This window comes from Typopeltis vanoorti, chromosome 15, assembly GCF_054136105.1.
Source record: "Typopeltis vanoorti isolate ZY-2024b chromosome 15, IOZ_Tvanoo_1.0, whole genome shotgun sequence".
NCBI lineage: Eukaryota > Metazoa > Arthropoda > Arachnida > Uropygi > Thelyphonidae > Typopeltis > Typopeltis vanoorti.
In genome coordinates this window covers 35,572,534-35,644,622 of record NC_143563.1, presented here as the reverse complement: position 1 = coordinate 35,644,622, position 72,089 = coordinate 35,572,534, and the positions used below count along the sequence as shown (strand labels likewise).

The following is a 72,089-nucleotide window of genomic DNA, read 5'->3' as shown; positions in this document are numbered from 1 at the left end:
TTTTTCTAGTCTGGTGAAGGTATCTACAGATGTAGTAACAAAATTGTCACTTTTCAATTCATTTGTACTTTATTCACCAAACTACAAATATGTGTTGTCAAGTTTTGAAAAAAAAAAGAAAATGAAAAAAAAAGTTTCGACTGGCAGTGATATGTTTTTAAACTTTTATCATGTACAAATATCTTAAAAGAAAAGAAAAATGTACCTTCTTTTCTTTTTTACATCAAGCTTTTTTAAGAGTTTGGTAACGTGATGAGTTAAAATATCTGCACTCTGTAAAATAACCAAATTTTTATCTTACTTTGTGTTGGGAAAGGTAAAATTTGTATTTGTGTTATCTGGAGAGTATAAACCTTTTTTCTATACTAAACTTTAAGAGTTTAAGTTATGTTTTGGGTAAAATCTCTCTGTAAAATCATCAAATTCTAACAGGTAGGATTTTCGAGTATGCGAACGAAATGTTTACAGATAACTCAAAAAAAAAAAGATGTCAATAGGTAGCATTAGACAAATTTCTAAATACTTAATTACAGGATATCAGGTTTCCCATGGTCTTTGCATTAATTTCACATTAGTGATTTTTTTACAATAATTAAACAGAATTGCATTAAGGTATAAAGTTATGGATTTTATTATCAAATTCTAAACTGAATAACTGAGTAAAAATTTCACTGTGGAAAACACAACAGCAACACACATCTTTTGTTCATTTAAGTTTTACAAATGCTTATTTTATTTTGCTGAAATATTACTTACAACGAAAAAAAAAATCGAAACTTGTAATTACCTACAAATATTTCACAATATTTAGTTTACACTATTTTCTTGAAGAAAGAAAATTACAAAGACGTTTGTGGTTCACTCATTATTTTACTTTACTGGACCTAAACACCACAACACAACACAATACGATAGCTGCACTGGATGAACGAATTGCAGTAACTGAAAAGACACTCGATTCGATTGTTTTTCTTTATAGTACTGTTTACCTGACCCTTTACCCTGACCGTTCCTTCCAAATGAAACTTTCGCGCAGGTGACTCACAGACATGTTTTCGCATGCTGGTGGATTGATGTTGATGTGCGTTTATCTTACTTTGTGACATTATGGTACAAACTTTATCTCTGTAGCTCGAATTCATCCAAAGGAAGATGAGCGAGCTACCCATTTGTAGATATCTTTTAGTGATGTCACCTCAAACTGATAACCAATGAGATGAACGATCTCGCCATTGCGGATGTCCGAAATTGTTTGGATGGAAAAAAAAAATAGCATTATGTGTTGGGTGTGAAAGGGTAGTCAAGAGGTTGACAGTGGTCTTCCCTGCAAGGCTCCCCCACCCTCCCTATCCTCCAGAAGATGTCTGCTCATCTAAGGGAGATGAGCTAGTTTGCCGTTGTCGGATTTCTTTTAGTCATGTCACTTCCAACTGATGCTAAATGCTCCCCCATCCCATACTCTAACCCATCATCCCTCTCTCCTCCAGCAGATGTCTGCTCAGGCTAGCGGAGATTAGCGAGATTATTATTCGCGGATATCTTTTAGTGATGTTACCTCCAACTGATACTGATAACTTTGGAGGAAAAAAATAGCATCAGGTTGTAGAAGTGAAAAGATAGTCAAGAGGGTGACTGAGGTCTTCCCTGCAATACTCCCCTAACCCCTCTCCTCCAGAAAATGTCTGCTCAGCCTCGTGGAGATGAGCGAGCTCATCATTTGCGGATATCTTTTAGTGATGTCACCTCCAATTGATACTGATAACTTTTTTGGGAAAAAAAAATTTTAAAAACTGGTTTTTTATGATAACTTTTTAGGAAAAAAACGCTTTTTTCATGAAAACTTTTTTTGGAAAAAAAAATAAAAAAACGCGTCAAGAGGGTGACTGAGGGAAGATAGTCAAGAGGGTGACTGAGGGAAGACATCAGTCACCCTCTTGACTATCTTTTCACTTCCACAACCTGATGCTATTTTTTTTCCTCCAAAGTTATCAGTATCAGTTGGAGGTAACATCACTAAAAGATATCCGCGAATAATAATCTCGCTAATCTCCGCTAGCCTGAGCAGACATCTGCTGGAGGAGAGAGGGTTGATGGGTTAGAGTATGGGATGGGGGAGCATTTAGCATCAGTTGGAAGTGACATGACTAAAAGAAATCCGACAACGGCAAACTAGCTCATCTCCCTTAGATGAGCAGACATCTTCTGGAGGATAGGGAGGGTGGGGGAGCCTTGCAGGGAAGACCACTATCAACCTCTTGACTACCCTTTCACACCCAACACATAATGCTATTTTTTTTTTCCATCCAAACAATTTCGGACATCCGCAATGGCGAGATCGTTCATCTCATTGGTTATCAGTTTGAGGTGATATCACTAAAAGATATCTACAAATGAGTAGCTCGCTCATCTTCCTTTGGATGAATTCGAGCCACAGAGATAAAGTTTGTACCATAATGTCACAAAGTAAGATAAACGCACATCAACATCAATCCACCAGCATGCGAAAACATGTCTGTGAGTCACCTGCGCGAAAGTTTCATTTGGAAGGAACGGTCAGGGTAAAGGGTCAGGTAAACAGTACTATAAAGTAAAACAATCGAGTCGAGTGTCTTTTCAGTTACTGCAATTCGTTCGTCCAGTGCAGCTATCGTATTGTGTTGTGTTGTGGTGTTTAGGTCCAGTAAAGTAAAATAATGAGTGAACCACAAAAGTCTTTGAAATTTTCTTTCTTCAGGAAAATAGTGTAAACTAAATATTGTGAAATATTTGTAGGTAATTACAAGTTTCGATTTTTTTTTTCGTTGTAAGTAATATTTCAGCAAAATAAAATAAGCATTTGTAAAACTTAAATGAACAAAAGATGTGTGTTGCTGTTGTGTTTTCCACAGTGAAATTTTTACTCAGTTATTCAGTTTAGAATTTGATAATAAAATCCATAACTTTATACCTTAATGCAATTCTGTTTAATTATTGTAAAAAAATCACTAATGTGAAATTAATGCAAGGACCATGGGAAACCTGATATCCTGTAATTAAGTATTTAGAAATTTGTCTAATGCTACCTATTGACATTTTTTTTTTTGAGTTATCTGTAAACATTTCGTTCGCATACTCGAAAATCCTACCTGTTAGAATTTGGTGATTTTACAGAGAGATTTTACCCAAAACATAACTTAAACTCTTAAAGTTTAGTATAGAAAAAAGGTTTATACTCTCCAGATAACACAAATACAAATTTTACCTTTCCCAACACAAAGTAAGATAAAAATTTGGTTATTTTACAGAGTGCAGATATTTTAACTCATCACGTTACCAAACTCTTAAAAAAGCTTGATGTAAAAAAGAAAAGAAGGTACATTTTTCTTTTCTTTTAAGATATTTGTACATGATAAAAGTTTAAAAACATATCACTGCCAGTCGAAACTTTTTTTTTTCATTTTCTTTTTTTTTTCAAAACTTGACAACACATATTTGTAGTTTGGTGAATAAAGTACAAATGAATTGAAAAGTGACAAGTTTGTTACTACATCTGTAGATACCTTCACCAGACTAGAAAAACAATCGTACCAAATTCAAACAATACGACTGTTAGAATTTGGTTATTTACAGAGAGACAACTGATATTTTAGTCTATCACGTTACTTAAACTCTAAAAAGGTTTACTGTAGAAACTAAAAACGATATCGTAGCATGCAGATAAAAAATGATATCGTAGCATGTAGATAAAAAATGATTCAACATGTATATATCAAATAATTATCGCCTTTGGAAGAGAAAAATCAAAATCATTAACAAACTTAATACCCATACCCGTTCTTCATTTAAATGATACCAAATGATGAAAACCAAATGGGTATGAATTTCCAAACTTTGAAAAGCTGATGAATTTCTTGCTTGCTGTGATCATAAATAGTTATTTGAATGTAAACATTTTATTTTTCTTGCGAGTCGAAACTTATTTCAAAACTTTACCACCCGTACATTCTAGTAATGGGGGAATTAAAAACAGAGACCATACCAAATAACGGATTTGTAGTTTTGTGAATAAAGTAAAAATGAAGTGATAAGTGACAATTTGTTACTACATCTGAAGTAGATACCTTCACCAGACTAGAAAAAACAGTCGTATCAAATTCTAACAATACGACTGTTAGAATTTGCTTATTTTACAGAGACAAACAGCTGATATTTTAGCCAATCACGTTACTTAAACTCTAAAAACGTTTGTTGTAGAAAATAAAAAGGTATCGTAGTGTGCAGATAATAAGGAATCAGCATGAATGTATCAAAAAAAAAAATTACAGCCAATGGAAGAGAAAAATCAATAACATTGACAAACCTTATAGCCAGAACCGTTCTTCATTTAAATGATACCAAATGATGAAAACAATATGGGTAGGAAATTAAAACTTTGAAAAGGTGATGAATTTCTTGTTTGCTGTGATTCCAAAATAGTTATTTGAAGGTAAACGTTTTTTTTCTTTTTTTTCTTTACAATTTTCTTTCTTTCTTTCTGAGCTAATATTTATTTGAAATAAGAATACATAATTATTTATTTGTGTTGGAAAGAATATCTAATATAATAATTGTGTTAAAATATATAAATATCCCTACTGTGAAAAAAAAAAAGAGTCGGACTGAGAGGACAACAGTCAAAATACAAATTTAAGTAAGACCACAACATTTTTTTTTTTTTTTCTCCTTGTAAAATTTAATGCCACAAACTAACTAGATTTTTTTTATTTTATTTTATTTTATTTTTTTTTTTGACTCAGTGAGTTAAAAGTCTTATTTGTTCATGCACGCCCTCAAATATATCAAGAATCTGTCAACTCTTGGAAGCAAAAAAAAAAAAAAAAATCGAGTATTATTTTAATAACCAGAATTTTAGTGCAGAAGATTTCACCTGAAATTACAATACTGCAAGAATTTGGTTATTTTACAGAGCCATTAGATATTTTAAACCAACACGTTACTACACACACACACTATTTTTCACCTAGGTACAACAAGTTGGCGACCGGATAAGAGAGAGATATCTTTAAGATAAGACTTCTGAAATCTACGTCTACTTCTACTAAATCTACTTCTGAAATCTGAAATTCGTGAGAAATCTACAGTGTTGGAAAATAAATTCATATTTTATTTATTCGTTAATTTTGCTCAGTTATTCTGTTAGAATATGTAATTAAACTGATTTTTAAAAGTAAAATACAGAAAATAGCCATTCAATTTGAAAAAAAAAAAAATTTCACTTGTCAGAATTCCATACCTTAACAGCACTCGGAATTCGAAACAGGAAATTACACTTACCCTAAACAAAAAGGCGCATAGACTTTCCTACCAAGCTTAGGAAACATAGCATGAGCAACTGTGGGAAGGAATTAAACAGAGAACGAACCAATCGGATAGTAATCTAAATTAAATATTCAACTAAGTCTCATGTACTTTATATATTTATTAATTCTGCTCAGTTATTCTGTTAGAATATGACCTGTAAAAGTAAAATACAGAAAATAACCAATCAATTTGAAAAAAAAAATAATAATTTCACTTGTCTGAATTCCATACTCTAACAGCAATCGGAATTCGAAACCGGAAATAACACTTACCCTAAACAAAACAGCGCATAGAGTTTCCTACCGAGGATGGACACCCGTGGGAAAGATTAATACAGAGAACCAAACGGATACTAAAGTAAATTAAGTAGTCCACTATCTTTTCTGGTTATTTACAGAAATATCTATCAACTCCTATGTTTTGTGTGTTTTGTGGTGTGAATATATGTTAGCCACAGTAAGCTATAATGAAAAAGTGAAATGTTCTTTTCAGATTTGTGTTTGTGTTCTGTGAATACATGTTAATCAACAATTGGAATGTTCAGAAAAGCTACTGTAAAAGACTTAATGAGAAATATTCAGTGTTGGAAAATAAATTCCCAATTTACGGATGTGACTCATGTCATCCCCTTTGAAGAAAAGCGCTCGCTGGGGGATATTGCAATGACGAAACCTCACCATCTACGCTCCGTAATCTAAAGGACGAAGTAACTAGTTCAGGTTACAGTATTTACAGAAATTTCATTCTTTGTGGTTTTTGTGTTTGTGTTGTGTTGTGGATATAAAATTGAACTATTTTGGAATAATCGAATTTCGAAGAGTCATCTGGAAAGCTGAAAGTACTTTTTTAACTTAAACATAACTGATCGCATGTTGTTTGGTAAGCGTAATTCTAATACTGAATAGTTTTTTTTTTTCCATAAGAATAATCATAGGTTATATATTAGAGTATCAACATGGACACATTGCGATTTTTTGTCTAATGTGTATGTGTGTGTGTGTGTGTGTGTTTAAGGACAGGTACTTTAAGAATATAATTAATTATTCAGAAAAGATCGAAACACGAGAGCCATCACGACTTTCTCTAAGAATTCCCACACTTTAACAGGAAAGAAATACCCAAAATGTATTGGAAAATTAGTACAACCATCTAGAGAAGAAAAAAAAACTGTATGTTTGTGTGACATAGAATATAGTTAAATTAAATTATCATTCCAAACTCAATAACAACAAACATTCACGTCACGATTCTTATCTTATCTTGATCTTGATCTGGTTAAAAGTGTCCCACCAATCACGAGACGATTACTTAACCACTAAAATCATCCTTCCCATTCAAAACAATAACGTCACTTATTTACAACTAACAACAAACATTCACGTCACGATTCCTTATCTTATCTTGATCTTGATCTGGTCAGAGGTGTCCCACCAATCACGACACGATTTCTTATCCACTAATATCATCCTTTCCATTCAAAACAACAACGTCACTTATTTACAAATAACAAATGACGACATTTATTTACAAATAACAAATGACGTCACTTATCTACATCTGAAAACAACACCCACCCACGTCACTATTCCTTATCTTATCTTGATCTTCATCTTGTCAGAACTGCACCACCAATCACAACACGAATCCTTATCTCTACCATCACCCATAATCCCATACGCGAACCAAAACACAAGAACTGAAGCCAGTGACACACTTGCCCACACGGAAATTCCAAACATCCCACACCCATGAAGCCATGCACACAATGACGTCATCAACCAATCACGTCACGATTCCTTATCTTATCTTGATCTTGATCTTGTCAGAAGAGCCACCCCTACTACTGAGGAAGTTCCAATTGCTCACCTGAAGCTCTGGCAAAAAGCGCCACCTATCATTTTCGGGCCGCGTTTCCGATCATGCTTTCCTATGTGAATATGGTTGATTTTACTGTTCTCTACCTCCGCTGAAAGTTTGTATGTGGAAAGTTTTTTACCTTGGGTATATTAGTATTTTAAAAATACCAAACAATTTTATAAGCTAAGTTTTAACCCTTTTTTCCAAGTAAGCAAACAGACAAATATGTCAAGTTTGCGCCTGCACGTAGTGCAAGGCTGAGATTACTCTTGCAAGTAGTGCCACACCGAGGCAACTCGTGGTAAAGGTGGAGTAAGTTCCTATGACTTTCCTTAGTATTTTTCCCCTAATGCAAAACACATTCCCTTGCGGAGATGTATGATGCTATGCCTCAATAAAGATCGAAACCGGTCTGGATAGTGTCCCCTCCCCTTAGTACTTAATACAGTTATAAAGCACATCCCCTTGCGGAGATGTATGTTGCATTAGGGAAAAAATACTAAGGAAAGTGATTGGAGCTTACTCCACCTTTACCACGAGTTGCCTCGGTGTGGCACTACTTGCAAGAGTTGCCTCAGTCTTGCACTACGTGCAGGCGCAAACTTTACATACTTGTCTGTTTGCTTACTTGGAAAAAAGGATTAAAACCGAGCTTATAAAATTGCTTGATATCTTTAAAAAAAAAAAAGAAAAAATATATAATGTTCTTTTACAGGTATCTAAGTACAAAGTGGGCTTTGTATTTAAAGGCTGTGGAAGAAGCCGTGAACACACTCTGTTGTGCAAGGAAGTATTCTTTGATAAAGCTGGATGTGAAGTATATTGAATTTATTAAAAGAAATTCAATTCCAGCCGATAGGTGTGCATCATACTCCAGCGTGCTAAGACCTTCAATCTGATTGAGGTTCTCTGCAAGTGTTATAGAGAGATTGACCGGAACACTGAAGATATTGTTGAATCAAGAGATTTTCTAGATGCTGATGCAAGTACTGTGGAGCTCATAGTGAAACGGGATTCATTAAATATTCCATCGGAGTTCGAGCTGTTTGAAGCTGTTTGCAGATGGGGTGAACAAGAGCGTGTCAGAAGAAAAGACGAGAATTTAACCTTGCAAGACGTATTAGGGAATATTTTGCCGCACATCCGTTTCCACGTAATGTCCGAGGAGGAAGGTTTGAAGGCAAATGAATCCGGATTGATTACCGATTGGGAGAGTGCGAATTCTAATCTGAACTTCAAAAGGCGAATCTCCTTCAGCGTATTCAACAGAATATATGAAGATCACCAATGTTTGTTGCTACCCAAGAAAGGAAAGGTTTGTAAAGACAAAAAAGAGTCATTTGCATATCTGCAAAAGTAACAGAAGGATGTCTTTACATCATTGGACTTAAAATGTCTTTCAAAGATTCGAATTTGTTTAACGACTTGGTTTTGAACAAACGCTTTAATGTCAGTAGTCATGTGGCGTGAGGTAGCAACGTACCTCACAGTACACGGATTTTCTCGGCCACGTCAGTACGAACATAACGAGGAATCAAACTTCAATTTACTACCACCACCAGATAACAATGTGGTGATATTCGAGCTGCAAAGACCTCTTTTGTTGAGAAAACGTGGAGACGTAGAAGTACACATTACTTTCACCTTCTCCATCCCAAATAATGCAGTTAGAAGGAGATGGCGCAAAATTCAAGGATTTCAGATGATACCAATCAGATGTTCGCCTACCGCTGCAGAATTCACTGTGCTGAAGTCAGTTACTCATCGAGATATTGAAATGGGATTGATGTGGACACCTTAGGCTATGGCCGATGCCAGAACATTGTTGCAATGAGCAACATCAAGATTAAAGTAAAAGCTTTCCCCTTGTGTAATTACCTTCAACGATGTAATATCCAAATATGTTAAAGTAAAGAAAATGTATTGAAACAATGTAGATCATCCATACAATAAAGATTGTATTTCTTAATAGGTGTGGAGATATTTAATTTACCTTTCGCGTACTTGATGCGTTTGGTTTAAAACTACAGTTACAAAATATACAATATCCTAAATATGCAATAGTTTCCTTTGTTGATAGCAGCTCTCATATTAGTCTTGAATTGGGAGAGAAACTTATACTCAACTTTATTCTTTACGTAATTGAATGCCTCTAGATAAGAAATCCAGTTTCTTTCGGATATCGCGATACTTACCAACACAGTATACACGAGAGCCATCAAGTTGATTAATGATCTATCCTTCAAGTCTATACTGGATTCTCTAACACTATGCGAATCCAGATTCTTGCAAGACTCTGAAAGCCTTACTGCTACTTGCATCGCGAAAACAGGCATACCAACCAGGACACACACAGACATAATGCATTGCCTTCATTGTGGTTTAGTTACATCTGCCATAATTCGAACGAATCCGGTGATATGCTGTTCTCTTATTATATAATCTAGCAGGTTATAGAATTTAGATGAAAACAGAAGGCAGGTGACTAAGAAGATAAGTATAAATATTCAGACGTAATCCCAAATCTGAGAAATTCTCAGGACGAGGATTGTGGAACAAACATTACAAAGTCCGTTATAAAAAGATTCTGTAAATATTTCATAGAATTGGAGCTCTTTGAAGCTATTTGTAACGATAACGAAATTGTTGTCTTAATATGGGGAAACTCTGCTCTGGTAAGGTGCATTTTTGTCTCATATTTTGATACTGGTGCATGTTCAAAGAGAAACCTATAAAATTAAATAAAACGGCCCGAATGTGGAGGGTACTGGAATGGTAGGATAATAATCGTATTTTAGTAATAACAGTAAGCTATTATCATTCAGCATATTTCTGCAAATATATAAAACTGCTCAACGCTCTGTACTGCTGAAGGCAATTATCAATCTCTAAATTTTAATAAAACATGAAGCAAAATACGATGTCGGGTAATCTTGTGGGACAGGGTAGCTCCAGACCGGGAGATCCGTTCCGAAGTCAATGGTAATACCTCCAAGTGGCTTTTAGATCCCTATACATGAATCTTCCATCCCTGCACGTATATGCAAATAAACTGGGTGGCGTTATATTGCATGTTCTTCATGATATGCCTTTGCACATTCTGTTTCATGTTTCAAAAACGTTCCGATGTTTATTTATTCACATTTGGTTTCAGCTAAGCAGCGCTAGTACTTTTATTTGTTCTACCTGATCTTATCTTTCCTTTTGGTTTATAATTTACTATTTGTTTAAGGTAGTGAAGATTTCTACCTTGCAGAAACGTATAACAGAAGGACCGAAGTAGAATTAAGAACTCTATCATAGCGTTAGGTAGGCTATCTGAAGTGAAAGGTACTTAGTCTCTGAAAAGCCGTCGAGCCGAATACGCTAAGAGAAGAATGATTTATGCCATAAATATTAAAATCACTACATTAATAAATCCGTACATTCTTTGTAATATAATGTAGTATTCCTACATCTATTATAATATATCTACTCATAATCATGTATGCAATTTCATGCATTTTTTCATTCTAAATGAAAGAATGCATGAAATTGCTCATTTTAAAGTATAAAAAGCAAAGAAAATAAAATAAAGTGCCTGTGTTAGAAAAAAAAAGAATACATTTGGGAAAACGTAAGCAATGTGTTTTCCTTAATTCAAAATTCAAAACCCTATGCGTGAAAGTTTCTTAAAGAGGATATGAAATGCATTTTTATATTTTATTAGTTCTCAGATTTAAAAAAAAAACACGTAAATGTATACTTTTGCATACAAAAAAGTCATTACGTCCTATTTAGGGTGTTATTACTGTTGTTCTATTTCGATTTAGATTCAAAGCAAATCAGGAAATGAGATCAGTGTGCAACAGGTATACCTTTGCAGTTACTCCATTAATATTTGACAAGCAAGTAAAAATAGAAGGAGAGAATGTTTATGAGATATTCTCTTCTTTCTTAATATCGGAAATCTGTTCTACATATAATTTATAACCCATCTAAAAGAATCCCCGTTAGGTTAAGTTATGAAAGTATGTACACTGTTCTTGTAGTTGCATTACAGTAATCAGAGAACACTTAGATAAAGATGCGGCAGTATTGGTTCGTCTTTCTCAGGAATCCAGAACTTTGCAATGTCTTAAATTTCGTGAGAATGAGGAAATTTATGCGGGAGAACGGATACCTCTATGTGCAAGGTACATCGTCCCATGTAACGAGTCAGTGTTTGTAGCCGGTATAAATTAGAGGAATACGATGCTCCTAAGTCAGTGCTACTGTGTCCTTGTGAAATGGATGCCAGAAGAAAACTGAAGCAGTTTGAAGAGGCGCATTGACAGGATGCCATGTTGCACCTCTATCTGTTCAGCAAATTGTTTGACAAATTGGGCCATCTCTGATCAATAATCAGTAATATCATACTGACATGGAAGCGCACGGAGTCCACTGTAACTGCTACCCGCAATGGACGACTCACCACACTTATTGTACGTAAACGTAGGATGACAATATGCAAATATCGCCATTTGTAGAGCGACACGTTGAATGCGAATTTCCGGGCATCCACCGGAACACGAATCTGCACAAACACACTGACAATCGAGACTCACAACATGGGTTTCCATAGTAGAACCACAATATGCAAGCCCCCAACCGAACCAAGATGAAGGGTCGTCTTCATTGGTGCAAAGAGCGTGTACAGTAGGATGTTAAAAGCTGTGTTACCGTGCGCCGAATCACGCTGCACTCTCTACACAACAGAGGGCGTAGGTGTGGCGGAAACCCGGTAAACGTCTCTTACCAGAGTGCGCAAACCCAACTAAGAAATTCAGAAGTATTAAGGTGTGATGATATATGGTCCCGGTTTACCTGGTTTGGCCTTGGTTTGTGGTGCCACGAACAATGAACTCCAAGAGGGATCTGAACATTCTGGACATTGCAATGCTTCCTACTTTGTGACGTTTATACGGAACTGACCATTGCCTCTTTCATTAAGACAATGTACCGTGTCATACGGCTCCTGCTGTGATTGCGTGATTGGTGGATATGAACGCTGCCACACTTGACTGACCTCCACAGAGTTCTGATTGCAACCTCATTGAACATCTGTGGGATGAACTGGAGCTCCGGGCATGGCCAAGGGACTACCTCGCCAGAGTGTTTTCTAAAGCTAACAATTCTCAGTAAACTCAAATATTGTAAAGAAACGTGTTTTAAACATTTAATTTATGACTTACACATCTAGAAAAAATATTCGTTAACGTTAGTAGATTTTATCCAACGTGACATGGACGTCTTCAGATAGAAAGGTAGGCAACTACATCCAAAGCATTAAACTTAAGAATGAATCGCATAGCGTTTCGTGTTTCGAAGAAAGGATGATCAAATTTGAAACGTTGTTGTTTTTCCAAAATGCAATAGTTTCCACGTTCTTGGACTCTATATGTGTAAGTTGTATCTATAAATACAAGGATCGTCTGAAAAGTTCTCGGCCTCAACTATAGCTGGCAACACTATCGGCAAGTTTTTTTTTTTTCGAAGTTGGTACATCTGTCATAAGCATCCATGTGAAACTGCAAGTCAGTCTATCAAATAGTTTGTTTTACACAGCTGTCTGAAGCAAAAGTGTTGTCTGTATCCCTTGAAATTGATAAAAGTGAGTATTGCGGTAAAAACATTCTTTGTAAAAGAAGGTTTAACGCCAAACGAAATTCATTGGAAGTTCATAAAAGATTATTGGCACTCTTCGCCTTCGTTTTCGACAATTACGAAATAGGTTGCAGAGTTAAAACGTGGTCATACGAACCTTGAAGATGATCCACTTGAAGTTCGTCCAAAAAGTGTAACAACACCAGAAATCATTGACCAAGTGCCATCGGCCCATCGATATGGTATTTTGGATGACCAGCGAGTCAAAGTATGTGAAATTGTTGAGACTATAGGCATTTCAAAAGAACGTGTTGGATATATTTTGCATGAAGAATTGCAAATGAAAAAGTTTTGCTCAAGATGGGTGTCGTGCATGCTCACAGGGGATCAAAAACTCACTCTCATGAAATATCTGAACAGTGCCTGGAGTTTTTCAACAAGAATAAAACTGATTTCATGCATCGATTTATTACTATGGATGAGACTCGGAATCACCATTACACACCAAAATCCAAACAGCAGTCAAAACAGTGGACAGAAGCCGGTTGTTCAGCGCCAAAGAAGACAAAGTCGGTTCCATCAGCAGGAAAGGTCATAGCATCGGTGGTTTGGGATGCTAAAGGCATTTTGTTTATTAGTTACATTGAAAAGGGTAAAACAATACCCAGGGAATATTATTCCGATCTTTTAACCAGAGTAGACGAAACAAATTGTGAGAAAAGGCTCACTTTGCAGAAGAAAAAAATTAATTTTCAACAGGACAATGCACCTGCCCATGAATGTGTTTAGGGAATGGAAAAATTAAGGGAACTGCACTATGAATTGTTGAAACATGTACCCTATTCCCCAGATTTGGCTCCTCTCACTTCTATCTCTTCCTAAAACTAAAACTCTTCCTCGCTGGTCAACGTAATCTCTTATCAATCCTATTCCAAAAAAAGGTGATAAAAGTCTATCGTCTGACTATTGACCAGTTGCCATTATCTCTCTCTCCTCTCCAAAATTACAGAGAAAATCAATAGCCAACGTGTCCATTGCTGAGAGGCCCCACGAACTAATCAGCGACCGTCCGTACGAATCCACAATGAAAGATCCACAGCTGATTTTGCAGTTTATATCACCCACCACTGCACACTTACCATGGAAAGATTTGGAGAAACTTGTGCTGTCGCCCTTGACATTTCCAAAGTTTTCAACCATGTGTGGCATCGAATTCTACTAAAGAAATTGTCATCGTTTTGTCTTGCCATTCTCCGTAATTGGCTAGCCAGCTTTCTCTCTGGTTGTTCTCTGCGAGTCACGATAGCAGGTTCCCTCCCTTCAAACTCCACTACCAATGCTTCAAGGCCTTCAGTGCCTCAAGGCTGTGTACTATCTCCTACTCTTGCTCTTCTTCATAAATGTCTTACTCGTAATAACTACTAATCCTTTCACAGTTGCAGACGATATTACTCTCCACTTATCCTACTCCTTCGACAGACTATACAGTAGTCTAATATCCTAAGTCACAAAATCATTTACTAGTAGTGCCTTATACATTGAACTACATACTATATATCAATGAGTCGAAGCGAAACTTCTTATGTTCAATGTCACCTAACAAAATCTTGCCTGTTCTAACGGAAAAGAGATATCAACTCACCTACATTTACACTCAAAATACATCTGTAAATATGACCATCTTAATGATGAGATGGAAAATAGAAACACGTTGTTTAGTTCCTTAAGCCAGGCACTTCAGAATAAATTTTACGTTTGTGAAAATTGTTCTAAATTTTTCTTTTGGTAACTGACGCAGATTATTACCTCATTTCGTTAGTTGGAGTTAACGACTCATGGGAGGAGATCCTCCTTCTCTCTCTCTCTCTCACACACACACACAAACACACACACACAGCTCATCATATCGTGATTTGGGTATGATGAGCTGATCTTTTATTTTTGTAACTCATTCTTTTGGTCACACCCTTTTTATACAGTTAGGGGATAACCTCTAATTCTCAGCTCCTGTCCCTAGCAATTCTATGAAAAATCTGATTCGCATTAGCCGTAATTACACCTTATCAACTTATATGTCTTGATCATGTCCCATTTCCCTGTCATCATATCGAACTTTAGTCAATCATTTTTGAATCCTTTCCCACATCCTGGCATCTTCAAAAGTAGGTGATCAAATCTGTTTAGTGATCATGTGGTCTGATCAAAGCCTAATAGAATAGAATCGCAACATCCTCACTCCTACATCAGTGTTCTCTGCATCATTGCCATAACGGGCTGTGCTGTCCTCAAAATGTCTCTGAAATTTCAGGTCCTTATCCACCAACATCCCAAATTCCTCATCTCCTCCACCGCCTATAATATATCTGCCCAATAATCGTATACTACGTATCCAATCTATGTGCTTCCCAAACTTAAAACCTTACACGGTGCTAAAAATGGAAGCAAAATGAATTCATCTCTTCGAATAGTCTAATTCAAGTCAATTTGCAAGACTTTACATTATTTGCAAGAACTATAGATCACTATTCAACCCCTTCCCAATATCATTCACATACAAATTAAACTGCAGTAAGCCATAAACAGACGTATGAGGAAACCACTAGTCACATTCCACTTCTGGGATAACGTGCCCCACGCACACACTTGCTTAATATCTATGAAACAGCTAATATCCAATCCAGTGCACTAATCTACTGGCAATATTATCATCTGTAACAACTTTACCACAATTCCTAACAAAGAGATTAGACTATAATTATCCGGCTTAGTCTAATCACGCCTTTATCAAGTTGAACAATTTTGTCCTCTTTCTATTCCTTCGGAACTTGGGAAAATCTACATCTCATGTTAAAGAGGTACATTAAAGGTGTTAACATCTTAGAACATTCCCTCAAGGCACGTGGTGATATACAAACAAGTCTTACATTCTTATTGACATCGAGTTTACTAAATTCTTCATAATCAATACTTCCTGCTCACTCACCAGCCATCGGTGGTTCCTTCTTCCTACTCAGTGCCTTTACGTCTCGAATGCTAATTGCTTTGACGAGGATGAAATATACAGTGAGATATCGTTCGGGAACAGCCTTCATTAAATGCTTCGATCAACTGCTGCACACTGGAAGTTCTATTTGTCTTTAGAAACCTTCTTAGACGACGGCAATCTCGTTCCTGACTATCACAGTTACGCCTCTTACACAAGGACTGTGGGTTATTTTTCACTGGATAACCATCCGGGATATCTCGTCTTTTGGGAAGTCAGTAATTTCTGCTGCTTTCTGAATCGTGGCTACAGCCAGACGGGCATCCAAAATAAGCCCTATATTACCACCTAAAGATCCTTTGTTTTTCCCATTGTGATCAACACTCTTGGCAATTACGGACCAGTACAATTCTTAAATAGTTGCCTACAACACGTGGTGACCATCAAGTATTTTGAACATACGCTGATGTTTACGTACATCTGCGTAAAAGGTTTCTAATTCAGTGGCCATTAGAAACATCTCCACTGTATCCATCTGTACTCATTGGTTATCATGTTTGGTCTCGGGGAAAGATTTTTACATAATCTTATCCATGTTCTATAAATCGAACATAAAATACGCGAAATGCATACACTGACTGCAAGGAATATCTCTCTCAAAAAAAAATGCCACGGACATCTACGTAACATATAAAGGGAATAACATACTAAGCTCCAACAGCATCACAAGTTAACAGGCCCGGTCCGAGAGTATCTGATGCCCCTAGGCAAAGAAATTTAGACGTCCCCATACATTGTCTCTCTAAGTATATTTTGTCATACTCACACAAGCACACGTACACCTACACATGTGGATATTTATAAAAATAACATAATTATGAATATTAAAAAAATTATTAATCAAAACCAGTACATTTGTATACATATATGATTTCTACTAATATCTGTATAGCAAGAAAATTATTACATCGTAAATACGAAAGTTATGCAATATTAATCTTTCGGGCTTTTGCTTTGGCAAAGTTGGCGCCCCTAGGCGAATGGGATTCTGGCATTCTGTTTTAAATTATGAGTCATCGAGCATATATTCTTATATGCTTGTAGCATGTAACAGGAGTGGCCAGAACGTAGCTTGCGAGCCGCATGTGGCTCGCGTCCACACGTCACTTCACGCTAGACGAAAAAAATAAACAAAAAGAGGAGACAACAAAAAAGAGAAACAAAAAAAAAGAGATGAAAGAGATAATAAATGGTTAATAAAAATTACTGCAATAAAAAAAAGTTAATTTCGAAACACATTAAATGAAGTTGACTTTAAATGATTAGAATAATTTTTAAGTCTCAACACATTCATTTTAGTTGCATATTTACTAGCTGAGACTTCCTTGCATCCATTTTCTCAGTAAGCTGCTTAAAATTAGGCAAAGCAGTTCTTACCAGCTCGTTCAAATGTTCATCATTTAAAACAAATCTGTATTTAGATTTAATAAATTTCAGAGTCGAATATAGGAGTACATAGGAATATGTGGTTCCAAAAAAAAAAAAAAAAAAAACATTGAGATCCGTTTTCTGGCATTGCTTAAATGTTGGAAAACCCATCTCGAAAGCTCCAGTTCTGCAACTGCGAATCCATCACAATTGGTTTTGAAATAGGACACCGCGCTGAAGCACGTTAGTGTGGAAAAGTGAATTTTGGCATAAGTTCTCGAAGATCATTTAATTTGCTAACATAAGATACCGTTTCTAATTCTACTTCTGACGAATTTGACAGTGTTTTCTTCAGACAAACGAAGTGATTGAAAGTTTTATTATCCATGACTCTCTCTGGAAAAGTTGCAGTTTGCTTTGAAAGGTCAGCACGCCATGCATACACTCACTTACTCCCGGACTATCGCATCGGTCAAAGGTTGCGGCTCTTCTAAGTCTTACCGGAAGTATTTCGGCTCCAAAAGGACGCGTAGTTGGCCAGCTCTGGCATATACACATATGCGAATTTTTCTTTGGCCCAAATCGTTCAACTTTATTATTATTTTTAATAAAAAAACTTATTGCACTCAACCGTTCCACCAGAGTCATCAAAGTGTAGCCTTGGCGTATTTGCTGATTTCACAACAATGAGAAACGAAACTTCAGAAGAGATCTGATAAGCCCATTCCTCCAAAAGTTGGTTACACATGGGTGCTCGTGGCAACAAGGAAAGGTTGAGAAAGCTACTCCTACTACTACATATAAAAGCGGGTGATGTCAACCTCAAGGTCAACAACGTATACTGCTGCACTGAGGCAAGTTCTGGCTTCCGATTTAAAAATAGCATCTACTGATCATAGCAGAGTTGTTGCGCCGTTTGTACCCACCTAACTAATAACATTTATTATTCGTTTTCTCATAGATTTCACAACGTGTTGGACGTCTTCGTGTACAACAAAGCAAACTTTCACTACACAAGCAACTAACTGACACAGATTTCACGGAAGAGGACGTATTTTCGATATTTGAGCTAATGTCATCCTGTATGTGGAGAATGAAGACACCCCCCCCCCCCCCACACACACACAGAAATAGCCAACAAGTTAGTTCTTCGCAAGCAACAACTCCTCTTGGTCCAGCAGTTCAACGCATTAACATTAACTTATGTGCATTTGCAGTGATATTGATCTGACAAATCAGTTAGTTAATGGATGGATAGATGCAAGCAACAAAAGAGATTATGATAGACATATAACCAACAAGTACCATTAAAAGACTGTGAAACATAATTTGAAATAAAGCTACCTAGATATGCTAACATAAATCAGAAAACCTTTCATACATATGTGAACTACAACTAGTTGTAGTTGCAGAAAACTTTTGTAACCTGATCATAAAAAAACAGATTACTGCTTGTAGGGCAGCGTTTTATATAACGATGGAATAAAAAGGAAGAAATTGTCACTAATTTAAATTATTTAACAATTCGTTAAGACATCAATGATTCTCCTTTTGTCAGTGATAATCTACTTTTGATAATGTTCAGATCGTTATGTTAGGTGGAATTTTGATCATTTGAATTCCGCGTAAGAACCTGAATAGAATCAGGCAGCGTATAGAAGGTATGGGGAGCATCACATAAAGGAGAGCATTCTAATAATATTGAATATGAGAACCACACAAGAACGAATTCAAAGGTCGAAAAGATGTGCCATTTATAAAGTGATGGGAGTTGAATAGAAGCCAAAGAAACTCTTGAGATTGAAAAAAAGAATACCAAGCTTTAGGAAGACTGAAACCGCTATGTTTTTGGTAGCAGAATAAGCGAGATATGAAATTCAGCATAAGAACACAAAAAGAAAACGTAACTGGGATGGCGATCGTAATATTCATAAATGAGGGACAGGTCAAGCACGATAATCCTTCAGAGAAGTAAGACAAGAAAGTGTTTAGATAGTATTGAAATTTACTAGGTTATCACGGTTATTCTGGAGAATGCCAAGTCGATAGGTGTTTAGATCACTGGTTACAGAAGGATCTTGAGGCTTGAATCGTTGCAGGGTTGGCTCTAAATGAACAAGCGGAACGGAGCGTATTCTGATCAGCAAACCTATGAATATGATATGAGGCAGCTGGGGGAAGGTCATTCTAGTCTATTGTAGGGGGAAGAGTGTGCAGTATAAACAAACAACCTTGGTGTTTTCTGCCATCATAAATTGCTTTGTAATTGTGGGAAAAATAAAACTGATAGTGGAAGGTATCCTCTGATTACATTCTGTTAGGGGTGGTAGATGATTTCATCGAAAGTGAAGTTCCATGTTGGGTCTCTAGAGCAAGATTTGGGGACTACGTAACAAAATAAATAAAAATTCAAAAAATATTTTTTGTATTTAAATTGATTAAAAAACCGACAAAATCATTTCCTCATCAAAGATACTGGTGCAATATAATAGGTTTACCGCATTTCGTAAGTGGTAGTCGTATAAAAAATCCATCATGGCACACAGCGAATGACCAGAGAGGAAGTTGAGAAGAGCAATACATTGACTGAAATGTAGAATGAAAGTCATCTGTGGAAGTTAAGTGTTGAAATGAATATGAATGTGAAGAATGGATTGTGTTGTGAATGATTTTAATCAATATTCTGAAAGTGTTGATGATTTGGAACCCAGTCTGTGGATTCTAAATTTAGGGTTTGGTTGTTTAGATTATGGGAGAAACAGCTAAACCAGATTTATTCCTATGTGTAATCTTTATTTAATAGAATACAAGTTCTCAAAATGAGAGTGTGAGGATAGCTCATATAGACGATCTTTCAAATCATTTTTACGTGTTGAGGTTTATGGTTTCCAAAGCAACTGTACGTTGAATGTATTCTTCTCTGATTTAGGAACAATCCATTTGATAATCGAAATTTCAGCTTTAGTGGTGGCACTGGCAGAAAGTGGGTACGTCTTGTTCACATTGATTTCACGCCACTTCAGACCCAATCTCTTATTCTCGACGTTAAATTGTAAATTAATATTAACGCTGCCTTCACTGCGTGATTTCAAAAGAATAGGGTTGGGTAACATAAACTTAATATAATCCATTTCCTCTGTTTTCACCTCCAGAGAATTTCTTAAAAGTTTACTACCTGCTTTGACCTTGCATGTAACCCGATATATTCCGCAGTTAAACCTGTCTTTAATCAACCTATATTCAATAAATTGATCCTTAAAAAAAGAGAACTGAAATCCAATGAAAAACAGATATCCCTCAATTACTTTAATATCTGTGCAGATTTCTGCTTTTATAAATTGAGGAGATGAATTTCCTTCGGCCTTCAGTAATTCAGGAATTTCTACTCCCTTTAGTTCATAAGTTTCAATGTCTTTATACAGTCTTTTTTCAGATTCTTTGAAAGACATCATGTACTTCAGACGATACTGAGTATCCACAAGACGTTTTTCCTCTTCAGACATTACTAGAAAACGAATGTGACGCATTACAGGAAGCAGTATTGCTATCAAAAGCTCACTATTTCCACCATACTTTCTTCTGTCACATTCCAGTACTGCCCACTTCCGAACAGACTCAAAAAGGGAAAATTCCGAAGAAAGATTCAGGGAATTTCTTTTTACTATGAATTCAACAACACTTTGATGAGCTTCTTCGAAATACGTAGTGGTAATAATTTCATCTATTTTCCTATCGACATGCAAATGACACTTATAAAGAACATCATCTGATAGTTCAAGTTTACTCGCGTAATAAATCATACGACATATGTTACCCTCATTTATTGGAATGTCATTAAAACGTCTTATGCACTTGTTTATGAGCTCATCAACATCAAATCTTCTAGCACACTGCAGAGTGGCTGCTATCTCTTCCAATGACATTTCATCTAACAAGTTGGTGTAGAGATACCTGCAAAGAGAGTTTTTAAAAAAATCGGTAGTATTTTATTTCATTAACCTTTTTTTCTACATTTAATGCATAATAACAGTGTTAACCCAATTATATGGCAAAAACATTACACAATTCCTTTGCCAAATAGAATCTGTCAGCAACAGAACACCACACCAAAACCTTGTGTCTTGAACTAATATTTATAGTTGAAGATACAGATCGATTTCCTAAGCAATATATACACTATCTACCAATAATTGTCCGGGCACTTGAGCAATTGACCGTTCATACCAGCAGGCGAATCCTAATGTCGGGCATGTCCACCTTTGATTTAATTATCTGCTGCACCCTTTGAGGATTTTCACCAATTTGCCCAAGACATCAGGTGGGATTTGTCTCCATTCTTCCAGCAAAGCAGCACTGAGCTCAACGTCAGATCGAGGATGTACTGATCTGGCCTAAGGGCTCTAATTCATCCAACAGGCATACGATGGGGTTAAGGTCAGAATCCCAGGGCAGTCTTTTAACACGAATCTCTTCACGCAATTCCTTAACAGTTGCAGCTTTGTGGCCTGGGGAATTGTCATCTTGATAGTAACATGAATCCGTTCCATAAAAACTCTACAGTGTAGGAAGCAGCTGATTATCCAGAATAGTATGAATACAGAGAGAAATGTAAAAAAGCTAAACAAAGGTCATGAGAAGACTTTGGGAAGAACATAGAAAATAAATATCAAGAAGGTGGCAAAATATTCTGAAAGCTGTTGAAAAAGCTCAGAAATGGAGGAGAGAGTACTGTAAAAGGAATTATAGATGACAAAGGTGACATGAAAACTGGAGAAAAAGATATTCTTGATGTATGGAGTAATTATTTCGAAAAATTGCTAAATGAAACAAGCAGTGATGACAGCACAGTGGTAAAAAACGTTGACCAGGCATGCAATGAGGAATACATATTCATATTTAAAGTAGAAAAAGCCATCAAAAGCCTGAAATCCAGAAAGGCAGCGGGAGTAGATGATATTCGACCAGAAATGCTGAAGTATGGAGGTATATAAGTCTTACACTCACTGCGCCTCATAGTTCAGAAGGCCTGGACTGAGGGACAATTTCCCGATGATTAGAGTAGGGTTTTCATAGTACCATATATAAAAAGGAAATAAAACTGAATGTGAGAATTACAGAGGTATTTACCTACTGAGTGTTCCTGGCAAGATTTATGCCAGTATACTTGAGAAACTGTTGAGAAGAATTGTGGAAGGAAAGCTTGGTGAAGAACAAGATGGATTCAGGCCAAATAGAGGCTGTCAGGATCAGATCTTTACTTTATGACAAATAGTTGAGAAAGCATGGTAATATAGCAAAGATCTGTATTTAAATTTTGTCGATCTGGAAAAGGCACATGACAAGGTGCCAAGAGAGAAGCTATTCGAAACGTCACAGTTATATGGTGTCAATGGGGCATTATATCAAGCAATACGTAGTCTTTATTTGAGTTGCAAGTCAGCAGTTAGAATTCAAGGAAGTTCAGGGAGATGGTTTTATGTTCAATCTGGTGTGCGACAAGGATGCACATTATCCCCTCTGTTATTCATTATCTATATGGATCATATTATGAAGGAAAGTGGTATTAAACATGATATCAAAATCAGAGATGTTAACCTCAGCTCTTTACTCCATGCAGATGATGTTATACTTTTAAATAAATCTACTACAAGACTGCAAAATTGCCTGACTAAATTGAATAACTCTTGTAATATATTTCGTATGAAGGTCAGCAATAGCAAGACAAAGACAATAAAAATAGGTAGAAGTACTGAAAATGTCAACTGCATTGCGAATGGAGAACCTGTAGAACAAGTAAAATATTTCAGCTACTTAGGCACAATTTTTAGTGAAGATGGTAAATTAAATATAGAAATAGACAACAGAATAAACAAGGCTGGTATGGTAGGAAGTCAACTCAATGAATTTATATGGAATAAGAGAGAAATTAGTCAAAACACTAAATTAACTGTATACAAGACAGTGTTCAAACCAATTTTAACTTATGGATCAGAGCTGGGTTGGAAATAAAACACTTGACCAAAGTCTAGAGTCCACAGACATGAGAGTCATCAGGAAGATTAGACGGGTTAACAGATGGCATCAATGGCAATATCATATTAAAAATGAGGATATTAGGAAAGAACTAAATATTTTTAGCATTCAGGAATGTTTTAGCAGAGCTAATCTCAAGTGGTAGGGTCATTTATACAGAGTGGGAAATGAAAGTTTAGCAAAACAAGTGATTTTTGCCAGCTTGGCAGGAAAAAGACCCAGAGGAAGACCAAGATATAGGTAGATAGATAAGGTGAAAAGTGCCTTAGAAGATAATTTTTTTTTTTATTATCCCATGCTATTATTACACCAGATCACAGAGGTCAAGTTCGTATATTTTATACAGCACTTTTTCTGAGTTGTTATAGAGTTCACATTTGGAAATATTCATACAGTTTAGCAAATGCATTGGTGTTGCTTCCTTGATGTTACAGATTTTGCAGGTGGGGAAGACTTTTAAGGCATTGTTAAACTTGATTGGTCTTGTGTGGTCGGTCTTGAGGCGAGAGATGATGGTAGTGGAACTGCGATTAAACTTGGAGTTGTTGGTAACTCCTGGATTTTCTGCTGAGTACCAGTGGTGAGTCATGTCTTGAAGAATTTTTTTAATGTTATCTTTTTGGTTTTAAAATGATCGAAATCTGTGGTATCACTTGATGTTGCGGCCATTTTTGCTACTTCATCTGCAGTTTCATTTCCCTTTAATCCCACATGGGATGGAATCCATTGGAAGATCAATTCGGAATCCTTATGTAGTTTGTTTATGTTTTTGCTATGTCTCTAAGTATTTCTTGATGGCTAATGTAGCAATTCTTAATAGCCTGAAGGGCTAATTAGGAGTCTGTGAAAAAATATAAACTCCTTGGGGTTTTGTTTGTCCAAATATTGCAGTGCTGTGTTAATGGCTATTAATTCTGCATGGTATGAGTTGCATCCAATACTGTTAGTTGTTTTTACTTCTATATTATGAGAGCCATAGATCAGTACGCTACTCCCAGAATTGCCATTTGGATTATTGGAGCCATCTGTGTAGATCTTCATCGAGTCAGGTCCATATTCCATTATTTTTTAAAGGGTTAATGATCTCAAGATTTCAAGATTTTCTAGGCTTTTTTCTCATGTTTCCCTATTTCAGAGTTGATAACTATATTTTTCCTGTCTTGATTAGGAGGAAATGCTGGGTAGTCGGTTATTATCTTTGCGCAATCCAATGGAATTTTCTTTTCCATGATTTCATGCATTGTTGAGTTTTTCTTTATTCGGTTTGTTGGTTTCCAGTTTTTAAAAAGTTCACTTGTTCTATGATGTTCTATGGCTTTTTTTCTACAAATTTGGTAAGAATTTCTTGCCACCTAATTTTTAAAGGAACAAGTTTGGATTCAAATTCTGCTATTTTTCCCAGGAGTTGTATTCCTTAGTCCTCATATGATTTTAGCTGCATTTTCCTGAATTTTGATAAGCTTGTCTAAACTGGTTTGTGATGTTTGCAACCAGATAGGCGAAGCATATTCCATTATGGGACGGATAATAGAGGTATGTGACTTTTAAGGTTTTAGCATTGGCTCCCCACTCTTTACCTGAGATACTTTTCATGTTATTTAGTCTTCTTTTTGCTCTGACTGCAGCATTCTTGATATGTTTATTGAAGCTTGATATGTTTAGCGATTCCAGATCCAGAGTAACTCCAAGGTATTTGGGGTTTTCGTTAAATGTAATTATTTGGCTGTTTAGCTTAATCTTTGGTCTCCACTTTCTGAGGTGGTATTAATAGTAAAAACAGAGATTTCTGATTTAGTAGGGTTAATTTTGATTTTTTGGTTTTCACAGTATGTAGCTAAACTTTCAATGGCTTTGTTTAAGTGACCTGCTGTTTCTAGGTTGTTCTGAGCTGAGAATAGGACCAAATCATTAGCAAACATAGCTCTCTTTGTTTCTTTATTTATATTTTTATCTTAGTCATTTAAGTAGATGGAAAAAAAGAGTGGTCTCAAAATGATACCTTGAGGGAGTCCCTGTCTTATTTTCACTTTCTTGTTAAAGGTATTATTTATTCTAACTAAAATTGTTCTATTTCTTATAAAGTCAACATACAAGCAATTATGGTCAAATATCTTCCTTCCATAGCCGTAGATTGGCTACTTCGCCTATACAACAATAGCCTAAAACAAGGGAAAGTTCCGAAAGATTGGAAGACAGCGACAGTCATACCAATCTTAAAACGGAACAAACAGCAAGACCAACCACGAAGTTATAGACCAATTTCACTGACTTTAATACCATTGCAGCTTTTATAGATTTCAGCAATGCCTTTGACAAGGTGTGGAGATAGAAACTCTTTTCCAAACTTTGTCATATTTGAATAGAAGGGAACGTTTTTTACTGGATCTATGACTTTCTAAGATAGAAATATAAGATCTCATAATTTTGGATTCTTGACAAGTAACTGATTGATTTGAAGGAAACTTGTAGATAGCAATTTAATAATGGTGTAAGTTTTTCATGCAATACTGTCATATCCTGTACAACCCTCAAGGGTTGTATAGGATATGATGATGATAACGATTATGTTACTGAGCTACTGAGCTGCCTTCATGGAACCACGGACAACGGCGATTGGTCCCACCTCGTGTTTCCCGCACTAGTGATGCCAAAACGTCTCCATTGTTGGTCTCCATTTGTTGATCACATCGCTAACCGTTGATTTTCGATGCTTCAGTTGGGTGGCAGTGGCACGTATGAACATGCCATCAATGTGACAATCTACGATGACACCTCTCTAGAAGTCACTGAGTTCACGTCGTGTTGCCATACCACCTGTATTCAATGAAATACTACTTCCCATTATTTGTAAACTGGTTTCTAAGATTAACAAACCCGGAATTTTCAATAACTTCAAATAACAGAGGTGTGTGGGAAATCATTGGTAGATAGTGTATTCTCTATTTAAAATTGTGCGTGGATGTGTGTGTGTCTGTGATAAAAGGAAAAGTTTTCATTTAACAACGAAGGAATGATTCCTTTCCAGCAATACGTCTTCCTTCTCATCCATCAGATGATGGGAATGATTTCTTCAGCAATCCTTATCCTAATCATTTTTCATCTCACTGAAGCTCGATGATTGTGACCTTTCTTTCAAAGACGTAGCCAAGTTCTTTTCGGTCCTTCTCTTGATCGACTTCCTCCAATGATTCCATTGAAGAATACTTTGGTAATCTTTGAAAGACATTCTCTGTAGGAAGCATCCAGCTTAATTGCTTTTAAGAATTATAGCTATGACATCTTTTCTACTATAGACTAATTCGTGTTTGAGTTCCTCGTTTTGTTTTGTGTTCGGACCAGCGAGTCTTATTTATTTTTCTTAAGCATTTCATTTCCAATGCTCTGATTTTCGGCATTTCTGTGACGTGCTTTATTTCGTCAGATGAATGCACTTTACAAGTAAAGACCGTCATACAGAATTGATGGGTAAGATTCAAACAACAAGATTCGGATTGGCTGGAAAATAATGTCCTGAAGATCATACTGATCAGATCATTGATTGTCTCTGTGGTTCTTTATGGCTCGGATCCTTTGATACTGACCAACACAAGCTAAAACGGAGTAAGTAAAGAAATTGGCCATGAAAGCTAAGGACAATCCAAAAAAGGTTTATCGTTATGCCGCAAGCAAAAGAAAGAAAACTTTATTGAATGCAAATGGAACATGGGTATCGGAAGCTAAGGAGATTGTTCAATTATGAGTGCTCACTTTGCTAAGATATATCAACCAGGTATATGTAACATGGTGCACAGTCCTACTGCTACATTGGACGAAGAGAAGGAGATTCATGAAAATGAGGTTCACAAGCTGTTTCATAACCTGGATAAGACTTTGTCAATAGGGTCAGATGGAATATCTGCCCGTTTGTTAAAGGAATGTTCAGCTGAATTGGCTAGGCTTTTCACACATTTGTATAACTTGAGTCTCAGCTCAGGAATGATACCACAGGAATGTATGATAGTTCCGCTGCACAAGAGTGGTGCAAAAATTGATGTGTCAAACTATTTCTATTACCGACCTATTAGTATTTCTGGTGTGGTAATGAAGATTTTAGAGAAGTTAGTAAGACCTCACATACAGAAATGGGTAGACAAGCATTCTATGCCGTGCAGGGAACAGCATGGATTTATTAAAGGAAGGTCATGTTTTAGCAATCTGCTCAGATTTTCTAACATTTTACGGCCGAGTTGGATAAAGGGAATGGATACACTATGATAATGTTGAATTTTTCTAAGGCATTTGATAGAATACCACACAAGAGGCTGTTGCATAAACTGGAGAATATTGGATTGGAACATAATCTATTGACTTGGATCAGGGGATGGTTAACAGACAGATATCAAAACGTGGCATACAGTGGGTGTGAATCTGCCAGATTTAAGGTAACCAGTGGTGTACCTCAGGGTTCAGTCCTTGGACCAATATTGTTCAATCTATACATTAATGACTTCAAGCAGGGTCTATCATCAGATTTGCAATTGTTTGCTGATGATGAGAAGATAGGCAGGGAAATCAGGGATGCTACCGATATTCAGCAATTAGAAAACGATTTAAATAGACTGGAAATCTGGGCAAACGAAAATGGTTATCAGCTTAATGTTAGTAAGTGTAAGTTATGCACTTTGGCGTGATTAGAGATCCAGCGGCATATTATATTAGAGGGATTATGTTACAAGAAACTGAAGAGGCAATGGATCTTGGTGTATTGGTGGATAAGAATTTAAAGTTCAAAGGTCACATAGCAAAAGTTGCAAATACAACTCAGAGGATAATTGCTATGTTGAAGCAAACCTTGACATGTAAGAATAAGGAAGTAATTTTGCCTCTTTAAAAGACATTGGATTACTGTGCGCAGATTGGGTCTCCCGGGTTCCAAGGGGACGAAGAAGTCGTGGAAAAGGTGTAAAGAAGAGTTACAAAATGAGGACATGTTGCGAGTATGTGGACTGCAGACTCTGGTTTTGAATGTGTGTTATAGGATTTCAGCTGATGAAATTTTTTCGTTATATGGAAGGCGGGGAGGGTACACGGGGCATCCATTGAAGTTAAGGTTGTTCTCCCAGAGAGCAGTAAGTGAGTGGAATAATTTGCCCTTACGGGTAGTGAGTGCATTTCATGTAAATGAATTTAAGAGAAGGTATAATAGCTGGGTTGGGTAATTTACAGTCTCCCTCAATGAGTTCTTGATTCCCTGGAGTTCTCAGATAATAATAATAATAATAGTAATAATAATAATAATATATAATCTACTCTCTATATATAAAAAGATAAGCCGAAATTTAAAATGTTTTTATGTCACTTTTTTGTTTCTTCATTGTTTACCGGCTTAACGGCTTACCAGCCCGGAACTTGGGGCGCCAGGGAGGGGGGACAACCCCCTAGTATATATATATATATATATATATATATATATATATATATGTACATATATATATATATGTACATATATATATATACAGTATATATTGGAAATGGCTTCAATACAGATACATTAAAAAAGAAACAGAAGGATTTATTCTAGCAGCTCAAGAAATGCACTACAATTTAATGCAATCAAAACAAAGAATTTGAACATTAATAATAACAGAAAATGCAGATTTTGTGATCAGAAATATGAGACTGTAGAACATCTAATCAGTGCCTGCAGCAAAATAGCTCAAACTGACTATAAATACCGCCATGATCAAGTGGCCAAAATAATTCATTGGCATGTATGCAAAAAATATGGCTTTCCTACTTCTGATAACTGGTGGAAGCATAAAATTGAGACTGTATTGGAAAACGAAACAGGAAAAATTCTCTGTGACTTTCGAATACAAAGTGATCGGCATTTGGAACGCAATAGACCTGATATCACAATTATCGAGCATCGACAGGTTTATATTATTGATATTGCCGTACCCAGTGATAAAAACATCAACAACAACAAAGAACTGGAAAAAATTACTAAATATCGACATCTGGCAATCGAAGTTGTCTTAAATACACCAAAGGCATCCCAATAGTTATCGGTGGACTTGGTGCAACTTTAAAGAAGCTATCTAACTATTTACAGCAATTAAACATCAACGATGTGACCCCATATGACCTACAAAAAACAGCATTACTTGGAACAGTCCATATTTTACGACGCTACCTGACAGACTATTCTTCGATTCTTGGGTAAAATTGTTCTGAATAACCAGTCAAATGTTTGTTTATGTGATATCTTGTTTGGACTATGTATCAATTATGTGAATAAAATAATAATAATAATAATAATAATAATAATAATAATAATAATAATAATAATAATAATAATAATAATAATATGCAGGCCTCGCAAAGGATTCTTCGAGTTTTTCAACAGAGAAAAGAGAACCTCAGCAGCGAAGATCGAATGAATCTTGAAATGAATCCCTGCAACTTGGCGAAGAGAAGAATTCTCAGATGTTTCGGATATATCTCAAGAAGAGTGGGAGAGAACATTGAAAAATGTTCATTAAGGACAGGTTGCCACCTTTCCACGTCTGTATAACACTGACCAGCTTATCTTCAAAAAAAACCTTATCTGAAAAGGCCTGCTGGTATATTATATATATATATATATATATATATATATATATATATATATATATATATATATATATATATATATATAAGTAACGCTGTTTAGATAAAAAAGGAATTTCCATAGTCTGACCTATAAAGAAAAGATTAATCCCTTTTCGCAGCATTATGTATTACGTTAATATTTGAAAGTAAGAGATTGACTATGGAGACTAACTAAACTAAGTTTTAACATGTCAGGGATGAAAGAACTTCCCTATTTATCTTGGAATAAAAGCCATTTTGGTAATTATTTATTCAATTTTTTATTCCAAAAGATAGTATGAACAGGATGGTTTAATCACTTACCTCTTCATGATCGTGAATCCACTCACTGAGAGATCGTACTCGGGAATTACCATATTCTGACGATTTTCCTGACACAGCTTTTGATGGAAGGTTGAGCTTCTGTTTGCTAATATACACTTGTGAGCTTTGATTCGTTTCTTATCAGGGCCTACCAAGAAGGTAACATCAGCGGTTTTATCGTCTGCCATAAGTCGTTCCATATGTCTTTCCAATGTATCCTCTGTCTTCATTTTCTTGTTACTGCAATCTACAGCGTTTGCCATCGAAACCGAAAGAGACGTAAGCGTATCAAGTTCGGTAAAAACACCTGAGTGGATATTTAAAACCTGGTTGTGCTGCAAAAAAAGCTTTATTAATTGATGTTTCAAACACAGCAAATTAGTGAATTCAATGAAAATAATTCACAATAATAACAACCTAAATATAGTGAAGAAGGTTGTCAAGCAAGGTAGCTGAATTCCTGAAGACAAACAAATGACAGCGATCTTACAGTACACTTTGATAGATTACGAATGTACGCTGGGTGAAATGCTTTCCATGTTAACAGCGATAAAGAAGAAACAATATTCAGGTTAGTTATCATGGGCTACTAAATTCATCAATTTCATTTTTCGGCCATTTTGAACTATTACTTATATAATTCCAAATTCCTCTCCTTATTGTTGACCTAAACGTGCACAAGCTTTAGTTGGAGTATTTAGGAAAATATAGACTGCCAAACTAAATACGATGTAGTGTGCAAAATAGAAATCTTAAGCAAAGGAATAACTAGCACATAAGTAGAACTGGTAGGATAGATATGATACCCCACTCTAATGACGATACAAAACTTCAGATAGTACAAGATTTATTTACTTATAGTTCGAGTCCTCTAAATTCCTGCCAACGAAGATCTACCAGCACAAATTCAAACAGCTAAAATCTTTAAGGAGGATATTTAAACTTATATAAGTTCAGCAGTTTTCTAAATAGATAAATGGCGTAATTTAGTTATATATCATTATTGTTGATCAATAAAAACTTCAAAGTTGAAAGCAGCCCTCTCGGCTGCTTTCAACAATATCTTAAACTTAAGAAAATATTGCTGGTGGAATCTTTCTTTGATATTGCTTTCACCATTACATACCGTTCGGTCTAAAGCTTCCAAACGTCATTCAGAACGGCATCTGAAGAAATAAAAACTTAACGAAGATAAATTATGGAAGTACGGGGAACGTATGTCCATAACAGTGTTGTTCTTAGCCGAAATCTATCAAACACACAATGCAGTATACAACGAAACAAGTCGTGGTGAATAAACATGCTTTTAAACATCACACTCTTCTCAAAACAAATATTATTTTTCAAATAAACAACCGACCAATTAACCTTTAAATGTGATACTAAAAACTTTTCATATTCTCCTGACTCTTTCCACGAATCTCCCATCCTTGTCATCGTTACCAAGTTTTGCACATTAGTTAAACTTTCATACCTTTAATTGTCGATCTCAGTAATAGGGTAGCCCCTCGGAACAAGATCAAGATCAAGATAAGATAAGATAAGGAATCGTGACGTAAATGGTTGTTCTGATCATGACGTCATTGTGTGTGTGACGTCATGGGTTTGGAATTTTTCTGGGGACCATCTGTGTGTGTGACATCACATTGTTTGTTTTGTTCCCATATGGAATTGTGGGTATAGTTGCCACTTCTGACAAGATCCAGATCAAGATAAGATAAGGAATCGTGCAGTGATTGGTTGTTCAGATGATGACGTCATCGTGTGTGTGACTTCATGAGTTTGAAATTTGGCATTTTTCTAGGGAACATTGTGTGTGTGTGTGTGTGTGTGTGTGTGTGTGTGTGTGTGTGTGTGTGTGTGTGTGTGTGTGTGTGTGTGTGTGTGTGTGTGTGTGTGTGTGTGTGTGTGTGTGTGTGTGTGTGTGTGTGTGACGTCACGTTGTTTGTTTTGTTCGCGTATGTAATCATGGGTGATGGTTGGAGATAAGGATTCGTGTCGTGAATGGTGGAGCACTTTGAACAAGATCAAGATAAGATAAGGAATTGCGTCATGGATGTGTGTTGTTATCAGATGAAGATATGTGACATATTTGTTAGTTGTAAATAAGTGACATTGTTTTGATTGGAAAAGGAAGATTTATTAGTGGATAAGGATTCATGTCGTGATTGATGGGATACTTTGAACAAGATCAAGATAAGATAAGGAATTGCACCCTGGATGTGTGTTGTTATCAGATGAAGATATGTGACGTTATTTGTTAGTTGTATATAAGTGACGTTATTGTTTTGAATGGAAAAGGAAGATATATTAGTGGATAAGGATTCATGGGGGAAGTGACGTCCATGTCATAGATGAGTGTTGTTATGATTTGTAGATAAGTAAATGGTTTGTGTACGGCATTATGGGTGATGGTCAGTGATAAGATAGCATTTGGAATGTTTGGAATTTTGCTCGGGAGGTACCCCCTTGTGTCAGGGAAATGACGTGGTGACGTGGTTCGCTTATAGCATTGTAGGTGATGTTTTGAGATAAGGAGTCATGATGTTATGTGTTTGGAAAAATCTGTGGAACATATGTCTCAGTGACATCACGTGGTGTTTTGCTTTGCCTATGGACTTGTGGGCAATGAATCGAGATAAGATATCTGGGAATTTCCAGGGTGACAAACATCCATCATTGTCGTCAAGTTTCATGCTTGGTTGTCTATAGATGGCAGTAAGAATTTCCAATATAGTTTGAAGTATTTCATTCCTGTTGAAGGCTATGGGGATTCTTAGAGTAGAGTAGAGTCGAAAACTGTTGGCAGCATTTTGAGCTTTTCAGAATAATTTAATTATATGCTGGATTGTACCCTCAAACACACACTTTTTTTCTCATATACATAACTCATGCGAATATTTTGATTTGTCTACATTTAAGATCTTAAACTTCACTACTTTTCTAATTAACGTTATCGTTTTTACAAAATGTTTGGCTATTGGTATTTTTTACTTTACAGTCAAGAGAAAAGCTTAATGGCATTTAAAAGATAAATTTAAATAAATGGACAGTTAAGTGGATTACAACACCTTTTGTATGTAGTCTAGAAATTCTAATAATAATTTAAATTATATACAATCATTCAAAAATGGCTCTTCTAGATGCAAATATTCCAAAAACTATATTCCAAAATATTTGAATTTTATATCCACAGCACAAGACACACTCACACATGAGTTGAAGGAACAATATTTCTGTAAATAACTAGAAAATCTAGTTAACTAAATCCTTTAGATTTCCATCTGTTTGGTTCTGTTCGTTAATTCCTTCCAACGGTTTATGTGCTCTGTTTTCTGTTTTTCCCAAGCTATCTGTCCCCAATGACATCATAGTTTTGAGCCTACTAGCGACTTCCTGTTTTTGGAATTCTGGTAGATTTGTTATTGAGACTCATAGTTTTTTTGCTCTATTTTACTTTAAAAATCAGTTAACTACATTTTTTCTAGATAAAATAACTGAGCAATAAATAAATATATAAATAAATAACTGTGCATGAATTTTTTCTCCCACAGTGCTTATATTTTCATTAGTCTTTCTTGAAGATTAGTCATTAATTTCCGGTCTTAGGTTTCGGTCCTCTTTCAGTTCCCATGGTGACTAAGTGATTTTAGCATTCACATGAGTTGAACTATGCTTTTTACAGTAGAGGCAACAATTTTCCATTAACTCAACATGTTTTTTCCTGACTATCATCCGACAATTTCGCCTCTCTAGAAGCGTAAGGATGCAATTTTTTATATAATAAATAAGCTGAATTGCATTATGGTATAACGTTATGAATTTATATATAAATTTTTAATCAGAATAACTGAATAAAGTTTCACTGTGGAAAATGCAACAACAGCACACATCTTTGTTCATTAAGTTACAAATGCATATATTATATTTTATATTAATCAAATATGAAATCATGAAATGCTAACAGTCGCACTTTAATTGCAAAGCTCTGAACTTGCTCACTTATATAACTGAAATTTATTTATTTTTCTTTCTTTAGCATTATTTAGTTTAAATAATGAAAATGAGACAAACAAGGTTTTTTTGCATTCCTAACTAAACAATAATTAAGACATTAAACTTAACACGTGTCTGAAAGCAGGGTTACCATTCCTGAAATCAATATGCAACAATGTCAACCATAAAAAAATAGAAAGTAAGAAAGAAGGAAAAATTGTAAAGAAAATAAAATGTTTACCTTCAGATAAATATTTATGATCACACTAAGCAAGAACTTCATCAGCTTTTCAAAGTTTTGAAATTTACTACACATTCTTTTCATTATTTGGTATCATTTAAACAAAGAACGGATTTGGCTATAAAGTCTGTCAATGTTTTTTGATTTTTCTCTTCTTTGATATTTCCATGTTGATTCACTTGTTATATGCGTGGTACAATACCTTTTTATTTTCTACAACAAACTTTTTAAGAGTTTAGTAACTTGATGGGTTAAAATATCTAATGTTTCTCTGTAAATAACCAAATTCTTACAGACATATTGTTAGCATTTGGTACGACTGTTTTTTTTCTAGTCTGGTGAAGGTATCTACAGATGTAGAAACAAAATTGTCACTTTTCAGTTCACTTGTACTTTATTCACAAAACTACAATTCAGTTATTTGCTTTGGTCTCTGATTTTATTGCATGAACAAATAATGCTTTTAATACACAGAGTGGATTTTCAAAAAAAAAGTCTCTGGTTAGTTTGTGGCATGAGAAAAAAATGGTCTTACTTAAATTTGTATAACATATCAACAACATCCAATTTGTTCATTTTAATTTACACATTTTATTTGAGTGAACTATTATTTACAATTGTATTTACTGAATCTAACATATAGAGAATAAATAAATGGAAAAACATAAAAAAATCTTATTTTTTTGGTCCTTAATCTGCTTATTGTTAATTTTGCACTTGTTCAAAGGTTCTTTCCATGGTTGGAGAATTGCCATCATGTGCTTTTTGACAATGTGACTGTCATCAGAAAGTTTCTTCATTTGTGATAATTGGGAATTTGTTACTGTAGTAAAATTAAGGGTCACCTTTTTTATTTTTTTTTTGAACCCAATACATATATTTTTGAGCATTATTAAAATCACAGAAACGTTTGCTATGTTTCCAAAAGCATTTAAAAGTACAAGTTATTTTTTCACGTTTTGGGCATCCAATTTCATTTAAATCAAGAACAGTCTCGCTAATAACCTTGTTAATATTTTTGATTTTTCTCTTCCTTTGACAAGCAATATTTGATATTTGCATGTTGATTCTATCATCCAATTTCTTAGTTTGTCCAGAGGTAATGAACAAATTTCCCACGTCAGCTGATGGTTATATTTTATTAACCAAGAATTCTGTTTTTTTAATTCTTTCAGGTAATTCATTCCAACTACAAGATGATTTTGTCAATGCATATCTTACAATAATTCCATCAGAAATACAAATTTCTTTAGGAAATAAATTTGAAGGTCTTATTCAAAAGAAATTGAATATCAGTTATACCAATTTTTTTTAAATAACGAAACCTGTGGTGCGATCATAATTTAAAGAAACACACGTATTAACCACAGTGAAAATTATTTAATTGTAAATATTTCATCCTAAGTATCTTAGGACATCATCAGTACAGTATTTAAACAATAATAGGAATAACATACAGTTAGGGCACATGATTACAATAGAATCTCATGAAACGTGCATAACGTACTAAAGTAGTACAAAAAAAATTATAATAATAATTATTTACACAGTTTTGTATGACAATTTCCCATACGCCCTAATCATGCACCCTAACTGTATGTTATCCCTATTATTGTTTAAATACTGTACTGATGATGTCCTAAGATACTTAGGATGAAATATTTACAATTAAATAATTTACACTGTGGTTAATACGTCTGCTTCTTTAAATTAGTTATATCAATGATGACCGAAAATTCGTATTTTTCACCCACTGTAGATTTTTCATATTCGTTTTCCTTAATTCTTCTTCGTAAATTACTTCATTTGGCACCACAAATAAATAGTTCTTTATTATTATTATTTCATTGATTATTAGCTCTGATCGTATATTTTATGTTAACTCTCTGTCACAAAATTCTGAACAATTAGAACTTTTCACAAAGAAACTTTCAAAGAATTTTGTGGCTCACCCATCATTTTTACTTTACTGGACACAAAACACCACAACTCAATAGAAAAGCTGCAGTGCATGAACAATTGCCTTAAGTCCAAAGTCATTCGACTCGTTTATTTTTTCTTATAGTACTATTTAAGGAAAAATAAAAGAAAAATTACCCTACCCTATTAAGGACCAAAAAACAAGATTGTATTTTTCTCTTTATTTATTTTCTATATGCTAGATTCAGTCAATAATAGTTCACTGAAATAAAATGTGTAAATTAAAATTAATAAATTGGGTGTTGTTGATATGTTATACAAATTTAAGTAAGACCATTTTTTTGCTTCTTGTGAAATTTCATGTCACAAACTAACCAGAGACTTTTTTTGAAAATCCACTCAGTGTATTAAATGCCTTATTTGTTCATGAAAGCCCTCAAATATTTCAAGACACTATGTCAACTGTTGGGAGCAAAAAGAATCGGGTATTAAATTAATATCCAGAATTTTAGTGGCGAATATTTCACCTGAAAAGTGTCGATTTTGTTATTATATCTGTAGATACCTCACAGATTAGACAAAACAGTCGTACTTAAAGTACGACTGTTAAAATTTGGTCATTTTACAGAGAGACATTAGATATTTTAAACCAACACGTTACTAAAACTCTATAAAAGATTGCTGTAGGAAAAAGGTATTGTATTGTGCAGATAAAATCATGTGACTTGAGTGGGAGTTGAAACTTATTTCACAACATTACCACCCATACATTCTAGTGTTGGGGGAATTAAAAACATAGACCAAAGCATATAACCGAATTGTAGTTTTGTGAATAAAGTACAAGTGAACTGAAAAGTGACAATTTTGTTTCTACATCTGTAAATACCTTCACCAGAATAGAAAAAACAATTGTAACAAATGCTTACAACATGACTGGTAGAATTTGGTTATTTACAGTGAGACAACTGATATTTTAACTCATCAAGTTACTAAACTCTTAAAAAGTTTGTTGTAGAAAATAAAAAGATATCGTAGAATGCAGATAACAAGTGAATCAACATGAACATATCAAATAATTCTCACCATTGGAAGAGAAAAATCAAGGATCATTAACGAACTTAATAGCCAGATCCGTTCTTCATTTAAATGATACCAAATGATGAAAAGAATCAGCTAACGCCTATGTTGTTCCCATATAGGAAGTAGTTTGTAGTTTGTATTTAATATATAGAGATATAATATTAATTATATATAATATTATTACTATATTAATATATGAGATATAGATATAGATGTAATTACATCGATATCTCCTCAAGAGATTCTTATTAAAAATAAAAACACCTTGCAGTAACTTCTATAGGTAAAGTTGATAAGGCTCTGAATTACTAAAACCTTGGTATTTAAGGTCTAGCTACTCACTTAGGAGACCTCAAAAAAGGTTGGAACCGTTCTGGGTAGTGACCCCATCCCTAATGTATTGCAGTATACATCTTTTAGTGAGATGTGCATTACATTATGGGAAAATACTAAGAATAGTGGTCAGAACTTTACCCGCCTTTACAATGAGTTGCCCTGGTGTTGTACCATCTTTAGACTTGAACTATGTTTCAGGCGCAAACTTAATTGTTTGCATACTTGGGATTAGGAGTTAAATAACCAAGCTTATAAAATTACTTGGTAACCCTAATATACAGTATCCCCAAGTTAAAAAATTAATTACATATATATATATACATACACACACACACATATTAAACAGTTATACAGTTAAGAATAAATATTCTTAAATATTGTGCCCTTTCTCCCTAATAACTATTCTTAAATATTTTGTTCTCCCTAATAACTATTCTATTAATTGTTAGAATAGTTAAGAGGAACAAGAGAATATGTAAATAGTTTGACTCTAAATATTAGTTGGATATAACTATTATCCCTAAATCTTAAATATGGTGCCCTTTCTCCCTAACTATCCTATCCCACTTTTGTAACATTTAATATTCCATCTGCAGAGCCTGTAGTAAGAAAGAATATTAATAACTTTATACAGAATAAAAATTTTCAGAAAGCTAAATATATTATAGAAATGATAAATAACATATAAACTATTTCTTATTTTTAAAAATATTTCTTAACTTTTTTAAAAAGATATTTTTGAAAAATATCTTTTTTTCTTTTTTTCAAATATTTCTTATACACCTGTATGTTTTTTTTCCAAACGAACATCACTAAGCGAGCGCGTCTGCATGAAGTAATGGATATCGTAACTGAGTTTGAGGATACAGGCGTCCAGAAGGAATTATTATTATTATTTGGCACATCGGAATAATCAACTGCATCATTGAACGCATTAATTTTATCGTTAAAAAGTATACAAGGAAAACAATATACTGAATTTTTGCATTTAGAATAGAATAACCACTTTCTGTGTATCTTTTCGTTATTACTTAATGGTTTACAGTAATAATCTGCTGAAAATGATCTTTTTTTTTTTCATCTTTTGAAAAATCAATATCATATATTTGTTTTGGTCTAACATCTATTAGAATCATTTTGAGATTATCTGTTATTATTAAGATAAGAGAGTTTTCCATTGTTATGCTTGTATTGCACATGCTTTTGTCACCTGTAAAAGTTGAATTTTCTAAGCACTGTTTTTAGCAGCTATAGAATCTTGAATTAAATGTATGGCAGAAGAAGAAAAATCTTCAAAATTTTCTGGAGGAACTGAAAATTTGTCTGTACATGAAGATGTGGATTCAAAATAAATGGAAATAGGAGTCGTAAATTTTTTTACATTTTCTTCTTTCTTCGTTTTCTATATTCTCCTCCATAAAATCTTTTTCTTCCATCTGACATATCTAAAATTAAGGGTTATTAATATTATATTTGTTAATTTTTACGATGCAGGATATACCAAGAAATTATTATTATTACTCTTAATGATTATACTGTATTGTATAATCCAAATTAGATATTAGATATATAAAATAAATAATTGATATTTGTTTCTTATGGCACTATCGATGTTTCCTCCCGGGTGCAGTGCACCCTCGGGTTGACGTGGCCCTGGGTCTATGAACACAACTTAGTTTTTAAGAATCAAAATTTGAAGGGAAGTATTTCTGAAACTGTGTCTCCAGGCACTTCAGATGATTAATTATAACTCTTACAATTAAATCTTTGGGAAGGACGTAATTTTCACTTATAAAATCATCTGTAGCTCTGAATATTTCTATAGAACCATTCTCCATCCTATTCTTCCATATGTTAACTTTTTTTGTAAAATCTTCAATTTTATCTTTTAACATAAATATGTTACATTCTTTTCCTTGAAGTGAGATATTTAAATCATTGATGTTTTCGAAAATATCTGAAAAATACCACAGTTTTGAAAGCCATAAGCAATTATGAAAACAATTATCAAAATTGGAGTTCTGTTCAGTCAAAAATATAACAAATTCATCTTTCGATTTTAATAATCTGTTTAAACTTCGCCGTCTTGAGAGCCACCTTAACTCTGCATGTGGTAATAAGCTTTTGTAATAGGAGTCTATTACAAAATTACATTGCCTTCCGATGGTCATGAAGTGAGTAAAATTGATATGTTCATTGACACAAGCTTTAACTTTTGCTACAAATCCAACATTATTGCCCATCATTGCCCCCAGCACTGTCGGTACAGACTCCAACGCAATTTGTGCACTGTAAAACTTGATTTATGAAAAATTCATCAACTTTAAGATATATATCTTTCCTCCCTTCTAAAGGCTGACAAAACAATAATTCCTTCTGTATGCTTCCATAACAATTGCAGGGGTATGTTTAAGAGTATTTCTCCTGAACGTTTAAAACCCACCACTTTGGCCATACTTCTTGCTCGAGGTTACAGCGGGACAAACGTTCATAGTCAAAAGGCTTTTGCATGGCTCAAATGGCTAGAACAACATATCCATACAACATGCACGTTCTGAGGGGGGGGAGAGGTGAGGTCCTCATTGGATCATATTTTATCGATGGGAAAAGTGGAAATTTTAGATATATATTCTGCGCTTGTTTCCACCATGGTTGTCAAAAATGCTGGAGACCAACTACTTTTCAAACATACGAAATGCAAACATGGTCACCCTCTTTGAGGAAACAAAGAATCGCGAATGCTATTTTCGTACAAAAGACTTCGACATGATCTCAGTTTGGTAATGCCAGCTAAATACTGAAATTTCTGAAAACATCGCCATGGAAAACTTCATTGCCGCTCTTAGATTACCAGATCCTATTTAGTCTCATACCTTGCAGTAACCTTGGTATTTCATTATCCATGGATAATGAAATACCAAGTATTTCCTATGGGACATCCTAAAGTTATTCGTGATAACTTCGACTGTAGTCCTGGAGTACTCTTTGATATTTGCCATGCCAAAATGGAAGCAGTTGATGAACTCTTTTTACCAGTTTTGCCCAATCACTGTGAATGAAAAATTAATATTCCTCTTCTTTAGTGCATATGTTTCAGAATTGGCACCCCATTGTTCTCATGCAGACCATTTGTTTACAGTAGTTTGGTGTATTCCAGAACTCGATCTTACCAGAGCTTGCAGTTATAAAAAATCTTAAAAATTTACGAGGTTGGTGTGGCATTTTTCTAAAAAAAAATGAAGGTGAAGAAAACTTCTTTACTCACTATATTAATACATTTCCGAAGCTAAACCAGGAATCATCTGGATAGCCTGAAGGTAAAAACCAACAAGCTTATCTGGATGAGTTCTTGGTAAAGGACGGTATTATATTAGATACTGAACACAAGAGTAATAACTGCAGAAAGTGTTCACTTGATAAGCTTTGTTTGAATCCCCTATTGCAAAGGCTTGGAATGGGAATCCTGAGAAATCAAACCGAAATGGTTTCCTGTTATGAAGAAATCATACAACTATACACACAGGGGAGTAAGATTGTGACCAAGAGCAAAAGTATTCCTCTAAATTCTCTCATGGTCACAGATATTAATCTGGAATCTATAACAGCAGTTGTAAAGGGTCAGTCACAAAACATTCATATTGCTGTTCCAGTTTCTGTTCAAAGGGACAAATGGAGCTGTCAACACAAAACAACCTCCATAACAAAAAGAATTGGATACACTTTCGCGAAGAGCATTACGTCAACTGACAATGCACTTTTCCCTATTGGTATTTTAAAAGATAATTCCTCACATTCATAAGCAAGAGGTGCCATCTAGGGGAAAGAAAATTAAACAACATTCTACCTGATAGTTAAATATATCCATGGTTGTTACTCTGATAATAATCTGCAGTACCTCCCTTCTTTTATACAATATACAAATGACTGCTATTGATTACCCCATAAGCAAGAGGTGCCATCTAGGGCAATGGTTCCGAAACGTTTTCGTCCCACCGCCCGCTCAACCCCATAAACGCATCGTCAGTGCCCTCACCTCGTTCCTTAACTGAGCCCACCCTACATTCAGAAAAGCCATTCACACAACCCACAAGGAACGGTAATAACATTTTTAAAACAAATTATTAATTTACAATTAACATTTATTTTAAATCCAAAAAAAAAAACACATTTAACTTTAATAGCAACTTTACATTAAAATCTAATAAAACATTCTATTACAATGCTATTCAATAGCAGCTAATGACTTGAATGTTCAGAAAATCCTTAATGGTGGATGGGCTTCATGGAGCGATACCAGTTCTCTTATGTCTGGTTTAATATCACTTAGCAGGAGTCTTAAATATCCACGTCGAGTTATCTGGAGTCTATTTCTTTAGTTTCGAAAGAAGTTGAATGATCACACTATAACCATGTTCCACCAAATATGATGTTGGAAATGCAACGAGGAATATCTTAACCACTCTCCGGAGTTAAGGATCTCTTTCAGCAGCGATCTCTTTCTGCAAACAAAACTCTTGATAATTTTTCTTAAATTTTGGCTTCACCTCAAAGTCATTTTTAGCTCAATTAGTTCCTCCTCTATCTCTCTCACTGCCGCAGTATCGGAAAATGTATTTTCCATGATATTGATCCAAAAACCTCTACAATGTTATCAAAAAATATCATAAAACCGTCTCAAACATTTGCCTCTTGACAGCCAGCGAACTTCTGTATGGAGGCAGCACACGTACAAAATGTTCATTATTTTCATCACAGAGCTCTTGAAAAAGTCTATCATCGAGAGCATGACTTTAATGTTATTCACTGCAATAATGACTGTGTGTACTATTTTGTGCAGGCTATCGCTGAGGTTTTTTGCAACCAGATGTTGGCGATGTAAACCCAGTGAATGGTAAATATATTTGGTACTGTTTTTTTCAAGTAGGCGACAAACCCACTGTAGCGACCTATCATTGATGGTTCTCCATCACTTGCACAAGAAAGTGTGTTAGTAAGTGGGATTTCCTTATCTTTGAAGAACTACTCAACAACATGAAATACTGCCTTCCCTTTAGTGTATGTATCTAGTTGCTTTGCCAATAACATTTGAACCAAACTTTCTTCCTATACAAAGCGCACATAAGATAAAAGCAAAGATTCATTGCCAAGTAAAGTTGATTCGTCCAGTTGTAATGCAAAGTCTGTTGTCGTTAATATGCAGCGTAATGTTTCTTAAACGGTAGCAGCCATTTCATCTACTCGCCTTTGCACAGAATTCTTGCTGAGAGGAATCGTCTTAATTATGTCGTATGGTGACTTATGTAAAACAGTACTCAGAACCTCACTAACAGCTGGCAGGATGAGTTCCTCACCAATCGTACGTGGTTTTCCAGACTTTGCGATCAACGATGAAATGTTGCACGATGCACGCAAACCATCGGTGTTTTGTTGTGAAGCATTGCAAAACATGATTGTAATTGTTGGTCGCTTTCGAAATATTTATCGGAGAGGTTGAAAGAAAGTTAAATTCTTATTTAACTTGTCAATATGTACCTTGTTCAAATGTTCGATTATTCTGGAAAGGCTTCATGGCCTCATTAGAGAAGACCTATTCTCATGTTAGGCACATTGACAGCTGCTGGTTTGTTGGTGCTGTTATGCATCCATATTTTAGGTATTCAATGCTAAACTGTCTTTATTTATTCTTTCACGTATCTGCATCTGCCATATCTATTCTGGAACATGCAGAAATAAGCGTACATACATATTTGAAAACAATTTCTGTAAATAATAATCTTTATTTTTATATCCTCACAATATAGCATAACCTATAATTTGCCAAGCTGTATTACATAGATAAACGCTTCACATTTTTGTTCAGTAAACAAGAATATGGGAAAATAGATTATAATACACTCAAGACTATTAATATAATGTACATAAGGACAACTACAGAAATTACCAAAAAGAAAAAAATCGAAAATTGTCTTGGAAACAACAACAACGAAATGTTGTTGTTTCCAGGACATTATTAACAAGAATAACAACAACAACAACAATAATAATAATAATAATAATAATCAAACAGCAGCAATTAATTATAGCACATCCCAGCATTTTTCACACACCTTCAGCGCCCCCCCCCCTGCTGCCACCTAACCTCTTAAGCCCCTAGCAAATCGTACCGCCCAACATGGGGCGGTAACACCCACTTTGGGAACACCTAATCTAGGGGGTAGAAAACTAAATATCATTCTATCTGATAGGTAAAAAAATCCATGGTTGTTTCCCACATAATAATATGCAGTCTCACCCTTCACTTGCACAATGTACAATGTACACATGATTGTTATTTTTTTACTCTGTATGCAACAGGTGATATCTTGGGGAAAGATAACTAATTTTCATTCCACTTCATAGGTAAACAAAATCCATGGTTGTTTTTCTGACAATAATCTGCAGTGCCACCCTTGTTTTGTACAATATACACACCCTGTTATTGTTTACCACATAAGCAAGAGGTGGCGTCTAACGGGTGCAAAACTAAACGTCATTCTACCTGATAGGTAAAATAAAATCCATGGTTGTCCCACACAATAATCTTCACTCTCACAATTTTCTTGCATAATATACACATGATTGTTATTGTTTAACCTAAAACAAGAAGTGCCATCTAGGGGGCAGAAAACTAAACATCATTCTACATCAGAGGTTAAAAAAAATCCATGGTTGTTTCCTGCACAATAATCTGCAGTGTCACCCTTCACTTGCATAATATACATATGATTGTTATTGTTTACTCTATAAGGAAGAGGTGCTGTCTAGGTGAAAGGAAACTAAAAACAAAGTCATTGTGAACTAATCTAATCACATCTTAACAAACCCCGAGATTTCTATTCTCAAAAAAGGATTCAATTTGGCCTTAAAACCCTCTACTATTATAAAAATGGACTTTATCTGCAACTTACAGAAAGCTTTCTCATTATTTTCAAAAACAATAGCCAATGACCTACGATTAAAAAGCAGCTTAATCCTCTCCGTTCCTTCTAGATATTCTCACACCACCCCTAGCACCATGAAAAGAAAAGTACTACTGAAATTAAAGAACAACAAAGTAATCATTATACTGAGAGCAGGCAAGGGCAACAATACTCTCATCTTAAATACTAAGGAATATGAAGAAAACATCAATAATCTATTATCAGACACATCTGTCTATGATGTTCTTAACACACATCCTACTCACAAAAACCATCTTGATACCAATGAACGTGATTGACTAACTGGCCTGTGGACTTAATCAAAAAACTAAAATCTATGCATCCGTTAACTCCAACTCTATATGTTGTTCCCAAAATCCATAAAGAAGGTACACCACTACGTCCAATAGTAGACGGTATCCATTCCCCTACTTACAAACTATCAAAATATCTATAGCCAAAATGTTACAAGAACACATTCACAACAGGGATTCTTATATCAAGAACTCCCAACATTTCTTGGAGAAATTAAAAAACACCCGTATCTCTGAAGATAATATTATGGCTAGCCTGGATGTCACATCTCTATTCACAAATATTGCAGTTTCAGAAGTCATCGACATCTTAGAAAACTTGTTATCACCAAACATCACCAAGTTGTTAAAGCATTGTTTAACTTCGAATTATTTTACATGGCAAAAAACCTACTACAAACAACTTATGGATTATCCATGGGTAGCCCTTTCTCTCTTTCTTGTGCCGACCTATTCTTAGAAAATTTGGAGACTCAAATTTTATCCCAAATTACCCCTAAACCAACCATGGTTTAGGTATGTTGACGACATCTTCATTATTTGGAATCACAAAAAAGAAGAACTAATAGATCATCTAAACAAAATGAATTGCTTCCACAACACTATCAAGTTCACATTGGAACTAGAAAAAGATAATAATCTTCCATTCCTAGACGTCCTTATTAAGAAACAAACTGACAATAGCATCAACCTATCGGTATATAGAAAACCTACTAACACTGGACGCTACCTCCATTTCGATTCGTCTCATCACATATCCCAGAAACTCAGCATTATCCATATGCTTAAAAAAGAGCTGAACAGTGTGCCACAGACCCTGGTAACTTACAAGAAGTATTAATGAAAATATCCAGAGATCTATCCCTAAATGGCTACCCTACAAGAATCATGAACAAGATTCTCTTTAATGACATACGACAAAGACAACGGGATGAAACCCAATACATCAGCTCTATAACAATTCCATTTGTTAGTACCATATCTAAAAAATTAGCTCTTCTTCTAAAACCATATAATATCAGAGTAACCTTCAAACCTATTGAGACCATTCAAAAGTTTTTAAGATCTCCGAAAGATAGCCATCCTTTCTACAAATACTCTGGAGTTGTTTACAGCATACCCTGTTGATGCAGCATCAATTACATTGAACAGACTTCTAGAAGTTTTGAAACAAGAAAGAAAGAACACATCGGCTATGTAAGGAATAACACACAGGATATGTGAGGCCTTTCTTCCCACTTTGCCTCTACCAACCATAATATTGAATGGGATATGAGCCATATGCCCTACATAGAAGAGAACTACCATTCCAGAACATTCAAAGAAGCTGCTACAGTCGCTCGTTCAACAGGTAACTTAAATAAGAATCAAGGGCTTAATCCTACCAAATATATGGAAAACTCTAATCAGATCGTTTAACCAAAAAGAAATGAACTTTCATGAAAATTACAATAGATATCTCAACAAATAAAACGTTGTACTTGCGACACGCGTATTGTATCACGCACAGTGATAACTTTATATAATTTTTAGAATTGGCGGTTAGTTTCCTAGTTTTTGTTACTTTCCATAGCTTACCAGTGTGTCCCTGAAAAGCTGACAGATATTAGTCAATGAAGCATGTCGGATATTAAACAATTATTTTCTTGACTAACATACAGAATTAAATCTTTAATTTATTGAAACTAAATATCATTCTATTCGATAGGTAAAAAAATTCCATGATTGTTTCTTTGAAAATCATCCGCAGTACTCCCTTCTTTTGTGCAAAATACACAGAACTTTTATTATGTACTCTTTAAGCAAGTGGTTTTTAATCATCCTGATTATTATCCATTACGAAAGCAAGCATTTAGTCAGTCAGTCAGCATTGAAATTCGTTCTGACAGTGGCGAATTATTTCACTTTTTTGGTGGGAAGACAATAGTTAACTTACACTTCTGCCAAGTGAAGGCTCGAGCATTTGCATGAGCACCAATACGGCATGGGTAGGGATGAGATAGCATTTTCAGAAGTGCCTTCTCCTTTTTAAGTCCACTTTTAAAACTCGCATCTCCATTTGTCAGTCGTCAAGCCTTAAAAGCCAGCCTGCAACTGATAGGAGATGTACTGGAAAGGGTACCTACAAGTCGCACCTTTATGAACAGAGCATCAGAAGCTGGGAAAACCATTGCTGAAAAAGTTCAGAGACGATTTCTTTAGAGAGGTCAAGGAAGCAAGAAGAAGACAAATAATAAAAATCACAAGCAAGATGGCATCTTTTGCTGAGGATATGATATCAGAGTTAGATCTTTCTTCACACCCTCATGTCAACTTACATGGGTGAATTCTTGGGTGAATACATGCTGACATCATGCATCAAGACAGTTACTTGATCAGCAAACTTTCTGTTTATGTTGGTTTGGTTCGCAGTTTTTCCGAATTCTGTTTACTCACTACAAGTGCAGATGCTAAGGCTAACGTGAAAATTGCTTTTTGTCCAAAAAGTCAAAATAACCCCAAAGATACAACTGGCTCACCTGTCTGTATTAGACAAATCAAACAGTGTATCCCATCATTCGAGTGCAAGTGTCTTATTTTTCGATTCCCGAGAACATGTCAGATACCACACGAGACAACTTGTATCTACGCGAAATGCCGTCTGAATTAATTATTGAATCATCGCTAGTAATGGATTTAAGGGGCTTTCAACAGAAATCCATTTCATTTTCATCATTTCAATCTGAACTATCTACACCATTTTTGTACGTGTGCCTTCTGATAATTATATTGCCAGATATAATATTTTTATATTTTATTTGTTTATATAGATGGCACTTCTTGCTTATGGGGTAAACAATAACAATCATGTGTTAATTGTACATGAGAAGGGTGAGACTGCAGATAATTTTGTGGGAAACAACCGTGGATTTTTTTTACCTATCAGGTGGAATTATGTTTAATTTTCTTGCTTATGGGGTAAACAGTGGCAGTCAAGTGTATATTATACGAAATAAAGGCGACACTGCAAATTAGTTTATGGTAAACAACCGTTGATTTTTTTTACCTATCAGGTGTGAATGATGTTTAGTTTTCTGTCCCCTAGATGGCACCTCTTGCTTATGGGGTAAATAATAACAGTCATGCGTATATTGTTCAAGAGAAGTCGCTGAAGTTGTGCTGTAAAATACTGAAATGTACATTAATTAATTGCTGTTGTTTGATAATTATTGTTGTTGTTGTTGTTGTTTCTAAGACATTTTCGTTGTTTTCCATATTGTTGTTTTCCAAGACATGTACTGTTTTTTCCAAGACTTTTTCGATTTTTTTGTTGGTAATTTCTGAAGTGGTCCTTTTGTACATTAATAGTATTGAGTGTATTATAATGTATTTTCCCATATTCTTGTTTACTGAACAAAAATGTGAAGCTTTTTACTATTAAATATTGGCAAATTATAGGTTACGCTATATTGTGAGGATATAAAAATAAAGATGATTATTTACAAAAATTGTTTTAAAATATGTATGTACGTTTATTTCTGCATGTTCCAGAATAGATATGGCAGATGCAGATACGTCAAAGAAGAAATGAAGACAGTACAGCATTAAATACCTAAAATATGGATGCATAACAGCACCAACAAACCAGCAGCTGCCAATGTGCCTATTATGTCAAAGGGTCTTCTCTAATGAGGCCACGAAGACTTTCAGAATAATCGAACATTTGAAGAAGGTACATCCTGACAAGGCAAATAAGAATTCCACTTTCTTTCAACCTCTCCGATAAATATTTGGAAGCGACCAACAATTTCAATCATGTTTTGCAATGCTTCACAACAAAACACCGATGGTTTGCGTGCATCGTGCAACATTTCATCGTTGATCGCAAAGTCTGGAAAACCACGTACGATTGGTGAGGAACTCATCCTGCCAGCTGTTAGTGAGGTTCTGAGTACTGTTTTACATAAGTCACCATACGACATAATTAAGACGATTCCTCTAAGCAAGAATTCTGTGCAAAGGCGAGTAGATGAAATGGCTGCTACCGTTGAAGAAACATTATGCTGCATATTAACGACAACAGACTTTGCATTACAACTGGACGAATCAACTTTACTTGGCAATGAATCTTTGCTTTTATCTTATTTGCGCTTTGTATAGAAAGAAAGTTTGGTTCAAATGTTATTGGCAAAGCAACTAGATACATACACTAAAGGGAAGGCAGTATTTCATGTTGTTGAGCAGTTCTTCAAAGATAAGGAAATCCCACTTACTAACATACTTTCTTGTGCAAGTGATGGAGCATCATCAATGACAGGTCGCTACAGTGGGTTTGTCGCCTACTTGAAAAAAGCAGTACTAAATATATTTACCATTCACTGTGTTTACATTCATCGCCAACATATTTACATTCATCGCCAACATCAGTTTCCAAAAAAACCTCAGAGACCGCTTGCACAACTTACCTGCAGTGAATAACATTAAAGCCCATGCTCTCAGTGATAGCTTTTTCGAGAGCTCTATGATGAAAATGAATATTTTGAACATTTGCTGCTCCATATTGAAGTTCGTTGGCTGTCAAGAGGTAACTGTTTGAGACGGTTTCATGATCTTTTTGATACCATTGTAGAGTTTGTTTGAAGACAAAAAGGTTTTGCTCAGTGATGATCTCAAGGCTATTAGGCATGACGTTGCTTACTTATTAGATATAATTGCAAAATTTAATGAAATTAATTGGCAGCTGGAAGGCAAAAATATCAGTCTAATCAAGGCCAAAACTTCTATCTCAACATGTATTTTTAAGTTAAGTCTGTTAAACCGAATCCTAGGACGTCATGAGCTCTACCAATTTCCGAGCCTGTCCGAGTTAGATAGAGAGCATAGGGTGCTAACAGATGATCTGCAAGTTTACTGTGACTATTTCAATACGCTGCATGCTTTTCTGTATGGAGGGGGGGTCAGGTAAGATATGACTCGGCCATATAAGAATATGCTTTCGTCGGAAGTTTCAGATTCAGAAATAAATCCATTTTCTGATACTGAGGTAGTGGGAGAGATGAAGGAAGAACTAATTGAGCTGCAAAATGACTTTGAGCTGAAGCCAAAATTTAAGAAATCTTATCAAGAATTTTGGTTGCAGAAAGAAATCTCTGCTCGCTATCCTTCAATGTGGGAGTTGTTAAGATACTCCTCGTTGCATTTCCAACATCATATTTGGTGGAACGTGGTTTTAGTGTGGCATGCAACTTCTTTCGAAACTAAAGAAATAAACTCCAGATAACTCGACGCGGTGATTTAAGACTCCTGCTAAGTGATATTAAACCAGACATAAGAGAACTGGTATCGCTCCATGAAGCCCATCCACCATTAAGGATTTTCTGAACATTCAAGTCAATAGCTGCTATTGAATGTCATTTGATACAATGTTTTATTAGATTTTAATGTAAAGTTGCTATTAAAGTTAAGTGTTTATTTGATTGAAAATAAATGTAAATTGTAAATTAATAATTTACTTTAAAAATGTTATTACCGTTCCTTGTGGATTCTGTGAATGCCTTTCTGTATGTAGGGTGGGGTCAGGTAAGTAAGGAGTGGGCACTGACGATGAGTTTATCGATTTGGGGGGGCGGTGGAACAAAAACGTTTGGGAACCACTGCCCTAGATAGCACCTCCTGCTTACGGGGTAAACAATAACAGTCGTGTATATTGTACAAAAGAAGGGCGATACTGCAGATTATTGTGTGGGACACAACCATGGATTTTTTTTCCTATCAGGTAGAATGATATTGAATTTTCTGCCCCTAGATGGCACCTCTTGCTTATTAGGTGTATGAGTGTAAGGAATTGTCCTTTAAAATACCAATAGGGAAAAGTGCTCAGTGTGTCAGCTGAAACAATGCGCTTTGCAAAAGTGTATCCAATTCTTTTTGTTATGGAGGTTGTTTTGTGTTGACAGCTCCACTTGTCCCTTTGAACAGAAACTGGCAAAGGAATATGAATGTTTTGTGACTGACCCTTTAAAACTGCTGTTATAGATTCCAGATTAATATCTGTGACCATGCGAGAATTTAGAGGAATACCCTTCCACTTGATCACAATATCTTACTCCCCCCGTGACGTTTTTTAAGAAAAAGATTTGGGACCCATTGTGACAAACTTTACAATGACATCACTGTTCAGTTCGTCACCTATCTCTGCAATGCAGTGACCTGCAGAGAGTGGAAAATCGTCTGGATTTTCAGTGAAAATGGCAATCAATACTAGTATACAAAAGCCGCCTCTGCAAAGGTTCCATGACCCCATATAACTTTATCCCACCGTAAAAAGCTACAAATGAAGAGAATAACAGCATTCCCTTTCCTATTTTCAGGATCGGTGCCTTGAATAAGAGAGTAGGCAACCTTCACCTGCCGTTCTGAAATTAACCTTGCATGTTGTATAAATTTACTGTTATCTTGGAATAGTTCTATGAAGTCTTCATAACAAGAAACCACTTAGGTTTGATTTCTCAAGGTTCTCATTCCAAGCCTTCCTCATAGAGGATTCAAACAAACTTAGCAAGTGAACGCTTTCTGGGGTTATTATTATTGTGTTCAATATCTAGTATAATAGCTTCCCTTAGCAAAAACTCATCCAGATAAGCTCGTTGGTTTTTACCCTCACGACATCCAGATGATTCCTGGTTTAGCTTCAGAAATGTATTAATATAATGAGCAAAGGAGTTTTTTTCACCTTCAGTTTTTTAGAAAAATTGAACACCCACCTCATTAATTTCTAAAATCTTTTATAACCACAAGCATGGGCTAGATCAAGTTCTGGAGTGCACCAAATACCTCTAAACAAATGGTCTGCATGAGAACAATGGGGTGCCAATTCCGAACCATAGGCACTAAAGGAGAATATTAATTTTTCATTCACGGTGATGGACAAAACTGGTAAAAAGAGTTCATCAGCTGCTTCCACTTTGGCACGTCAAGTATACCCCAGGACTACAGTCAAAAATTATCAAGAACAATTTCATGATCTTCCATAGGAAATACTTGGTACTTAATTATCCATGGTTAATGCTATTGAAGTCCAGATATCGAATAACTTGACTGTTTAATTGAGTTTTCTCATACATTTTACAGCAGACAGTTCTACTAGAAGGCCGAGAACTACAGGACAAAATGGGATCTGGATTTCTAAGAGCAACAATAAAGTTTTTCATGGCTATGTTTTCAGAAATTTCAGTATTTAGCTGAACCCAAATTGAGATCATGTAGAATCCTGTAGTAGAAAAATAGCATTCGTGATTCTTTGTTTCCTCAAACAGGGTGATCATATTTGTATTTCTGTATGTTTGAAAAGTAGTTGGTCTGTAGCCTTTTTGACAACCTTGGTGTAAACAAGCGTAGAATACATATAAAAAGTGTCCGCATTTCCCATCCACAAAATATGGTCAAATGAGGACTCCACCTCACTTATAACGTGCATGTTGTATAGATATGTTGTTCTAGCCATTTGAGACATGCCAAATCCTTTCGGCTATGAACGTTTGCCCCCCGTCGTAACCTCTAGCAGGAAGCATGCCCAAAGTAGTGGGTTTTAAACGTTCAGGAGAAATACTCTTAAGCATACCCCTACAATTGTTATGGAAGCATACATGAGGAATTACTGTTTTATCAGTCTTTAGAAGGGCAGGAAGTTATATATCTCAAAGTCGATGAATTTTTTACACATCAAGTTTTACAGTGGAAAAATTGTATTGGAGTCTGTACAGACGGTGCTGGGTGTAATGATGGGTGAGAATGTTGGATTTGTAGAGAAAGGTAAAGCTTGTGGCAATGAACATATCACGTTTACTCACTGCATGACCATCAGAAGTCCATCGGGAGAGGCCCCCTTGGTCCCCTCCCTGGGTGCGCCAGGGAGGGGAGCAAGGGGGCCCTGGTTTCCCAAAAGAAAAAGAAAAACTACTAGAAAATTTTCTAAAAATCTTTTCCAAATTAAAATTTTTTTTTATTTATGTTGTGTCGTGTCTTCTATTTCTATACTACTTTTAAATTAGCGGTCACATAAGGTGGAAATATCCTATAGCTCTTAGGAATCACGACCACTGTTGAACGCTAGGCGAACCAAGTTTTGCTCCATCATGCTGAGCGCTACTTTGTTTGCCCGAGCAGGGCCAAAGGAGACCATGGGTATCGTGTATTTGCTACCACTGCAGATGCCCAGTCACAGGTCGTATGCAGTGTATAGTGTGTATTCTCAAATCGATTTGGCCACTGCTCGTAGCCAAAAGTATATCACCAGAGTTAGACGTTGTGCTTCGCGATACTATCAAAATCATCAATTTCAATAAAACTCGTGCCCTTGAAGTGTCGTCCGTTTTCAATCCTTTGCAAAGACATGGACTCCGATTAAAAAAGCTTATTACTACATGCAAAGATAAGGTGGCTCTCAAGAGGCGAAGTTTAAGCAAATTATTAAAATCGAAAGATGAAGTTGTTCTATTTTTGACTCATCAGAAATCCGATTTTTTTATTTTTTTTCAAAATGACTTTCAAAACTGTGATATTTGTCGGATATTTTCGAAAACATCAATGATTTAAACATGTCGTTTAAAGGAAAAAAATGTAAGATATTTATGTTAAAAGATAAAATTGAAAGTTTTACTAAAATAGTTAACATATGGAAGAACAGGATGAAGAATGGTTCGAGCCACAGATGATTTTATAATAATTGAAAATAACCTTCCCAAAGATTTAATTGTAAGAGTTATAATTGATCATTTGAAGTGGCTGGAGACACAGTTTCAGAAATACTTCCCTTCAAATTTTGATTATAAAAAACTAAGTTCTGTTCATAAACCATACTCAATTGAAATTTAAAATTGTAATTGAAATTAGGTACTGATAAATTGTAGTCAATAGTAACAAAATCACATTTTGTGAAACTGACCCTGATTTATTTCTCTTTACATTGTACTTGTTTAAATGCAAGTTCAATGTAAAACCATGATTTTTTTGCAAACGCGATTATATATATATATATCGGTGGCAATTGATGCAACGTGTTCTCCACAAGCTGTGCCAATATATTAGTTACAGTTCACTGATATCAAATTCTGACTTCTACAAGAAGACATTGTCCATTCATTTCTGAACTAAAATCGTTATGAACTACACTAGTTAATACTCGAGATCTCTTTATAATCGGTTCTTCTAAATACAAAATAAAGATTACGTGTCTTCTCTGCAACTCAGATCACAATCACGTGCAAGTCTCCTCTCTCACAGAACACCCCCTAAGAACATTCCACTAAGTCCGTAATAACATATGACCCGTTTTGCGGCCCCATTAATCCAAAAGACGCCCACCAGCAATCCAGTTATCGAATACTCCTGTCATGAGTTTCAAAATGCAATTCCTTTTCTGCTTTAAAATATGTGAAAAAAAGTAGTGTTATTTAACTCTTGTAACTTATATAAACGTTTCACACTTTTCATCTTACCTGTGATAGTCGTTGTTAGAGAACGAAAACTCCAAAGACCTCTCTTGGGCTTAGCCAACTCGTAAATATCACAGGAATAACAAAACAAAGCCAAACTAAAACTGCATTGTCGTCATATGATAAATGAAATGCACATTTTATATTTTTATCTGTAAACTGAAGACGATTCCCCTAAATGGATTAAAGTGCTTACACGATGCAATAATTCATATCTCACTTCACCTGTTGATAAATTATATCAGCAAGTAAAGTGAGATACGAAGCATCCACTTTAAAGTTTTCGTTTAAACATTGAAATAAGTATTTTTTATTTATTGAATAAAATGTTCGTTTAAAGTCTATAAGGCAACTTTTCTTTTTCTTTTTTTTTTTTTTTTTTCGGTATTCGTTCCGATAATTGAAGAGTGCAGATTATCAGTTGCATTTCGTCATCTCCGCTCCTAAATCCAATTTCTCCAATTCGTGTGTTGTAGGCGTCTGATATTCTGTTTTTTTTTTTTTTTTTTTTTCCCAAGTTTGGTCCTCCGTACTTAACGAACTGTATCCAGTCTCGCTTTTCTCTGGGTCTATTTTAGAAGCAATCCAAAAAATAACTTCTGTAATCACAAAAAGTAAATTACTGTTTAATGCTAATAAATCATTGAATATGCTGATAATAATGCCACACATTCGTGAATTTTCGTTGACTTAGTAACAGTTTTCTTTTTCTGATTTGACCAGGAACTCAGTAACATTCGAAGGCAGCATAAGAATATAATTTGGAATAGACATTACTAGAAGCTTGCAATAGCAACAGCAAATTGAATAATATTTTACAGGAAAAAAATGGTTCAAATTTTTATGAAATTGAGGACATTACTGTGTAAAAGAGAAGGTGTTTATGCTTATTTTATTCTTTCTCTATTTATTTCTGTTTGTAAGATATTCATAACTTTATTAATCACTTTGTAAATTCAATGGTAAAGTAAAAGGGTTAAAAGAATAATTATAAAATTTCAAAGTGCGTTTTAATTTTATTATCTAGTCCAACCCTAATTCTTTTGACTGATAAAAGTGAATTGTATTATTATCTGCAATGATATACACCCACTGAGTGATATGCGCATGCGTACTATCACGGAATAGTTACTGGTAGCTTTATATATCTCTGTTGGTTTCGTGGCCAAATCACATCAATAGTTTCGTTTGCAGGATTTTCTAACAAAGGAAACTGGGAGAGAAATTGTTTTCAGCCATTACCAAATGCAGGTAAGGACTACCGATTTTTTTTGTCTTCTATAATGAAGAAAAGTATGAAGTTCAAGTAGGAACAGAAATTAATTGAAGAACGAATTGAATATGCTGGGATTATTTGTCGAAGTATATGAGTATAAATATTAGTTGTAAATTCTGTACAACGAAATATGGCTGATATGGAATGAACATCAGGACAAATACTTCCATTCTTATCACAATAATAATACCTGATTAAGAATAGAAACCTATCGAATGAGGTTAGGCTGATATCAAAAATTACATCTACCGTATTTTCCCGAAAATAAGACCTAACCGAAAAATAAGCTCTAGCATGATTTTTCAGGATGCTCGTAATATATGCCCTACCCCCGAAATAAGCCACACTTAAGATGGTCAGCCAGACAGACGCTTTTAGTACGTCCGTTGCAATACACGACGGACGTATTGAATTATAAAATAATAATATTAATATATAATTAAATATAACTAAATAATATTATTGACAGTAATACTTAAAATAAATCATAATATAATTAATGATTTGTAAATACCGAAGCGGGCGCCTTCGGACGAGAGGTAAACGCCTATGTAAACAGATAAACTCGTGACTTATTGCCAAATGAGCAATCGGACATGAATAAATGTAGATTGCTGTACATGAAAAAATAAGACATCCCTTGAAAATAAGCCCTAATGTGTCTTTTGGAGCAAAAATTAATAAAAACCCGGTGTTATTTTCGGAAAAATACGGTATAATCCAAGTTGGCGTAGGGGTTTTAAGGAACTGTATATAGCCGCATGTATATATCGTATAGGAAAATGTGTCTGCACTACTTACAGTCTGTGATGTGGCAATTATGTGGAAATGAAAACACACACACACACACACACACACACACACACACACACACACACACACACACACACACGCTTATATCGTTGTTGTTGAAAATGTGATGATTAAGTTCGTAGTTGTGTTTGAATATCTGTTATTGTGTTTTAAGCACACCAATATGGAAGAAGAGACTCTAGAAGACAAATTGATCCGTCTCTTGGAAGGACACAGATTTCCCGACGTTACCTTCCATGTAGGGCCACGCAAAATACGAATTCAAGCACACGGGTGAATACTGGCCATGGGGAGTGGTACCCTTCGAAGGTTACTGGAGAAGAACAATAATATGCCTGCTGAAGATGTGACAGAAATCGGATCCAAGATTATGCTCAAGTAAGTTTTTTTTTTCAGTTTACGAAGACATTTTGCTTTAATTTAAATTAATCTCCTTCTGACGTGCATTATTTATGTTGCTAAGAACTGCTTCTTTTCTTGTAAGGTGAAAATTATTACATGTAAACTTTTTTGTCTGAAGTAGAGAAACAAAAAAAATAAATAAACAAACAATTAAATCATCAGTTAATGGAAGGAGCTAAATGAAACTAGACGTCCTTATAAAACGGAGCCATAAAATTACAAGTATTTTTCAAGATGAATATAACCATTTTTTCCACAGTTGAGGTATCCAGTTTGAACCGGATTGGTTAAAGTTATGAAAAATTGTCAATAGGATTTCACTATGTGCTTCTTGTTCCCTATAATCTATGACACCTTCAAAGCAATATAAAAGAAAGTTGGTCCAGAAATTATAGGATGGATGTTCCCTCATGGAAACTCATTTGTTTCGGTTTTGTTAGCGAAAGTCGGACAAAGAACACACAAAATGGCCAACATGACACATTTGGCTTCTGTCCTCTGATGTTCTCAGTATAATCTGAAACGACAATAAGAACAATCGCACTACCTTAACCCAGAAGCTTTCTTTGAAGCTTCTGTATTTAGGTGTACTATTACTTAGCCGATCCTGGTTACTTTTTATATGTGGATCTCACCCACGAAAGGTTTTTTATAAACTTATAGTGCATTCGTCCCATGAATAGGTTAAGCATTTTTATTTTTATGAATTATATATATTTATATTTATATTTTTTTTTACATAGTTCGGAAACCTCGCGGTAGAAACCAAACATGGATCTTTCTCACGCCACTTCAGGCCTCCATTAAGCAGGACGGTGGTCTCACATCGAGCGATGAAAGTCATCTTCCACCTAAAGACAATCACAAACATTCATGCCTAAGGCAGGATTCAGATACTTCGAGTGCTGGTTACAGAGAAGCTACTCTAAACCCTCTGCAAACGTCCAAACTCTGGTGCCGAATCTGTGTTGAAAAGCTACAAATTCGACCCACAGCTAAATACAATGAAAATACTGGAGAAAAATAAAGTAGAATGGTTGTCTTCTAAGTTTCTATGTGGAGATCAAGAATACAAAGGCTACTTTTCTTTCTTTCTTAATCCTCCTCTTCTACCTTTTACAGTGTCGAAGTTTTTTTTTTTTTTTTTAGATTTAAATTAAATATTAATGATATTAGAGGACAGGACTATGACAATGGGTCCAATATGCGAGGGGAAAATAAAGGTGTTCAAGCTCGTTTACTGCAAGTAAATCCCCGAGCATTTTACATACCTTGTGGCTGTCATTCTTTAAATTTAGTTATAATAGATGCAGCAATGTCTTGCCCAGAATCTGTTTCATTTTTTTGGTGTTATTCAACGTCTTTATACATTATTTTCAGCATTCTCTGCTAGATGGAAAATTTTAACTGATAATGTACCAAATTTCACTGTTATAAAGAAATATGTGAAACTCCTTGGGAGAGTCGTATTGAATGCATAAAGTCAGTTAGGTATCAGGTTGTCGAAATTCATGATGAATTGATAATACTTAGTGAAAATTCAACCGATGCAGCCACCAAATCTGAATCTTTAACACTAGCTAGCAGGAAAACTTTGCGATTATTTTATTTAAGTTATGTTAGTGACGTGGTATGACATGCTACGTCGGATTAGCATAGTTAGCAAATCAATGCAAACAAAGAGTATGGATTTAAAAACGGTTATAAATTTATTGTACGGAATTCGTTCGCGTGCTTAGCCTAGTGGCTGTGCGCTTCGCAACCATATGGCTGGGGAAGGAGTGCCCTGGGTTCGATTCCCGTCGATGACGAGAGGAGCTGAAGGATCTTTCCCAGCCATAGCCAAGTTAGCCGGTCTTGGGCGTGGACAGCAGGGTTTTTCTCCCCAGTTTAACTGGGGTTGTTCTTCCCGCAAGTAGGCAAACCAGCGTTGAGGAAACAACACTACGGACATAGGATACACCGGGGCGTAGGGCTGACCACTTGAGATCCGATGATTAATAAACCCTCGACACCGCAAGGTAAAAGAGGGACAGGAAGATGAGATGAGATGTACGGAATTCATTAGACAATACCGTACACTAGAATTTGAAAATGCTTTGAAAGGCTTTACCAATTCCTCAAGCTGAGGAATTAGTAAAGCCTTTACGAACGGAGCCAACATTTGTGTCTAAAATGATATTCAACATCATTTTAGACAGAACATTAACATCTGTTGAAGAAAGATTTGAACAAATAAAAACGTACGAGCGAAATTGGGGTTTTCTTTTTAATATAACTAAAATTGACGATTTAAATGAATTAAAAAAAATCAATGCATAGATTTTCATTCAATTCTTCATCATGAAAATAATAGTGACATTGACCGGAACGAGCTCTTTGAAGAAATTAAATCTCTAAACAGTTTACTTCAGGAAAACATCAATTCGCCATTCGAAACTTTACAATTTTTAAAAGCAAATAATTTGCAGACTATAATTCCAAATACGTGGTTGCATTGAGAATTCTCCTGACGATTCCTATTACAGTAGCAACAGCTGAGAGAAGTTTCAGCAAATTGAAACTTATCAAAACATATTTGCGATCAACAATGGGGAGCGAGAGATCAAATTCTTAAGCCTTACTGTCTACTGAAAATGCAGTTTTTCAGAAAATAGACATTGGTGAAAGAATAAAAACTTTCGCAGTTTTAAAATCAAGAAAAATATATATGTAAATTATAATTGATAAAATCAAAAGTGTAAAACCCATAATATGTTTAATAACCAATAATTTAGTAATTTTTTTGTATGTACTATTTTATTTTTTTTGTTCGTGAAATGATAAGTAGAAATCTTGAAGTTACGAAATTATTAATCACTTGAGAAAACCTATACCTACTGCTGTACCTACCTTCAAGTCTTCTTTTGTGCTCATACAACTTATACAGTAGCACCATTTATTTCTTTCTCGACGAGCTCCTAATTCCAGCAAATATTGTCAAGTCGTAACCTGGGTATCTCCTAGTCTTCTGCTCTCTCTCTCGCTCTCTATAATTACACATAATCGTCATCATCATCATCCTCAGTGGTTCTACCACGTACTTAAACAACTTAAACTTAAAAACTTAAACTGTTTTCTTCCTCTTTCGAATCTAACAAACGTCAAGTTGCTTTATCTAGGTAGAAAGTATTCTGCTGATAGACAACCTGAAGTTTGTGTTACAATCAAAATGAAATTTTTCATAGTAAATGGGCAATGTATGACTTTGGGAAAAATGATGGTTTGTAGTTTGTGTTGTTTCGTAATCAACCCACTAGGATTAAACGAAACGATTGGTAGAATAAATAATCTTATTTAGAAATGGTATTCACGTTTAAAATGTCATAAATACGAAGTTAATTGCAAATGCTAATATTAACTCAACAACCTATTTAAATTAAAAATTAAATTATGTAAAATTCCATTCTGACTGACTGCACTGTTCCTTCACACAAATTGATATCTTCTGTGATGCTTATTTCATGCATTTCTATAATTAACGTGAAACAATGAATAAATGTACGCATACTGAATTACGCAGAACCATTTCTCCCTAGGTGATGTCATTGTAACACCACAACAGCGCCTTCAACGGTAAGAATCACAAGCACATTTCTGGTGAAAAAATTTAAATCTCTTTCCAAATAAACACATCGAATAATCTTTATATTTTAAACTGAATAATTTCTGAACTTCCGAGTAAAGCATTTCAGAGTAAAGTAGCGTATGGCCGTTTGGATCCATATGGCCGAAACAATTAAGCCTTTGAGGCCAAAGCATTAAACTACTTATTTCAAAATTAGCTGAGCGATATTTCTTAGGACGGTCTTCGTGTCTTCGTAATTGTCATATACATCCTCATGTATTGTACCTTTTACCTCTTAATTCGACATCTGTCTCGAACTATTGACTATATTGCAATATGTATTTGTGTTTAAAAATTAATAAAAGTTAAAAAAAAGTAACAATAGAAACGTCAGATTTTTATAGCAAGTTCCACAATATTTCTGTTATTTTTTTCAATTTTATATGCCAAGAAAAAAATACAGAATTCTAAATCATAAAGTATGATCTGTTATATGTTTTTCTGTCAGATTATCCCATTATCAAAGCATTCTTCGCATGCAATTAACATCGTTTTTAATATTAAAATTGATGACTATAATATTCGCTTTCTAGCTACGCGCACCCTGCTGGCAATAATAAAAAAATTTAACCAAAGTGAACTGTTGGTTAAATTCTAACCAACAGTTCACTTTGCAAATTCTGTTAATCACTGCAGAACAGTTTAAAATTTTTCCACCAATGTCCAGACTAAAGGTAAGATTTAATCGAAGAAAGATGTTCATATGGGATTAAATAATTACATTATATATATTTGTAAACCTAGTATTGGAAGATCAGCAATGTGGACAAGTTAAAGGCATTTTCCACTAGAGACGAAACATAATACTGTTCTTATTATTATAGCACCCAAAAGCAGAGGATAATTCCTACGAAAGAATGCTTCAAGGAAAAATTATATACCTGATGAACGATTCTGCCTTGAGCGGCGCACTGTTTCAAGTAGGACCGGATAAGATTGAGGTTTCAGCCAACAGATGCATATTGGTAATGGGTAGTTCTTCGTTTCGAAATTTACAGTACGGAGAAAACCCACAAAATGCGATTGAGGTCAGCGATCTCACTGAAAGAGGATTCAGGATGATGCTGAGGTAACTTATTTGTTCATATGTTTTCTGTATTATCATTAAAATGTCGGAAGAAATTTAATTTCTTCCAACATCTTAATGATTGATAGATTTTTGTGATTTATTTTGGTTGAATAATCTCATAAGGTATTTAGGTAGGTTGATGAGAGCTATGATTAAATATAATCTTATTTTGTTTGTATAAATGAAACAGTTTTGACAATATTTCAAAGATGTTCATAACATGAGATTTGAAAGCAACCTATAATGATTGCTTCAATAGATTTTCCCATTGGAAAACGAATAAATCGAATCAGCAGTATACAAATTGTGAATTATATTTTATATTGCTTCAATGTTCAATTTTTTATTTATTTTATTTATATTATTCGCATTAACGAAACTTTCCAAAATATAGTTTACCTCTTGTTTCTGCAAAATATTAGGAATGGCGAACAAATTATCCATAGACTTAATTTAGAGGAGATGGAATAAAGAAGAAGCAAGATTGATAGATTTACAACTTGAACTTAAAATGCACTTGTTCTCGTAGATTCAGAGGCAAAGAGAAGTATGAACTTCCATTTCGGTTGAATGCTGCAATGGAACAGCCTTTCTGGGCACTGTTATTTATCAATGAAGAAAACTAATCTGGATTTCAAGATATATGTGGTTCCTGTTAAAATGTCTACTACCGTATGACATCTGCATCTCTAACTTTCATACTGTCAACAGGAAAGTTATTGTCTAAAAGGTGGCGCTGCAGAAATCGTTCACAAAGCAGTCATACAAAATTATCAGTTAAGTAATTTGGGAATTGTTGAAATGTCCTGAACAGAATCCATAGAGATCACTTGATTGCAATTCCGCTTAGAAGTGGATGAAGTGGAGCCTGTGGGAAGCGGTTATTTAATTGGTAACCTAAGAGATTTACTATATGAAATTTTATACGGAATTAGAATCAATAAATTCCTGTAATCTTTCATGGACGAGTTTCTATAATGCTATCTTTATAACCACATTTCACTTATTTTGTGTATTACGGAACAATATCCCGCTATGATTAAGTAATTTAGTTTTTCATAGACAACTTATATTGAGCTGAGCAGTTAATTCTAACTCCACAATTTTCTGTCTTTTATTTTGTGGGCTATCTGATCAGTTTATCTGTATTTAAAAGAAATAATCTAGAGCTGATGGGATAGAACTCAGCTATCTCTCCAAAAAATTGTTATTATTATTATTATTATTATTATTATTATTATTATTATTATTATTATTATTATTATTATTATTACCAAACCAACACGTAGTCAAAAGACTCATCACGAGAGGTCCCACACATATAGTTTGCCACACCGCGCCTTACATAACACTGTATGTTCAACGTCTCCGCCCTCACCACACTCTCGGGCAATGCATTCCAATCACCCACTACTCTCCATGCAAAAATCCCGCTCTTCCTCTGGCTCCCATCTCTAAAACCTCTTCCACCCTAATCCGTTTATAGCCACCTAGTAACTCGTATGTCTCAATCATGTACCCCACCTCCCAGGAGGATGTGTGGGGGGGAGGTAAGATATATGACTGAGAGCTGCTTTTTCTCTGTCTTCATACTCAACATTCCTGAAACTAGAAACCGCCTTGGTCAGTCATCTCTGGACCCTTCATTCTTTACACTTTCTTCTGTCTGCGGCCAGAACAAAGCTTGACACACCACTTTACTTCTATATGTCAGTGTCCTCCCCAATCATTCCCATAATCCGCTGTGCTGTGCTGTCCTCACAATTTCAGCAATCTGTCCCAGAATGTTTAGGTCTTTGTCCACTCCCAGATAACTCATCTTCTACACTTCTTCCAAGATATCTCCACCAATTATTATGGTAACCCCAATCTAATTCCTATTCACACAGTCTATTTAAGCCCTCTTGAAAAGTTACATCTGCTTTACTCCTCACAGTTCTTCCAAACTTTGCATCATCTACAAACAACTGCATATCAACAACATACAACGTAAACAGCAGCAATCCGAAAAATCTGCATTTGAAAGTTACTTATAAATATTTCTTTTATTTTAGATACGAACCAATGTCTTTCTGTGCATATCTGCCATCAATATTACAAAGGCAGGCACTTGCCTTTGTAATATTGATGGCAACATGCTGCAGAAATTAGGACAATATTACAAAAGCAAGGCAGGCACTTGCCTTTGTAATATTGTCCTAATTTCTTGGTAATTATTATTTGTTCACAAGCTTCAAGCAGCAGTAATTAAGCTGCTTTTCTTTTTATGGAATATTTGCATACTACCAAATTACTTTATAAAATACTACGCAATACCATACAGCTAATATGTCTTTTTTTGGTTTCTTTTAGATATCTCTATACAAACTCACTGGAGCTGAAATCTGTAGAAAAGCCATTGGACACCGTAGATTGATAAGAGAATACAAAAGTATTCTCTAATCAATCTTGAGTTAAAATGTGCCGAGTTTATTATTGCAAATTCTCCTGTGTTAGCACAATACGGGTGCACCATGCTTCAATATGCTAGAGTGTTTCATCGGGATGATGTTTTGTACGAGTGTCATAGAGAGATTGATAGAAATACATATCGCATTATTGAAAGTTGGGACTTCCTGCAAGCTGACAGAAACATAATGGAATTCATCGTGAAGAGGGACTCGCTAAATATTTCATCGGAATTTGATCTCTTTCAGAGTATTCTCCGATGGGGAAAGTTCGAATGTTGTCGCAGGCCAGGAGAGACTTTACAATCAGTACTGCGTTGCATTTTGCCTCATATTCGTTTGTTTGCAATGAACGAAGAGGAAATGTTGAAAGCAATACAAACCGGTGTATTTGAGGAGTTGATCTCAAGCGCTAAGATTCTACCAACAACAGAAAAAGCAAAAACCTTGAAGATGATGACAACCCACTTGAATAAAAATAGTTTCAGCTGTGATCAAAAGGAGACAGGACTGTCGCAGGAGATACATGAATTTCCATCATGTGATATTGGAAAGCGAAGACGACAATCAAAGAGACGAAGAAAAGGATAAAAATCAGTCGGATAAGACAAGAGTGATTTCGATGAATGTGACAGTCCACAAGGGTTATCTCTTAATTGCAGAAATTAAACTGACCTCTAAGTGTTTAAACAGAAAATTTTCTTCAAAAAGCGAGTTTTCTGTAAAATGCCTCGTCACCGTAGGTGACAACGTTCCAATCTAAATAAATTTACAGAAGTTTAAAGACGACACAGGTATTACTTATGAACCAGCCACACCTTTTCTTGTGCATGCAGAAGAACAAATTAGGGAGATTATGTTTACGTTCACAATCCCTGATTTCAAGACAAGAAAGAAGTGGCGTTTTGTTTCGGGCTCATACTCAAAACACCACGTTTCACCAGTAACGATCATTTCAAGGAAGTCTGAGTCCTTATGAGCGGTTTTAATGAGGTCCTTGCAGTGTGTTCAATTCGATACATTTTTTGGTCGTCGGTCAACTTATGGGGAAAAAACGCTAATTCATTTTACGAAGGCCCAAACTCTCGGTCAAAATGTTGTGCACAGTTGAGTTTGGAATCCCCAGTTCATCTTCAATCAATCTCACGGACGGTTTCTGGTTTTCTTTGGTGACATCACGCACTTTTTTGGATGTTAACTTTGCTCACTCCAGTTTTTGAACGGCCCCGCTTTTTGTTGTCCTCAAGCATCTCATGACAACTTTCAAATGGCTTAAATCACTCGTAAACTTGAGTACGGGATAAGCATTCATCACCGTATGCGTTTTGAAGAATTTGATGCATTTCGGTAAAACTTCTACCAAGTTTAACACAAAAGTCAATCGCAGCTCGCAGTTTGAAACTCATTTTCCGACTGTTCGTCAAAAGACACTATCACCCTTGGCACTATAACTCGGCTTCTAATGAAACAAATGCCATAAACAGTTGACACAACACTAACGAAGGTTCCCGCTTCGGACAACAAAAAGATACAACAAGTGGCGCCACTAGTTTCTTCTATTTTCGAAAAGATCGGTTTCTTTTTGGACAGAGGTGTACGAACTCAAAAAATGATTTCTTGGGTCTCTTCTAGCCATTACTGTATTTAATTAATCCCAAACCACGTGCTTATAGTGCAAAATGTCCCCTGGTGACAGAAATTTTTACTATGTTTTATCGTCTGTAAATAAAAACTCATGTTACAGAGTGTTTTGTTCAATATATCTTTCACTACTGGATTCTGAACATTCCTCTTTAATTATTGCCATCCTACACACACACACACACACACACACACACACACACACACACACACACACACACACACACACACATACACAGGTAACCCTCGTATAACGCGGATGTTAGGCTCCATAGAAAAGCCGCGTTATATAAATCGCTTTATGCGAGACTCAGATTACATAGAAAAAGTAGGGTTACGTTTTTTTTTTTAAATTATGTAAACAACAATGACATACCCAACGAAATATATTTTTTATTTAATTCTTGTAATTCATGTTAGTTAAGAAAACATATAAGCTACGAAACACATATATTATATAAACTTATAAAATTACAAATTGTACGTAAACTTCATTGAACATAAAGGGCATATTTTAATCGTCATTACTATCATCAGAACTAACATTTCGTAGATGTTTTTCATTTACGAGTGGCCGGACGTTTTCATCATTGAAATCTCTTGGACATCATTTGTATAATTCTCATTGCATATTTCGGCTGGTTTAGTTATGAAGAAGTCAGCAATAAGACCTTGCTTACCACGATGCAGCAATTTTTTATTAAGTTCATAATATGGATCTAAACAAATATCCAATTGTCTCGTGAATTTTCCGGAGCACTACGTCAAGGGATCATTATCCGTAAAATAGCTTCCTAACTTTCTTGCGAAGTCCAATCCTTCTGCTAATTTCTTTAAACAGAATTCTTTAACGGATTCATCACAATCAGAATCTTCGGCAGAACTTGCCCCTCCATTTGGTTCGACATCATCTATTAATTGTACCAGTTTCTTCTAATGTAAATCTATTTCCTCATAAATTAATTCACCAATTTCGTTTTTAAGCACATCGCAAAAGCGCTCTAAATGGCCATTACTATAAAAAAAATTTTTTTTACATAAAAAAAGCTTTACATATTTCTGTAACTCACCAGAAAATAAAGTGCTCAGCTTGAGATCAACAAGCTGATGGTTTTAAAGCGCTCTCCTGGAAGAAAACGAAGATAATTTTCAACAATTACACTTTATACGATAAACAATTGACGTACATGCGTGCTAAAGGGTATTTCACCTAACATAAATTCGCCGGTTATCACTACAAGCGCGATACGGGCAGACATAAATTTAACGCAGATAAACTTTGATTTTTAAGTCGCGCGTTGAAAAATATATGAAAAGATAAACGATTACTATAATTTGTAGACCGTGTTTTTATCGAAACCGAGTTGTATAAGTACCGCGTATACGAGGGTTACCTATTTTGGATTCTTGGTATTAATATTCGACTTTGGACACTGATGTGTTTGTAAAAGCATGATCTAGAGCAGAGGTTCTCAACCTTTTCCAGTGGCGTACCACTATATTTAATTCAAGATATTAGATGTACCAGTAAGGCAGCGGCTCACGTACCACCAGTTGTACGCGTACCATAGATTGAGAATCCCTAATCTAGAGGAACATGTTTATCATTTTGAGTTTACAAAACTTGTCTTTTACAAACCATTCTATTAAATCCGTCAGCCCAGGGATATGATGGGAACACGGGGACTAATACGTTATAAATGCTTCCTTATCGCAGATTATCCCAGTCTTTTGTCCACATCCTGAACATTATGTTTACTTAAATGAAACTACTTTAGCGATATCTGCCGTGTTCATGGATGCCGATAAGATACATTTGTACTCGATAGAAATGAGTAGGTGACATTTTGATAGGAAATGCATCGCAAAACAGGTGTTAGTGACATTTTTTTATTTTAAATCTGAATGAAGCAATACTTGAAATGAAAAGCAAATACAGTACTTGGTATTCGATGGTTCTTTTAAGTACAATCTGGAAAAAGAATACATTTTAAAGACAAGAGCCTAACAGTTCTCAGGCGAAGCCAAGTGTGAATTGTGTACCAGCTGCAGAAGCCATAATTATGTAGCATGTTGTTGTTTACTTCCATTTGAAAAGTTTTAATTTTCAGGAATACAGCACGAGGGTTAAGAGAACTTTAACGTTGTTCAAGTCAGTCAGTGGCGGCTGGTGGCTGGAAATCGTGGGGGTGCTGCAATTTTCGAAATATACATACACCGTAAGTGCAGTGTATACGTGTTTGGATAAAATATCCAAATTATGGTAAAAATTAAAAAAAAATTAAACATGAAAAATATTGTTTATAATCGATAACATTATACAGTTTAGTATACTTCAAAATTACTTAAAAATAAAATCCATTATCATAACCCGAATAATGTTCTAAAATAAAAACTGTAACAAATGTTATGTCTATAAGCACTACGAACACTACTACTGGCGCAAACTTCATATAAACATCAGTGGAACTGCACAACAGACAGTGCCGAATTACGCTAATAGCTCGCATCTCACTATGACGTGCATATGCTTGCGCGCGTAGCAATATGACACTGTGGTAAACACAGTGCTGCTAGCGTCCTTCGCCCTCCTAAGTGCTACACGATGGATTTTTATTAGTTTTTTATACAAAATAAGAGAATTGTACAGGATTGTTGATGATAAGATTAAATATTACAAGCAAATATAAATAAATTAATAAATATATTTGTATATCGAGAAACATTGGGGTGCTAGAGTTCCGTAGTGCCAATTCACGAGCCGCTCCTGTTATCAGTCCTACGTTCTCTTTATCTAACAGGTAAATTCCCAGTCATGTGGCTGATAAAAGCCGAAGGTGTTATTTATACTTAGTGTGCATTAGTCACACCGCATTTTGTTCGTTGTATATAATTCTCTGACAATTGGAGGACTTATTGCTCTAGTTTCCCAATGCCAGTACCGCAGGTAAGATAGATAGTGGAATACAATTGAAGGACATTTATGTTAGCAATTATGTTATTCATCTTCTCAGGGATACATTAATGCTATTTTCTATTTTTTTTTTCTAATTTCTATTTCTGTCAATGCTAAGTTCTGTTTTAAATTAGTTTTTGATTTTTTTATTCATAACATTTTTATTGCTTTCCTATATTCGAAGGACGTAATGGTAGAAGGGGATGACACCCAAGAAATGTTGGTCAGAGGCAGACGGCGCCATATGTCAGATCCTCGTTCGCCTGATGTTGTTTTCTTAGTCGGACCCAACAGGACTCGAATTCCAGCTCGCAGGTCGTTAGTAGCCGAAGGCAGTCTCACCCTTCGTAATTTGATGTATGTGCGGGAACCTCAGCATGAAATTGAAGTGGAAGATCTCACCGAGCGAGGATTCAAAATCATGTTAAGGTAGTATTAGTTAAATGTACTCGATTATGTTAATTAAAAATCAATTTAAGCAATTAAGTTTCGCTGAAAGACAAAATAGAAAAAATTTCTTTTATTAAGGTAATTTTCAGTAAATTATTTCTAATTTATGGAAATAAAAGAAATTATTTCTATTGGAATACCGATTGGGGAGAGGGTATGAAATAATTAAGAGAATTCTATTTTTTAGAATTGCTTTTTGCAAAAGAATATAATCTACAAGGGTATTGAGGGCAACACATTTTTGTTGTTTAAACGAAAATATCATTATAAATAATAAATTATTGATTCATTTTATCATTATTCATCATATATATATATATACAAGGTGGGTCAAAATTCCACGTAAAAACTTTGAGGGGGAGATAGAGAACATACATAAAAATCGACATATTCACATAGGAAAGCATGACCGGAAACGCAACCAGAAAGTGCTAACAGGGATACAAAAGATACAGAAATAACACAAGGCAGTAAGTGGTGTAAAAAAACTTTATTAGGCGTAACTGAACAGTTCAATAGTAGTTCGATACATAATATGGTAACCGAGGCGCATGTCTGCCATCTCAGCGTTCGTAAAACGACGCATGTTCTTCGTACGACGTCGAACGCTTGAATGAGAAAGTCCCAATTGCTCACCTGGAACTCTGGCGAAAAGCGCCACCTATCACTTTCGGGTCGCGTTTCCTATCATGCTTTCCTAAGTGAATATGGTTGATTTTGCTGTTCTCTACCTCCCCTCAAAGTTTGTACGTGGAATTTTGAATCACCCTATATACGGTATATAGGGTAGAAAGTTTTTTACCTTGGGTATATAATATTTTAAAAATACCAAACAATTTTAGAAGCTAAGTTTTAACCCTTTTTTCCAAGTAAGCAAACAGACAAATATGTCAAGTTTGCGTCTGTACGTTGTGCAAGACTGAGGCAACTCTTGCAAATAGCGTCACACCGAGGCAACTCGTGGTAAAGGTGGAGTATGATCCGATCACTTTCCTTAGTGTTTTTCCCCTAATGCAAAGCACATTCCCTTGCGGAGATGTATGATGCTCTGCATTAAGGGCAGGTGCCACTACCCAGATCGGTTTAGATCTTTATTGATGCATAGCATCATACATTTCCGCAAGAGGATGTGATTTGGATTAGGGGAAAAATACTAAGGAAAATGATTGGAGCTTATTCCACCTTTACCATGAGTTGCTTCGGTGTGGCACTACTTGCAAGAGTTGCCTCAGTCTTGCAGTACGTGCAGGCGCACACCTGACATATTTGTTTGTTTGCTTACTTGGAAAAAAGGATTAAAACCTAAGTTATAAAACTACTTACAATCTTTAAAACACACACACACATGTATATATATAATGTTATTTTACAGGTATCTAAGTACAAAGTGGGCTTTGTACTTAAAATCTGTGGAAGAAGCCGTGGACACGCTCTGTTGTGCGAGGAAGTATTCCTTGAAAAAGCTGGATGTGAAGTGTATTGAATTCATTAAAAGAAATTCAATTCCAGCCGATAAGGTGTGCACCATACTCCAGCGTGCTAAGACCTTCAACCTGATTGAGGTTCTCTGCAAGTGTTATAGAGAGATTGACCGGAACACTGAAGATATTGTTGAATCAAGAGATTTTCTAGATGCTGAGGCAAGTACTGTGGAGTTCGTAGTGAAAAGGGATTCATTAAATATTCCATCGGAGTTCCAGCTGTTTGAAGCTGTTTGTAGATGGGGTGAACAAGAGCTTGTCAGAAGAAAAGACGAGAATTTAACTTTGCAAGATATATTGGGGAATATTTTGCTGCACATCCGTTTCCACGTAATGTCCGAGGAGGAAGGTGTGAAGGCAAATGAATCCGGATTTGTTACCAATTGGGAGAGTGCGAATTCTAATCTGAATTTCAAAAGGCGAATCTCCTTCAGCGTATTCAACAGAATATATGAAGATCACCAATGTTTGTTGTTACCCAAGAAAGGCAAGTTTTGTAAAGACCAAAAAAGAGTTATTTGCGTATCTGTGAAAGTAACAGAGGGATGCCTTTACATCATTGGACTTAAAATGTCTTTCAGAGATTCGAATTCGTTTAACGACTTGGTTTTGAACAAACGCTTTAATGTGAGTTGTCATGTCGCGATAGGTATCGGCATACCTCACATAGTACACGGAGGATTTTCTCGGCCACGACAGTATGAACATAACGTGGAATCAGACTTCAATTTACCACCATCAGATAACAATGTGGTGATATTCGAGCTGCAAAGACCTCTTCTGTTGAGAAAACGTGGAGACCTAGAAGTACACATCACTTTCACCTTCTCCTTCCCAAATAGAGTCATTAGAAGAAGATGGCGCAAAATTCAAGGATTTCAGACGATACCAATGAGATGTTCGCCTACCGCTTCAGAATTAATTGTACTGAAGTCAGTTACTCATCGAGATATTGAAATGGGATTGATGTGGACACTTTGACTATGGCCGATGCCAGAACATTCTTGCAATGTGCAACATCAAGATTGAAGTAAAATCTTCCCCCTTGTGTAGTTACCTTCAACGATGTAATACGAAAATATGTTAAAGTAAAGAAAATGTATTGAAACAATGTAGATCATCCATACAATAAAGATTGCATTGTTTCATTAAGTGTGGAAATATTTGATTGATCTTTCGCATACTTGATGTGTTTGGTTTAAAATTACAGTTACAAAATATACAATAGTTTCATTCGTTGATAGCAGCTCTTATTAACCTTGAGTTGGGAGAGAAATCTATACCGAACTTTATTCTTTACGTCATTGAATGCCTCTAGATAAGAAATCCAGTTTGTTTCTGAATCGCGAGGCTTTCTAACACAGCA

At 35.3% G+C, this 72,089-nt stretch overlaps 3 protein-coding genes across 4 annotated transcripts; 1 reads left to right on the top strand and 2 right to left on the bottom strand.

The window, feature by feature from the left end:
* Positions 1-19,841: 19,841 nt before the first annotated feature.
* On the bottom strand, positions 19,842-54,636 carry LOC150098607 (kelch-like protein 2). Its single transcript, XM_090405165.1, has 3 exons — positions 54,525-54,636; positions 30,203-30,537; positions 19,842-21,184 (listed from the first exon to the last, which is right to left on the bottom strand). The coding sequence occupies exons 2-3, from the start codon at positions 30,463-30,465 to the stop codon at positions 20,113-20,115; spliced, it is 1,335 nt and encodes a 444-aa protein (XP_090261291.1). The 5' UTR covers positions 30,466-30,537; positions 54,525-54,636; the 3' UTR covers positions 19,842-20,112.
* On the bottom strand, positions 39,455-40,018 carry LOC150098608 (zinc finger BED domain-containing protein 5-like). Its single transcript, XM_090405284.1, has one exon. The coding sequence runs from the start codon at positions 40,016-40,018 to the stop codon at positions 39,455-39,457; it is 564 nt and encodes a 187-aa protein (XP_090261410.1).
* A 1,075-nt stretch (positions 54,637-55,711) lies between the features above and the next one.
* LOC150098606 (BTB/POZ domain-containing protein 2-like) lies at positions 55,712-71,875 on the top strand. 2 transcript variants are annotated; one of them, XM_090404746.1, is made up of 5 exons: positions 55,712-55,772; positions 56,765-56,988; positions 61,504-61,748; positions 68,977-69,221; positions 70,615-71,875. In XM_090404746.1, exons 4-5 carry the CDS (start codon positions 68,983-68,985, stop codon positions 71,702-71,704), a joined length of 1,329 nt encoding a protein of 442 aa, XP_090260872.1. In that variant the 5' UTR covers positions 55,712-55,772; positions 56,765-56,988; positions 61,504-61,748; positions 68,977-68,982; the 3' UTR covers positions 71,705-71,875. The 2 variants fall into 2 exon arrangements, with proteins under 2 accessions (XP_090260872.1, XP_090260871.1); XM_090404745.1 differs by lacking the exons at positions 55,712-55,772; positions 56,765-56,988; positions 61,504-61,748 and adding an exon at positions 67,059-68,783.
* The last annotated feature ends 214 nt before the right edge of the window (positions 71,876-72,089 follow it).

What these genes read in the sequence shown, in the direction of transcription:
- LOC150098607 (XM_090405165.1), bottom strand. Translation starts at nt 30,465, where the DNA reads ATGGCAAACGCTGTAGATTGCAGTAACAAGAAAATGAAGACAGAGGAT. An exon ending in GGATTCACGATCATGAAGAG is followed by an intron (nt 21,185 to 30,202) that starts GTAAGTGATTAA and finishes CTCTCTTTGCAG; the next exon opens with GTATCTCTACACCAACTTGT.
- LOC150098608 (XM_090405284.1), bottom strand. Translation starts at nt 40,018, where the DNA reads ATGGGCAATAATGTTGGATTTGTAGCAAAAGTTAAAGCTTGTGTCAAT.
- LOC150098606 (XM_090404745.1), top strand. An exon ending in GGATTCAAAATCATGTTAAG is followed by an intron (nt 69,222 to 70,614) that starts GTAGTATTAGTT and finishes GTTATTTTACAG; the next exon opens with GTATCTAAGTACAAAGTGGG.